The sequence below is a fragment of the Phyllostomus discolor genome, chromosome 6 (assembly GCF_004126475.2).
Source record: "Phyllostomus discolor isolate MPI-MPIP mPhyDis1 chromosome 6, mPhyDis1.pri.v3, whole genome shotgun sequence".
Taxonomy (NCBI): Eukaryota; Metazoa; Chordata; class Mammalia; order Chiroptera; family Phyllostomidae; genus Phyllostomus; species Phyllostomus discolor.
This window is the reverse complement of record NC_040908.2, coordinates 146,775,841-146,836,788: the sequence shown is the minus strand read 5'-3', so window position 1 is coordinate 146,836,788 and position 60,948 is coordinate 146,775,841. Positions and strand designations below refer to the sequence as shown.

General features: G+C 39.7%; 1 protein-coding gene across 1 annotated transcript; it reads right to left on the bottom strand.

Moving 5' to 3' along the window:
- Nucleotides 1-797: 797 nt before the first annotated feature.
- Nucleotides 798-35,896, bottom strand: CAPRIN1 (cell cycle associated protein 1). Its single transcript, XM_028515672.2, has 19 exons — nt 35,696-35,896; nt 34,917-35,126; nt 22,307-22,369; nt 22,111-22,197; nt 19,307-19,545; nt 19,132-19,214; nt 16,762-16,899; nt 16,335-16,387; nt 16,171-16,257; nt 14,684-14,839; nt 14,490-14,598; nt 12,485-12,546; nt 11,964-12,074; nt 11,588-11,737; nt 10,555-10,705; nt 6,612-6,806; nt 6,049-6,149; nt 5,577-5,640; nt 798-4,049 (listed from the first exon to the last, which is right to left on the bottom strand). The coding sequence occupies exons 2-19, from the start codon at nt 35,124-35,126 to the stop codon at nt 3,985-3,987; spliced, it is 2,124 nt and encodes a 707-aa protein (XP_028371473.1). The 5' UTR covers nt 35,696-35,896; the 3' UTR covers nt 798-3,984.
- Nucleotides 35,897-60,948: the final 25,052 nt, after the last annotated feature.

Below are 60,948 nucleotides of genomic sequence, written 5' to 3'. Positions count from 1 at the left end.
ACATTTTGCTCTCAACACTGCACTGAGTGTTCGTCAAACATCGTTTTATTAGGTGACCCACCATTCTCCCCCACCCCATACACATGACGTAATATCGTCAAATGTTCCCAACTACTCGAGACAAAACTTAACATGGCACATAACTATAAAGCCATCCATAGTAGCTGTTACGTTTCAACCTCACTCTATTCAACCTGTGCTGTTTTCACTTGAGGACCTTTGGACAGGCTTTTCTCCCGTCTAGTTTGTAACCCATTCTCCAAATCTTTGTTCAACTGAAGTCTTTCCTGATCATTTTGACTAGATCGTATCCTACTAGTCACAGCCTTAGAATCTATCATTATACATGTTGTTCCATCATGGATTTGCTCCACTTTAATGCCACCGTATCAGTATCTTTAGACTGTTCAGTGAAAGCAGAAAACAGTGATTTTGTCACCAATGAATGCTGTGCTTGGCATGATGCCTGGCCAAGGTTACCCAAATTTTCCGAAGATTTAGTTCACTGGCTTACAGTGGCTCCCTAAGATAAACACAGGACTTAAAGAAAACTAGCACTCACAAATAATACACACTAAAAATGGCCTTAATAGATTAGGTGCTTTCACTACCTAAACTCAGCCAGTCTTATGCATGGGACTGGATTAGGCTTCAGAATAGCTGTTAAAACCTGGAAATCAAGTCTACCAAAGAGGTTTCTTTAAGGTTTTTCCTCTCCTAAGTAGCACATCTTTACTTAGAGCTTTGCTGGATGGTAAATACAACTGAAGCAGACTTCACTCAAGGACAATAAGGAATCAGATTTTAATATGATTTAATCTAATGTAATTTAAAACATTCACTAGTCTTTCCAGTATTTTTGTAGAATTCGAAAATGGAAAAAGTATAGAGATGAGCCTTCATTTTACTGAAGGTTTTCCTTCCCCATTACCTCTTTAAAAGGGATAAGCTCAAGGGCAATACCAATTCTTTTCAATATAACTTAGTCAACAAAACTTAAGAGCACTTAACAAGAACTCAAGGGAGTTGGAGATTTGGGAGCTTAGAGATTAAATGAAGGGTTTGAACTCAGCACTTACCTGTACTCCCAAACCCCCCAAGATACATTACTGAAAATGAAATGAACAGTACAAATTTCCTAAGACACTTAGAAGGCTGACTACTCAACTACCTTCTACATTTTATGAATTGGTTGTCAACAGAGCACCTCAGTTAATGAGCTTTCTGATAATAAACACACATTCTCATGTCTCCTATAAGTGGGAAGTCTCCCATGTTGCCTATACAGGAGACAAAGGAACTACAGAAGCTAACTGATTAAAAATATTTAAAGGCTATTTTAGTATCAAGATACAATGATCAGGAAAAAGTATCCCATATTCTTTAGGGATATTAGGATCTGAAAAGAAAACTGCCCTAACCAAGGCAATCTATGACATTCTACCTTAAAGCTTTAAAACAGAAGTCTCATTGTTCATGTGAGATGATTGATACTGTGCATTTACAGTTCTGTATGTGTGGAGTCTCACTATACCAAGAAGCTACAGTGACATATGTGACAATCATTTCCTTGCAACTGTTAAACTATGCCATTTGACCAAACAAAAGGCCTTCTCCAGGCAGGAAGTGTATTACACAGAACACTTAGGGCCAAGACTGAGATCTTAATGGAACTTGTTAAAAAGTTCTCTGCCCCATAATGAGGCATTCCTTTAAAAAATATAGTCTGAATTGAGGCATAAAAGTTTTACATTTAAACTGCAATTGTAGAATGCCAAAAATAATATATAGTACTTCAGAAAGAAACAATCCTTTAAAAAACATACAGAGAAATAATCAAACTAACACCTTTTGCACATTCACATCTGCACTAATGCATAGAATTTTGAAATCTAGAAAGCATTTCTCCCCATCCCATCTCTGAACTAATTCATAAAAATCACTGTAAAAAGAACTTACTTAGTTCAATTTTGATTGTAAATATCCTGCAATTATTTTCGACACCGATAGCACATTTAGCGTTATGTAAAGGACTGTAAGCATACACCTAGGGACCACCCAATAAACCATGAACACTTGTCTAATCCTTCTAAAATACAACTAACATATGGTTGTGGTACATCCCAGGCAGATGTCATTTGCTAACAAGAGACTCATTTGCAAATGTAAACAGATAACCCTCCAATATGATGTACCACAACCACACATGAGAAAAGTCAAGAACTGACTTTATTTTAAAATAAACATTGAAGATCCCCTCCTTCCCCACCACCCTACAAAACTTTTCAATGTGGAATGTTCAACAGCCTATCCATTTTAGTGGGCTACAAAACCAGTGGAAACTCCAGTTGTCTAACAATGAATGAGAGCTGTGTGTGTGTGTTTTAAGTAGTTGAGCACCTACTGCAAATATTCCTTAGCTGAAGGCTGAAAACAAAATTTAATTTCTGCACAGAAAATACCATGAACTTGGCAGCCTTTGCTTGCTAGGTCGGCCTAGTTCTCCATGAAGTCAGAGTGGGATACGACAAGCAGCATTAAGTCCACAGGCACACAGAACTAGTGCTTACACTGCTAGCGCATATCCCCAGCTTAGCATGTGAATGACTCAACTGTCAATCTCCACCAAATCTGTGACTCTCCTTATGCATCTAAGGGAAGGAGTCACCACTTTGAGTATGAATAATACCTCCATGAGAAAAGGATTATTCAATTAGGGTTAGACAGAAGGTAAGTGCAAGTACTGTAGAAGTAGCTGCTGGAGATGACCACAAAATCTATACACTAACTATGCATGGGTGGATCACATAAGCTGCTAGCTGTTGAACACCAGTGTTTCAAGATACAACTTTTAAAAACATGTTTTATTTGTTTTGCTTATACCATCAGAACTGAAACTACTGTCTGTCATTTCCCTAAAATAGGGAAATCAATCTAAAACACATACTGGTGCTTTTCAAAAGATAGCAATTTAAGAGGGTGGTAGCAGCAGGCATTTGGTATCTTTTAAAAACCTTCAGGCTGCAGGAAAACATGTGACCAAGAGTGTTATGATTACCCATCATAGATTTTTATCAGTACCTGTTCCAATTTAAGTGACAATACAGCAAATTCCAAGGATTAGTGATAAGCAATGAGCATCATAAGGAATGATATATAGTACCAATCCTTACAAAAGCCATTGTCAAAGAAAATGTTATGTGTTCAAAAAGATATCTAAATACTTCACATTAAGTACAGAGTGGCCATCCAGATTACATCCCATATTTATCCAGATTACATCCCATATTAGTTGCATATTTTTCAAAGAAAGTGCCAATCAAAGCCTAATTTTGCATTTTGGCTTTGTCTTACACATATCAGCTATTAAGAAGTCAGATGTATTTTTAACCAGTCCTTTGGCCAGAGGATGAATAGTACTATGTCAAAGTCAGTAGCCAACCTTGTATGTGTGATTAAGGGCCCGTGCGTAATTTGGTATGCTTCTAAACGTTCAGTGCTCCAATTTAACTAGAAAAGCTGTGAAATGCAGTTTTTCTGCCATACCACACTCTTTCCATCTTCCTTTCAAGGGAAATATTTTTGTCAATTACCACTGAATAATCCTAGGGCTGATTTGTAGATGTTTATCCAATGTCAAAAGTCAATCTTGCTTTTTCCAAGCCACTTCGATTAACTATGGAGATATTATCACCCCATAAAGAATATTATGTTTTACTCCTAGGCAAGGGTGAGGAATCTGAGTATCATGTGCAAGGCTCAAGATGACGCTTAGGACAGAACATGCAGAGTAAAAATAGTTTCCTTCCATGTCCAGGTAATATAAAGCTGACAATTGTAGTTCTGTCTTTATGGGATGAAAACAGTCCCTTTACAATAGGTTTCCTGAAAGGGAGAACAAATAGGTAATAACTCTTCTGGTAACATATTATGGTACACTGGCCAGTGTGTTTTTGGCGATTAAACATTATCCTGTGAATCAGATTAATTCACTTGCTGAGTGTTCATTTGCGGCATCCCTCTGTTGGGTCTTGGGGGCCCTCCACGACCTAGAAGACAAAAATGGCATTTGGTTTTTCTTTCAAATACTATTTGTTTTGCCTTCAAGCAGATTTTCATCTGAAGTCAAGAAGCATGTGGGCAGCTTGTCACCACATTATTAGGTTTAAGAGGTCAATTCTTCAGTGTTCAAGTTTCACCTGTCCTGGAAGTTGTCATGCGCAAATTTGCTCATGTTCTCTAGCTAAGGGAAGAGTAGAGCTAATGGAGTATTCCACCAGTACTCATTCATTCATTCATTCAACAAGTATTTATTGAGTGCCTACTATGTGCCAGGCACTGTCATCAGGCGTTGGAAATAGATACAGCAGTAAAGACAGACAAGGTACCTGCTCTCATGGAGCTTACATTCTAGTGTACACTCTAGCTTACATTTCAGTAGTAACATCATACTATCAAAATTAATAAAAGCACCAGAATGAAAAACAGACCTTATTACCTAAACTGTTAAAAAGAAACTACATAACATTGAAAATTATATAATGACTTATAACAGATAAAATAACTTTTTACATGCTGTTAAAACAGATTTTTAGCTACCAGTCAACTCAACTTTCATAGAATATGCTACAAGGTGAAAAAGAACATAACCCACATTCACATGCAAATATCCTTAGATACTTCAAGTCAATAATTTCCCAGTGATCCATTAATGTTTTAAAAGTGCACCTTTTTGTTGGCCAGTTTCTACTAGCATTAAAATCAAAGTACTTTGTAATTTCTCCTGAATATACATTTTATACATGTGATGGCCAATATCTAGAGGAAACCTATTCAACTTACTTCCCTCAAGTAAGAACCATTTAGAACTTCAGATGATATGAAATGCTACCTCTAATTGTTACACAGGTTGACTTCCTGCCCAGATGGTATGAAGTAGTTTCCCTACAACAGACAAAACCAAAAACTCTTAAAACCTGTCATTTTTAAGTATAATTCAATTACAGTTAGGAATTTGGCGGTTTTGTTTACAAGTAAGAAATAATTGGGTATTTATATAATAGTACTCCAAAAGGCATTGAAGTTTCAATTAGTTCTATGACTTCTAAATGGTTCTCTAAATGTAACTATGGCTTATCTGGCCATTAAAGGGTCTCTGGCCCTACAATATAATATGCATGTTTCAAAAATAAAAGAGGAATAATAAATTTATATAAATGTTCAATCTCATTCCAAAAATGTCTTACAAAAATGTTTCAATAAGTACTTCCTAAAAACATTTAGCAGGTTTTAGGACCTGAAAAATAATTTGCAGTTGGAAAAACATTTTTTTCTGAGGAGGAGAAATGTTCTAGTTTTCAAGACAGTGTAGAGTAACAGGGAAAGTCATTCAAAAAATTAAATTTGGGTTCAAGATAAATTTTAGAAACAGAGCATTTCATGTAACCCCTAGAAACAAGTCTGGAAATGATCAATGTATTCCTAACGTGTAACCTGCATGCAGATTATGAACAGCTCTTCCAAGGCCAGAACAGAAGCTCCACTTGGGAGCTAGGATCACCACCACAAAATATTACCTCGTGGGGCTCCCCGTGGTCCACTCTGCCCAGAGCCTCGCTTGAAATTCTGCTGATATCCATCCTAGAAGACAAGCTAGTTAGTAATGAAGAGAAGGTAATTTGTTAATCCTTAGCCATCTATATTCTTAGTCTAACACTTGCAGAATATAGAATTCTTCCTTATACTTTTAGACAGTTCAATACATCATAACTAAATATTATTCTGTAAGTATTGTACTCCTATTACTCTCAAGGACATTCAGTGGGATATATTTCTCTGCTCTTATAAAGCATTGTTTTTAACACTCTTAAATGAGTACCTATACTGAGTGCCAAGAAAAGCAAGTCATCATTCTTCATAATGAAGTATCTTGTCCAAAAGCATAAATACAATCAGCCCCAAATTACTTAATCAAGTCCATCAAGAAATTACAATTCCTTTCACTGGTACACTTCCGTCAGGTTTATATTTGACAATAACTTTACATACCCGCTGATAGCCAGAATAGTCCCGGGGAGCACTGAACTGAGACTGTGTGTAACCACTGTTTGGAGTGTTAGAGAATGAAGGGCGATAACCATCATATCCTCCTAAAAGTTAGAACAAGAAAATAATTTTCTTATCTTCACAAGGAATTTTTACTTTCTTACTACTGACCAAGAGAAGAAACAAAAATTATAAGCCATGCTAGTTAAGTTAATCATAGTAATCTCTTAATTCCCTATCCCAACTCAATCTATTCATCTATTTCTATGAGAACTGCCTTAGAAAACTGTCACCCATCCATACACACATACAGACAAAAAACAACCAAACAAATCTCCATACGGTCTGATAATGTGCAGAAAGCAATTATCCCTTAGAGGACGGGGGAGACATGGATTTGACATATACAAAAAACTCAGTCAATTTAAACTACTCTATGGAACTATACTAAAAATGCTTAACTTGTATATAAAAGGCTAATCCAGAGAGATACATATTTTTCCCCCAAACCATGACATATTTCTATGTATTGTCAGAAAAGGACACAAACTTGGCGTTGTTTTTACCTCTGAATCCATTGGCAGGGCCCCTGTATCCATTCATCAAGCCTCTAGCACCACGAGAGCCTCCACGAGATACACCACGACTGTTGTAATAGGGCTGACTGCTCCGAGGAAATCCAGAGTTCTGCTGCGGAGGCTGCTGGTGGTTACCAGTCACTTGATGGGGCTGGTCCTGGGAACCATGGTAAGTGCCAACCACTATAATAAAAAGAGAAAAAATCGTAAAACACACACACACACTACACACAGCTCACTATAATTTGTTTTCCCACATGCTTTCTGGTTTAAGGAGTGTCTTACACAATCTCTTCAAAGTTCAATTCTATGTTTAAATAAATTTCCATATTAACAATAGGGAAAACTACACATGAATTATGTCCCTGCCTTTCTCCTACCCATATATCAAGTAGGATAAAATTCTCCAACAATCCAAACCTTTGAAAGCACACAGTGGTGTGACAGCACGCAGGTCTAGCCTTCCCAATGACTTGAAAGGCTATATTATTATACATCTTCCAAGAGGCACCTGCCTATTAGCACAAGAGACCAAAAAACAATTCAAAAGATCTTACATACTGAAACAGTTACAATTACCATTTTATACCACTTAAATATTTATTTTCATCGTAAGGCTCCTTAGTAGTTGAAGCTTTCTTATTCTTTTAAGTCTCCCTCAATATTTAAAGAAAACAAATGAAACCATGTTCCTATAACTAAGTAGCTGTATAGTAGGATAGTTAGTCCATTACAAAGATAAATAGCAGAGGCCTTCAATTTATACCCCACTTAATTCTTGATTCATTTCAGTAACTTTTGAGTACAGCCAATCTTGAAAACAGTTACATGGTCCACTAGCATGCAGCCACCTACAGTGAAAGGAAGGTCCTAGATAGAAGGCCCACTACTTTGCACCCCACCCCTCTCCTTTCCACAAATGGGGAATCTAGAAACCTTTAAAAATTAAATACCTAGGTGAAGTACATATCTGGTATTCAGCCAGTGCTCATAATTCACTGGGAAGGGGGGTAGGGCAAAAAATGGGGTGCTGTCAGTACCTTTGGGAGGTGAGGAAGGCAGAGACCACTAAAAACTAGAAGGCCTGCACCCTCGGAACAAAAACAGCGGTCTTTAGCCAACCCAAATACCCCATGCTCAGGCAGAGAAGAGAGGTGGTGTGACTCTTAAAAATCTTTACCAGACCTATTTCATATCTTCAAGAAACCCAAAATACATGTACTAGTTCTCAGAATTCTCTTTTGCAACAAGAAAGCTACAGAATGCCTTGAAAGAGAAGGGGTCATGACTCCTTTCTCAGTTATGTAATGAACCAGATACACTATTCCCAATGTGAACTTTCTACACAGATTACCCTTTACCACATTCCCAAGATTAAAAATTATAAGCAAATATCAGGAGTACAATCAACATTTTCTATCTAGAAATATTCATTTGTATGCATGCAGAAAGTAGTCAAAAAAACTGAATTTTCGGCTCTGGCTGGTGTGGCTCAGTGCATTAAGCGCCAGACTGCAAACCAAAGGGTCACCAGTTTGATTCACCGTCAGGACACATGCCTGGGTTGTGGGCCAGCTCCCCAGTGGGCAACCACTGATGTTTCTCTCCCTCTCTTTCTCCCTTCCTACTCCTCTGTCCAAAAATAAATTTAAAAATCTTAAAAAAAACTGAATTTTGACTTTTTATCATTAAGAATTTATTAATCTTGCTCAAATCTCACCTCAAGAAACACCCAAGCAAAACAAATGATGTGTGGTCTTTATTTTAAAAAACAGAACTACTTTGAAGTGTTTGTGAAGCATAAAACTCTAGCCCATAAACAAACTGCCAAAGATCCTTTTTACTTTGAGTTCAAATTAAAACAAAACTTCTAAAATGATGGCACACACTGATCCATTCAACAAACATCAACATGCTGATCAAGTCCTAGACATCAGGGGTTTATCAGTTTCCAACACGCGATGCTTGCCCAGATGAATAATGGGGGATGACATGTGAATAAAACACACATACGAATGAAAACATCTATACTGTATCAGGTAGTAGGTGATGAAGAATAAGCCACAGTAGGATAAAGGAGCGACCAAAGTGAGTGTGATGGATTCAAACAGGGTGATAAAGGGAGGTCTCTGGGAGGTGATATTTAAGCACAAATCTAAAAGCAGTCAAGAAACAAAGCTATGAAAACATTAACAGAAGGAAATTCCAGACAAAAAGAAAGTGTGGAGGCTATGAGAGGACAGAGAACTTGCTGTGTTTGTGGCTGGTATGGGGACAACAGGAAGAAAACAGGATATACGACAGAAAAGGCAAGGACCACATCATAGAAGAACTTGTAAACCAACGTAAAGCTTTGGATTTCTTTCTAAATAAACAGGAAGTCACTAGAAGGTTGTAACAAGAGTGAGACACCCGATTTACATTTTAAAATAATCACTCTGGCTACTGTGTGAAGAACAGACTGGGCTAAAACAGAGTCTAAAGAGGCCAGAGCAACAGTCCAAATAAGAGATGACGACGGCCTAGATTAGAGTGGCAGCGTGGAAGTGTCTAAACAAAAGCAAGGTGTATGGGCTGATTTTGTTTTGTTTTTGAAAATGTCTGTGAATGTTATGAAATTTTTATAGATAACATGTATTTTTAAATGGTAACAAAAGGTTATCTAGCTCTTACAATCAATTAGTGAAGTCAAGGAGAGTGTAAGAACAAGACAGTGAAATCAACTGGTACAAACGGCATCATTAACCAAGTCAAATGATACACAGTAATTACTTTTAATTTCATCACATCATCTGAACAAAAATGACAAAATAGCACGCATGTCAGCACAATACTTTTAAGGCCCCAAATGTACCTGCTCCAAAACCAACGTATGAGTACATGGCAAAGAAATTAAAGGAGCCCGAGAGCAAGAAGCCCAGTTATCATTAAGGAGCTGAGCACACACAGCATAACTGACAAATTTCTATCAAATTTGGTTGACTTAACCTCCCTACTTATTAGTAATGCTGAATACTACAGGGATATGGAAGAATTACTGCTGAAAAATCTGTAACACTGATCCAGGTCTATCAAGAAAATTTCATAGTTATTTAAATCAGTCTGGCCCTGACCTGTGTGGCTCAGTTGGTTGAGCATCATCTGCAAAGCAAAAGGTCACCAGTTCAATTCCCAGTCAGGTCACATGCCTGGGGTGCGAGTCTGGTCCCAGGTTGGGGCACATGCAAAAGGCAACTGATCGTGCTTCTCTCAACATATTGATGTATTTCTCCCTCTCTCTCTTTGTCCCTCCCTTCCCTTCTCTCTAAAAAAAGTTAGTAAATAAAATCTCTTCTTAAAATCAGTCTGATAAATCTAAGTACAAACTCCTATGATTTAAGCAGGGTTTGCTAGTTTGTTGTGGGACTCCAATTAAACTCCTGGAATTAAATAACCAACACCCTAAAAAAGATATTTCATGTGTTACAAATTTAAAAAATCTAAAATATCTCTATCTACATTATTACTGTGACAGGTATAACTGGCCAAATTACAATATACTTTCCAACAAGGACTTCTGTTTCAACACAGCCCACCAATGCAGCACAGCAACTCCTTACTGCTTCCTAACTTCGTGCAGATTATCATGCCAGCAGGCTTCAATAAATAGCAATGAAAAGCAAAAACTGATCATAATTTCAGTAACAAGTTTACTTCCACTAAAACAAAAAAGGTATTGTAAAAGCTCACTGACCAAAGGAAATGGGTACAAGGCCTCTAAAAACTGCACATAATCACACAGCAAATACAAATCAGCAACGTAAAATTTATACAGTCTAAAACTGAAACAAAACCTCTCAGATACGGCCACTCTAAAGTCTAAACTGCCCTAACACTGTCAGTGACTGCACTGCAAAGCAAGTAGCCAAGGAATTGATACTGATTATCCTACCTGTTTGAAGCTGTTCTTGCTGAAGCTCTGTTTGTTCTACTTGGTGAGGCTGACTGGAAAAGCTCTGGTTATAACTGGCCTGGTACTGATTCTGCGGTTTTAAAGTTTCTGGTTCATTAACAGGAGGAACTGGGGCATTCATATTGAACACCTGTAAGTAAATAAATGATTAGTTCATCCTGTTTTGCTAATAATTTCCCTACTTTTCACATGGCGGACTTTCAATGCTGGTTTTACCTCAAATGTAAAACAAAGCCTTACAGAAGTCTCAGACACCTCACACACACACACACACACACACACACACACAAATTCCTCAATTAATGCACTTCAATATGGGAAAAAACACATTAAAAGCAAAGTGTAAGTGGGGATTAAAAAAATCTAAAGACACACAATCAGCAGCCTTGAAAATGCTATTATAAATGAAAAAATCCTTATAGAAGATGGAAACCCCTGCTCCAATATCACTTATAGAAATTAATTCTATCAACTTGAATTCAGTTCAATATTTACTTCAATTATATTTTTACTGATTTTTTTTACTCAAAAGTTATTAAGTATTTAACTCTATGAACTTTCCTGTGAGCGATTTAACTATATCCTATTGATTACAGTATTTCCATTATCATTATTTTCTAGAAACTTGAAACTTCGAGATGCTTACAGAGGAAGCAGGGTGAAGGATCGTGTCTAAAATTTACTTTGTGATGTACTTCAGTGAAGTAAAAGACTAAGCAAATACAGCAAAATGTAAACAACTATTAGAGGTAAGTAACAGTATGTGGATATTGGTCTATTTTTCTACATGTGCAAAAAGGTGCAACTATAAAACAAGATGTGAGCACATAACACCTAAGACTCAAATCTACCTCTGGAAGCAGGAAAACCGAAATTTAGGTTCAATTAAATATACCCCCCAGTTAGGGGAGATGCAGACTTAAGCACAAACTGAAGTGAAGACTTCACTGAAACGCTAGCACGATGATAGTATACTCTATACACTTAATGTGAGTTGAATTAATTTGCCTACCGTCTGCATGGATTGGAATGGAGCCGCATTCACATTGATTCCACTGCTATGTAAAGGTTTGCTTGTCCCAGCCTGGAACACTTGGGGCTGAGAAGCAGCAGGAAGGGATGATGATGCTGTAGTCTGGTCTGTATTTAAAGAGATTGTTGCCTAAACACAAAGTGAACAGATGTACTTTAGTGATAAACTAAACTTAGCCAAAGCTACTACCCATATGTGTATTAACAAACTCAGCTACTTCATGAAATAAATATACTGTAGTGCATGCATTAGGTCCAAAAAGAAGAGTAACTAAATTAACAGTAATTTACCTCTGCCCAATTCATGAATAAGCAAGCGCCTCATCAAGTTGATATGACCTGGTAACAGAACTTGCCTGAATCTGGTCAATTGGTTCCTTTTGTGGTCGTTGCTCTGTAGCATGAGATGGCTGGTACAAGGGTTGAGATGCTGTATATCCCTCACTCGTGGACGAAACCAAAGGAACCTACACAGAAGTAAAGAAATCAAAGCGTCTTTCTGTTATAAACTCTAATACATTCAGGGCTTAAAAAAAATGTACCTGTTAAAAGAGACTGTAAAATCTAACAACTATAAAAAAACACGTATTACTGAAGCTCAAAGTTAAACCCTAGTTCCCCCCAAACAGTAATATCTGCATTAAATTTTAGAATTATGTATCTAAAAGCTTCTCCCTTTGTTATAATAAGCTATTATAAAACATCAGAATTAAAAAAAATTTAACTGTCACAAGAAAAATATAAAACATGGAAATAACCTACACATCCCAGATTTGGACACAGATCAAATTCATCCCTGACTTTCATAAGCTAACTCAAAAAGTAACCCAAGAACTGACTAAAAACAAATCTGCAAAAATATTTTTATCACTCTTACCTGTGTAGCTTCTGGTTGTACAGGAACTTGAGTAGGTTGAGCAAGTCTAGATTCAGAATGAACTGCAAAATTGACCAAAAAGATATTGTTCCACAAAATCAAATTTCTACAGCCAAACCCTAAATAAACTTTAGCAATCATGAAAACACACTGGGTAGGAAGGAAAGGTAGAATTTTAGCTTTCAAGTGAGCCTTGTGTTCACTGGCAGTCATTATTAATCAACTCTCACAATGGCTTTCATTTTGTGTTTTGCAAAGATAAAGATGTTCATGATAAAGTGCTAACAAAGAGGTAGAGAGCAGAATGTAGAAGAATGATGCCAGTGTTATCCATGAAATAGCCTTTTAAAGCAGCAACTAAAGTAGCATTACTCTTACTCAAGACCTTACATAATACTCACTAATATTTTCACATTATCAAGTTTCAATATTTCAAATGACTCCACAAAAAAAAAAACAAAAATGCAAATACACTTTTAAAAAGCCTATATTCGATTCTGTGTGCCTATTATTGCCAATTCTCACCATCCTTCACTCCACTCTCAACCATGGTTAAGCAGATTAATCAAAATACAGGACTTCTGGCTAGTCATGGAAAATGCCCGTTTTCACTGGAGAGGCTAGTAGACTAAGCGTTCGCCTGAGTGACATCAGTCAGTGCTGGTTGCATGTGTTGGCTTCATCACAACTCACCAGCGAAGAAAACTTTCTTCCTCCGACTGGACTCAGAAAATGAACACTAATTAAACTGATTCCTTTCTAGAAGGCCTGGTAGAGATGTGACAAAGATGAGTTCACTTTACTTTGGAAACATTTTAACTACTTCACCAGATAAATAGGTTTTTACTCAGTAACTCCTTTTATGACGTTTAAAGTTATATATTAAGTATGTTACTTTACAAAGTTCCACTTTTGTGCCCTTAATGTTGACCTATTGGGAAGTTCATTTAGTTTTTTCCCTATGATGGCTTCTAGTAGTCCTTAGTCATCTTTAACTTCATTCAAAACAATTCTATTAGACTGTACTGTGACAACTGTCATACCAGCATGCACTAAAAGAAATCAAACTTGCTGACATTTTGTACAGCCATTTTAACATTGAAAATGGAGGATATGTAACACTTTCAGCATATTATGCTTTATTATTTCAAGAAAGGTAAACACGCATCTGAAACACAACAAAAGATTAGTGCAGTGTATGGAGAAGGTGCAGTGACTGATTGAACATTTCAAAAGTGGTTTGCAAAGTGTCTTGGTATACTAACATTTTTGCCAAATTATTCCTTGCTGTGGGGCCGTCTTATGCATTGTAAGATGTTCAGCAGCACCTCTGGCCTCTACCCACTGGAAGCCAATAGCAGGAGATAGTTGACATATTCAACATATCCAAATCAACAGTTATTGGTGAAAATGAAAAACGTGTCTTTTATTTTACAGAAAAATCCATATAGACTTTTTGGCTAACCCAATATTCAGGGGAAAAACAAGACTCAAAGTTACTCATGATTCACTTAACCCAATACAAGACATCAACTCTTAGTGCTATTCTTTCGAATAATGGCATTGGTGTAAGACTAGTAAAAGTCTGGAACTTCAATTGTCTTCTTGTCTATGTCTTCCCCTTTCCTCTTAAGCTTCCAAGTCAGCAAGTCACTCCCATGGGGCTGGGGGAAAGGGTCATTAGTGACCAGAGGAAACAAAAATAGGCTCCGGGTTGATGACGTTCCATTTCTGGGTGCTGATGTGTTCAGTTTGTGAAAACTGTTGAAATGTACACTTACATGTACTTTTCTAAGTCTATAAGCCAAAAAAAGTTACAAAAAAATTATGAACTACAGTTTTCATTCATATTACAGGAAAAAAAGTTTCTTATCAAATTAAAAGGTAGAAGAGCTAAAAAATAAACAAGCATTAAAAGAAAAAATTTCACTTTTACAAACTTTTAAAAAACCTGAAAGCATTGGCCCTACATGTATTTCTCACATAAAAATATAGCATTACTAACCTGGAGGGCAAACCAGCTGGGGCATGTCTATGTTTTGTGCTGGATTCATAGGCTGTGCAGATACAATGGCAGGATCAAGTGTCTGGTTCTCAAAATCCAGCATGGAATCCTGAGAGTTAGAATACAATGGAATTAAGTTAAAAAATGTAAACACTTAAATCTTCTGTTACAACATCTAATTAAACTGCACCTACCTGTATGAAGTTATAAGGCCCCTGCATTTGCGCCATAAGGTCCTGTACTCGCTGTCTCCTCACAAGCGGATCTGCCTGAGCCACTGGTGTCAAAGAGTGGGGCTCTGGTACTGAAGGAGATGCAGCCTGAGGCTGCTGCTGGAGTGAATTTACCACCTAAATAAAATGGGAGAAGAGGAGTGAAGGGGAGGGGAGCGGATTGGTAGAATGAAAGAGCTCCATTCATTACTATCATGACAGGTTTCCAAACTACATATGCTATGTATACTGTAAACAGAACAGTAAAAGTAGACTTTAATGTAGCTCCTCAAACTGACCACAATTACACAAAGTTTAATATTCTGATCAATGCTATAATTCTAAAGTGTTATCAATTCCACCAGATCACCATGCAGCATTTCAGAATTACTTTATAAACTGCTTTCAAAGAAAGACCTTTGTTTACTTCCTAAAATACTGTATTTTGCCTAAACTGTTAAGCCTCGTATATAAAGTAAAGCTCTATCAAATACATATCTATCTCAGTATCCAATGCACAGTCAGCACTCAAGAAATGTTAGCTATTATTAGCATCAAGCTCTGAGTTCCTATCATTCCATCCTTTCTGCCAGGACCCTACCTAGGGTCAACATCTATCACTTTTTCTAAACTGCTACTACAAAAGCCAAAGCTCATTCTCCCTCCCTCTCTTTTTCCTAGCTCGAATCATTTCTTTAGATTATAATTTTTAAAAATTCTCTGCTCTGCTGGAAAACTCACTACTTTTTGTCACATCTTATTTATATTCTTCTCTTTGGCTTTTAAGCCTGGGCAAGTCATACCTGCTGAGCTTGGGCAAGTCATAACCATATCTCCTGTATAAGGAAAATGGAGATAATAGAGCCTGGTAACCAAACAGACGTAGGGTGAAGGAGGGATCTAAGACAACACTCCAATACATCCCCTGTAAGTGGCTGTCTTCTGAAGGCTATGCAGGTGGAAGCCCAGATTTTGAGACACTAACCTGGTAACAAATAATACACTTCAATACACAGGTGGCAAACACAAGGCCCGTGGGCTGAATCAAGCCCTCCACCTTGTTTTCTCCAGTGCAGCACTTTATTTCTACCCAGCGGTAGCACCAAGCTCTCACTTAACTGTTAAGGAGTAGTTACATTGATTCAGTCCTAAAATTACCTTCAGCCCTTTGGAGGCAACCACGAGGCTGATGTGGACCCCGGTGAAAATGAGTTTGACATCCCTGCTTTAATACATTAACCCTAACTTATACATGGTTATAACTTTTTGGAATTATATCAGCACCAGTGATTATCTATTAAACAACCAAAGTAATGAACAAATCACCTTTAAAACCAAGCAGTCTTATGTAATGAGTTTAATAAATGTACTTATACAAAAGACTAACCATCTTAATTTGTTCTTAGAAAATATAAAAGTTACTAATTAAAGACAAAAGACATCAACCTTGTAATACGGAGGACTCTTACCTCGACTGTTTCAACTGGCCACTCATCTACCTGCTCCTTTTCACCACTGCTGAACTGTGTTTCGGCCATAAATTGTCTATTTACATACTGCAAAACAGAATAAATGTTTGAGACCTCTGTTTGAAAGGCAGAAAGGGAAAGCCAGCATTAAATAAAAATCATACCTCCGTTGACTCTACCTCACTTTGTTCAGTGTATTCTTCAGCTGGCTCAGGTTCTAAGAGATTAAAATGTGATACAAAGAGTATTAAGGATCTTTCTTAAAGTTAATAATTCATTTGAACTCCAAATAAGTAAAGGGTTTACCATTATGTAGTCCAAATTTATTTACAACGTCATAGTTAACAGTAAGTTTCTATATTTATCATTCTTACGATAACACATTTAGAGTTTTTCTTTATCATTTATTCCAGAATAAATCAGTTTCAACAATATTCTGGGTCAGGTATCATGCAACCTGAGAGCTATTGTGTTAAAATTTCTCTCTATTCTTCAAAGTGGCATTATAAAACAGCATACAGATTATGTTGGTGGAAAAGTAAAACAAAACCAAGACCCTAACCTAAAGCTCACATCCACCCACGTACTCACCAGCTTCAGCTACCTGGTCTTCAACGGCAGGTGCTGAGGCTGCCTCCTCTTCCTCACACAGCCCATTCTGGTGGTTGTGAGTGCTGTCAAAGTAGTTTGACTGGAAAACGCGCTCGACAATTTCCTTTAGAGCTTTATCTAAATACAGAATAGGAACTATAATGTTGGACCATCTGAGGTACAATCAACACTCTACAAACCTCATCGACTGTTACTAAAACATACACAAACATTAAATTCCACCAAGAACAGAAGTCAATCATTACAGAATGATAGGGAACAAAAGAATCTATTTGTATAAGTTTATCTTCCTGTATCTTAAGTACACTAGTTTTAAAAAAAGCTGACAATGTCATAGGCACTGGGGCCACAAAAAGGTATGTAAAAGATACAGTTATCTACCCTCCCTAAATTTACAATCCAATAGAGAAGAGTTATCAAATACTCACAAAAACAGTAAAATTACATCTGTGAAATGTTCTACACAGAAATACAATGGATTGGACCTAGTCAAGGAGAGGCTGAAAGAGGCTTTCGTGGTATAAATGCTGAAAAACCTGAGACGTGGAAGGTGAGTGCTAGAGAGAAGTGCTCCAAGGCAGAGGCAACAGCACTTACAAGCCCTGTACAATGCACAAAAATGAAAGTATGCACTCCAGCGAACGGACCAGGAGTGAGAAAAAGCATTAAGGAAATTTGAGTCTGGAGAGACTGGTAAGGGCCAGATCATGCAAGGTCTTGAAATTAAGGACAAATGTATATAAAATGTAATTAAAATAAAGCCATTACAAGATTTTAATGATGGGGGGCAGATTCAGTTTAGACGACCACATTAGACAAGAGAAAGGCAGAAAAGTAGAGGAGGAAATGGAAGCAGATTCAATATATTTAAAAGTCAACTCAAATTGTCAGAATTTGGGTTCACTGGGATATAAAGGAAGGCAGGACAGCAGGCAAAGGTGTGTGTCAAGAACTAAAATCTTAATTTCCTGGCCTTGTATAGGAAATGTACAGTAAAATTATTCCCTAACAGGTCACTCTACAGAAATATACAACTTCAGGGACCATATTATAACAAACTATGATAAAATTAATCCTATTAAAAACATTATTAACTACTTATTGAATTCCAAACACTTCATGTTTTCCTTCCCCTACACTTCATTGATTCATGACTCAGAATTAGCTATTTTAAAAAAGCCTAAATGCACAAAAACTGACTGCATATAAAAACACTAAGGCTGAGTGCATTAGTAGCTTTCCATTAGCTATAGATACAGATGTGTCATTCCTAAGATGCAGGAACAAGATTTGGCAGGAAATAACACCAAAACGAACTGTAAGATTAAAACATTTAATCCTTGGCATGACTCGGTAACACCCATAAAAATTTGATCAGGAGTGACCTAATACTTTTTTTTAAGCTAACAAGTTCAGTCACATAGATCACTTTCCAAATTTCAAGTGGTGAATTTAGTACATACTTACAGCAGAACTAAAACCAAGAAGCCAAAAAGATTTTTTACAATGAAATACAGACAACAGAAGTTGACAAACCAAAAAAAAATATTTCTTAAATGAAAAGATATAAAAGGACTGCTTCCTTATGATTTACACACATCCTTAAAGCAAATACACACCAAATTGTATCATACTGTTTTGTCAATTAAAATTTGTAATCCAATTTATTTTCAACCTCCACTAAAAACAAGTTATAAACACAGACAGTTTTACCTTGATAAGGTCAATAATTTACTTGGCTAAATGAACTTTATAGTCAAGAGAGGAACCTATTCCCTGATTTACTAAGGGACTAAAAACCTAAAATTCCTCATTTATCAAGTTAGTGAAACTTAAATGTCCTTTAAAAAAAAAATCAACATACAGTTGCATTATTTCAAGTTAAGAACTCACACAGAGGAAACTGAACTCGATACCAGCACCTTTTTTTTAAGTTACCAAAAAGAAGTCTAAGAAAAAGACCGACTAAGGCATGACCATATGACGTACAGTAAATGTTTCTCACAAAATTTCAGCTGTAAGGAAAAACCAGTCACCAACTAATAATCAAAAACCGGCAAGTCAATTAGTATCAATATGTCCAGCTCAGAGTAAGTTATAAACAAACCATGTTCAGCTAGGACTCCCACCTTTACAGATTTCTGGTTGGCTGGTGTTGGTGTTTTGACTACTCACACAGAACAGGCACAAAAGATGCAAAAACAGATACAAAAACAAAATAAATGAGAAAGTAAACAGGGGACATTACTTATTCTGTTCTAAAATTTCTTCAATTAACATTACTCTTAAGCAGGAAACTAATTTTTAAAGACTTTTAGTTATAAAAACATAAGGTATCATGATACTCACAGGTTGTTCCACATACAGATTTTTCTTTGCCTTCCAGCAAGTCCCACAGGTGAATGGAGGCGTGTTCATACTGCTCATTCAACCTTGTAATAGTAATCAAACAGCTAATTAATTACCTTTCAACTGTCAAGTTAAGGCAACATTCAGAAGTTTCTTTTATCGAAGAGCACCACACCTCAAGCCCATGTCCCGCTCGGGGTCGGCTAACTTGTAGAACTCATCCAGCAGGGACAGCTCCTCTTCGGACAGGATCGGCACGCCGTTCGAGCCTTGTTTCAGGTCAGTGCGCACTTCCTCATCTCCCAGTTTGTCCAAAACATACTGCAGCTCAAGCACAGTTTTTAAACGTTTCTGTTCAGCTTCTTCTCTCATAAGCTGCTCCCGTCGTGCTGTTTTCTTTATAGTTTTCTGAATCTGCATAAGAATATAAATATAAGACATCAAAATAAGTTTTAAAAACTCTCTTACTTCTATCAATTTCAGGTCCAATGTAAACAAGACACTTCCCTCTATGAGTTAGAGGTGACCCCAGTACACAAAAGGATGATTCCCAATTTACAGAGTTTACTCCATGATCAGTTTTAAGCAGTTGTTAGAAAATAAGAACACTTCTTTCGCTAAAAGGTATTATACTACTGAAATGTTATCAACAAAATGATGGATATATTTGGGATTTGCTTCAAAATAATCCAGCAGACGGAGCACGAGACTATATGAAATATGACTGCCCGTAAGATGGTAAATGTAGAAGATGGACAGATATGGGTACATGGGTGTTCATTATATTCTTTAGTTTCAAAATTTCCCATAATAAAAAGTATAAAAATTAAAATGTTTAATTAAGGCCCTAAGTCAATTAAAAACTAAACCTAGCCACAACAATAAAAAATATTAACTATATCTTCTCTATGGAAAAATGACCCAAAGTTCTAAGTACCTATTACTGAGTTCACAAAGAAATGCCAAAACCCACCACTGTCACCTCAACCAATCAATCAACAACTAATATTATAATGGCATTCCATATATTGAAAATAGTGACTAAAACCGACTCCTTTTTATGAATATGGGCATACTAGCAGAGAAAAAGAAGGTGGCAGCAGTAAGATAGACAAAAGCTAAGTATGAATGTATTTTTTCCACTGCTTTTCTAGCCACTCCTCCTCCTCTTTCCTGGGAAGACTGAAGGGAGAGCATCAGTCAAACTCAAATACTTCTCTCTTGTCTTATGCATACTCTCAGTGTGGGGTCAGAGAAAAGTCCGTCTTTCAAGAACCATGACAGTGTTTTCCTTCGCACATTCTCCCCTTTCTCAAGCCTCACTAGGATAACTTTAAACAGAAAAAAAGAAAATAAAGGACACATAAAACATAATAAAAAGAAAAATAGGGAAGACATGGAAGGAATAATAAGGTTGCAATAAGGCAAATCTATAATGGTAGCAGAGAGGGTAGTAAACTAAATGGTATCATAGCATAGATGGCAAGCAAATACATATTAACAGAAAGATGAGATCTCTCAAGCTAGGGTGGACAAGAAAGCTTTTAATCTTATTGAGGGGACTGTAATTTTAGGGTAGAGAGGTCTAAAATTTATAGGCAGCCAGAGAAAAGAAGCACTACAGGAAGAGAGGCAGAAATGTGAAATGAAATCAAGAAAGCAGAAGAAAAAAAGACAATACAGAAAGCCACTTTAAATGAAATGAGAAGTTCAAGTAGGGAAGAATATGAAAACTAGAACAGGTAGGCTGAAGCTAGGTTTAAAGAAGCTCTTGAATGTTGAACAAAAAAAGGTGTTCAACAATTGTGGCAAGTATAATAAAGGATCACAGTTAAACCAAAGGACTGCCAATGAAATTAAAGACCCAGTGAAAAGTTCCTAAAAACACCAGTGTTAAAATAGAAGCAAAGGAGGATACAAGCATTGTCATTCACACAGCTTCAGAAATGAATTCTTTAGTCAACTATATAGCTTCAAAAAAGAAATTGGGCAGGGTTCCTCAAGCCTGAGGTTTGACCTAAGCTAAGGGGAACAAATTCCTACTTCAGTATAAATTTCCTTCTACTTTTAAAGATAACATCAGTATTTTCCACCTTTAGTCAAATTTAGTAAGTAGCAGTATTATATGTATAAAATATATTAATTATGCATCAAATACCACTCTTAAGGACAACCCTCTGGTGAGGTAGGTACTATTATTATTGCCATTTTACAAGTTTGAAAATAGAATGAGAACCTGCCCCCTCCCCCATGTCTCATCTTTCTCTTTCCATCCTATTCAGTAAAAATGGCAGAAGCAGGACTCAAAACCAGGAAGTCTGGTTCCAGAATCAGAACTTCTAATCTCTGTATTGCACTCTCTTCACATAATACATTGTTTATTCACTTCACCAAATCACAGACAACTTTGTACTTTAATGTTAGCCTACCTCCAAATAAGCTAACACTAATTCAAAAGGATATTTTATGGTCTCAGCTGAACAAATTACTTGACTCTGTATTTATTTTTTGTTCTGTTCCCAAAGGCTTTTGTCAAAAGATGTTTGGGAAGAACACACTACTTTGTTGCAAGGTCAAGAACAATGTATCACTTAGGAGCCTAATGGAAAGAATAGTTACCAACTATATAAACAAACCTATTTTCTGATAGTTAATGGAACTGTATGATGGTCCTTAAGCACAAAGGAATATATAAAAAGTAAATGACTACCATGATTTATCTATTTTTTAAACCAATGAGAAGAACCTTGGGGTAACTCCTATACATGTTTGTCATATCTGAAAGCCAGTCATTTTAAAATGCATCTTGCACGTGTTCGACTTTACAGAATTCAAAAGCATCTTAGATACAATTAGATCCAAACCTCTCACCTTAAAGAGTTTATCAATAGTAATGCAAGGACTAAAATGAGAAAAACAAAATTTTCTGCCTTCCTTATTTAAAATACTTCACAAACATATATACCACTTTTAACTTACATCTTGACTTAATGCCATGAAACTCCTCTGTAATTCTTTTGCAAACTCCAAGTTATTTGTGACTTCCTGGTACTTAGATACGGCATCCTAAAATAACAAACAGAGAACACAACTTTATTGGAAACACAAACACAACATTAATTTTCTTGTTAAAAATAGTGAGCATAAAATCTTAAATAAAATGTAGCATCTTTACCAGCTGATCTTGATTAAGCCTTTCACCTTTGTTCATTCGCTCCTGGTAATCGTCAAGCTTGCCCTGTATTAAAAAAAAAAATTAAATTCCACACCAGCTTAAAATAACAAAACCCACATAATCCTCAATTTGTCTCAAATCTTGCCCTATATATGCTCCAGTTTGACTTAGTACATAAAATAACTTAGTTTAATAGTGAGCTAAAAAATGATTTTAAAGACTCTAGCCACTGCTAAATGATTACCAAATATTATATTATAAGCCAGTGATACAGCATTGCTCCTTCTTTAGGTTTTTTTTTTTTTTAAAAAGTATGATCAGTGGACCCAGGCACAGGGTCCCTCTGCCCTGGTGGGTGAGAGCCGTAATGTGGTTAGGATCCTGCTTATACCCAAGTGAGCCTACCAGACATTTTATAACGTGTTAAAAATTTTTATCACTCTCTCCCCCTACAAAAGAATTCAGATGAGTGAGTGATATAAATATTGTATATTCTTCAGGCCATCACATCACCTGGGGGGAGTACACTAGGCAACAGCTATCCTTTAGTATTTTCTCAAAAATGGAATTAAATGCACAAATGGGGGGGGCCATAAAATTACCCTCTAGTCATGGTTTTTTTTTTGCTAAGATGAAAACTCTGGAGGTGTCCCAGGCTACTACCATTAAATAAGACCCCAGAAAGAAGATATCCAGGTAATGCAACACAGTCAAGGATTCAGTTATTGTTTTATGGGTCAAAGGAGAAAGACTAAGAAGAAATCTAAGTTAAGGAAATTTTATAACTAATCACAACTAAATTATAAACTTATGTAATTCCTTACCCTTAGCAATAAAATCAACCAAGAAACAAAATACGAAGAAAGGTTCTGATAAAACGCAGAGGCACAGATACAAGTTTAAAAACAATGTCAGTAAGTTTCCAGTAAGTATACTGTTTACTTTCTGTAAACAGTAAGTATGTCACTTGATAGAAAACATTTGTTTTATAATGCCCCCCCCCCCCCCGTTAATTTAGATTTCTACTTATTCCCTTGCCTCTGACCTCTGAACTGTCTTTGTTCATCTACTTTTTTAAAAGGCTAGGCTACTTTTCTTTGAAGAAATAAAACACTAAAACAGGTTAAGATTTGCTTTTAATTGCAACTTAGGATGTAACAGTACTACTGTCAGAATTCCTCTATTTCAAAATATATGGATAATAGGAAACATGACTGTAGAAGTACCTGAAATTTAGTGTTATACATAGTTAAAATTCTGAGCTAAATACTAGGCAAAAGAAAAACTGCTATTAACTTATACCTGACATTCATTATGTTCCCTGTTATGATGTTGTACATTTTTCATGAAAACTGTTGCCAAATCTAGAAATACACAGTAAGTGCACTCTAGATCTCTCACAGGATGAAGTTTTATATACCTAGCTTATTCAACTTTATCATGTAATGCCCTGTGAACTTAAAACATACATGCCAATCAAAATGAATGTCAAATCAAATTCCTAAAAAAATGCTTAAATACATATAAAAATAAACATGAAAAGATTTTTTTTAAATGTTAAGAATTATACCTGAATGGCAGATTATAGGTGGAACGTCCTTTTCCTTTATTATGTACACTTAGACATTCTGCAATGAACATATATATAATATGTATAATAAAAACTTTAATTTTATGCTATATTAAAGATGTTAAAGTTGACACATTTCGGGAGAGTGTCAGGACCTTCACCTATAAGATCCTTACATATGAATCTATACCAACCTATAGTGGACAAGCTATTCTGTGGTAGAAGAGTTCCAATTACCTACACAATAGCAAATTTAGTATTCATCCAACCAATAGGTCTACAGCAGATTACATTGCCCAAAGCTACCACACCTACAGTCCCACGATGTGACTTTGGCACTTCTGCATAAGAACTAGTCCAATTCCCCTGCCACTACACTGGAAGGGCTTCGACCAACAGAGTCCAGTAAAAGTGATCCTGTATGACTTCCAAGCCTGAGTCATAAAAGCACTGTGTCTCTGCCCTCTTTGCTGGTCACTAAGAACACTGGTGTTTGGAGCCCAAGCCATCATATGAGTTCAGGAACCCTGAGGATGCCATGCTACGAGGAAGCCAAGCCATGAAGAGTGGTCTTGTATAAGAATCTGGTCGGCAATGCTAGTGTTAGAGTCATCCCAGCTCAGGCATCAAACTTGTGAGCAACAAGCCTGAGTTTACCCAGGTAAGGCCCGAGGTATCATGGAGCAGAGACACAAACCCACTGTGTGCCCTGTCTGAATACCTGACAGGCAGAATCCATATGCATGATAAAATGATGTACTGTAAATTTTGAAGCAATCTGTCACACAGCAATAGCTGAAACAAGGTTAAAAAGGAAATGAAAGGGAAGCCATTATTATGTGAAACTCAGCTTTAATATATGAATCTTCAATGGAATACAATACCATCAACAGAAAGTAGGTAAAATGACCTTCTGGGAAGCCAAAGTAAAGATCTATATTTATAAAGCTCATACATCAATGTATTGTGATTTTTATACTACTGTAATATGTTTCTAATTTTCATAATAATTTAGAGCCATGATTTTTCAATGTAGAAGAACTGCTAAGAAACACCAAAAAGAAGTGAGTTTGAGGGAAAAAAATGTGTTAAAAAAGTCATGATATGACTGAAAAATCCCAAGGATCTTCAACAAGGGGTCTTCAAAAAGTGTATCAGTTCCTTATTCCTGGCGAGTTAGATTGATGCATCTGAAGGCATCCAATCAAAACATATAGTTAGCTAAATGAATGGAAGTTAGGTCCCGTGAAATATTTTTCTAAACATAATGAAACAAAAGTTTCATAGCTTTATATTTGTTACTCTGTAGCTATTAACACTATCCTACAGTTATAAATATCCTATCCCCTTCCCTTGGGTCAGGAAAGCAAGATATTGGGTCTGGTCGAAGTTCCTAGTAAGTAACTCTCATTTGAGAAAACAGCCACACTTACTAATAAACTGACTACAGAATGACATTTTTAAAAAACTGTTCTACACTGAAGGGCATTAGTTCCATTTGTTGTTGTTGTTTGCAATCAGTATAATACAGGATCTCCTGGCTGCTTAGGGGTGTATCACCACGGAATTGGAACTGAAAGCACCTTTGCTCACTGTTACATCTAGTTAGATCCCTCCACAGTGGAGACCCTGTGGTGGTAGAGGTCAGTGATTCTCCAAGTATGATCCCCAACCAGCAACGTAAGCCATCACCTAGGAACTTTTAACTGGTGTGGGACCCAGTAATCTGTTTTATCAAGCCCCTGGGTGATTCTGATGCGTGCTTAAGTGTGAGAAACATCCACCAAAGTGGAATACACTGAAATTCTCTTGTAGTAAAAGTAGTGAGTCCAGTAGAACATAGAAATAAAGTATTCTAAACCAAACATATGATACAAATTGTGATCTACAAACCTTTGTATAATAGCCTCCATTTGGATATACGTTGCTTAAAAGCTCAACTTTAAACACAGAAAACTTGTTTCATGTGATGGTTTTCTAGACCAGCTTATAAATCTATTTAACCTATTAATTACTTGCATAAGAACCATTTACGATCTGAACACTAAAAGTTACCACCTTCCAATCGTTAAGCAATACTTTTATTAAATCTCGCACTGTGAGCCGAAGTTCCCGAAGTTTAGAGTACATTATGATTAAACTCAGTGGTGAATGCCAAATTTTGCACTAGAAACAAACAGCCTCTAGGACAATCAAGTGGTCTAACTTTCTGCTTTTCAAAATAAGGGCAGCATGCAATCCCAGCTCGCTCCTAAGTAGCTTTAAGAGATAAGGAAAAGGATGTGGTATCTGCACTGGTCCCCATACTACAGTTTGCCAAATCTCTGAAAGAGTAGACTACTCAGAGACAAATGACACCTTCGTTAACAGGCTCATTCCTATTATCACATCCTACTCAAATGGCTTAAGTAAAGTCCAAGTAGAAAAACTGTCCATTTGGGGTTAAAATTTACAGTATAAACTAATAATATATACTGTGAATAAGGACTTACTTGTCACATTGGCTTAACCAAGTTATTAATTCCAACAAAAATAGCGGGCAAGATAAAGTACTCCAGACATACAGCTATTTTTCTTCCCTAAGCGAGCAGTTACCTAACACATACTGTTAATACTGTTAGATAAATTGGTCATTCACATAAAACATAAAGCATTATTTTTGTGAAAAATGGAGCTCTTTTCCTAGCATCAACGGGGTAACTTCGTCAGAAAGCCCACCATAATACTGATAACAAAAACCTGCCCTGTTAGATTCTATCTTGAAATTCAGTTTAGGGTTTCTTTTTCAACTACTGAGTGTCCAAAGTGTATTAAAAATTCATTTACAGCATCACATGTGAACAAAATAAAAATCAGGTCATCACCCAGATTATCCAGAGACTCCGAAGGGGAACCATCGGACAGAGGTGTAACTATACGAAGTAAATGTCAACACGCCATACAGTTGTGTGTTAACTAAGAGATAATATACCCCAGCAAGTGCTGCCCAGTCCCCCTCTATCTTCTGCTTCTTCATGACTTATAATAGTTGACACTATGTGACAGACACCCAGATTTAAAGCACTGGTGGCTAACCCTATCAGGGAGGCACTATTATCAATCATATTTCACCTACCTGGAAACTGAGAGACAGAGCAATTAAACACTTGCCTCAGGTCATAAATCCAGAAAAATCATTTGTTGCTGCAACACACCCATCCCCCTTTATAATGCCACTCAGGATGCCAGCCGCTGCTACATTTCATTTGGGCCCTGCTGCTGCTGTTTTTCCACCTCTCCCTTCTCCACAGAACAATTATTTTGCTGAATCACAGTACACCTGTATCTTCCACTCTTCCCAAAGATTCTTCTATCACCACCAAAGTTCTTCATTGAAATGTTTGTAAAAAATTCATTACAGTACCATGAGGATGCCGGAAGGCAAATATCCAAAGCAAGCCGTCCTCCTCCTAAACGTTCCTTCCTATTATAGCCAACAAAATTCCTTAAGTAACTTAATAAAACATTTTTAAAGTTATACAAATAAAAATAGCAAAGAGGTAAGAGTCTCAAAAAGAATAATAAAAATTCTCCAACTAGACAACTGTAGACAGTCATAACACAAAGATTAGGAGGAGACAACACCTCAAATGTTGGCTTTCCAGAAACTATGTAAATCCTGTTCTCAACTAAGAAGATCTCCAAAGTGGGACAGAAACAGGTACTTAGAGATGAAGCCTAAAAATACAAAAGTAGTAAGAGCTTTAAAATTTGTCTTCAGCCAAATAAATCACTTCTATAGTACTAAAAAGAACCTATAGAAGAAAATACAAGAACAAAAGATAAACACTTCTTTTCCTCTCAATGCTCCATAATGTTCAGTGGCCTTTCTAGATACTGTTTCAAGTTCCACTTCTAACATTCCGTTTTCCCCCTAGAAACATTGGCTGACTCTGCCTTCACATCGTAGGCAGCTGACTCTGCCTCCTGTTTTGCCCTCCACCAATTTAACTGAGAATTAGCTACTAGTAAAATTCACAAGTCAGAGATAGTAAGAAACATTTTCTCACTTTTTAAAAGACAGTAGACAGCACTTAATACAATCCGTGGATGATCCTTAATAGCTATCTTGAAGTGCTGGAAGCTGTTCTCAAGCAGAAGTCTGAGTTGTTCCAGGTAAACAAACTAATATATTAAAGAGTGGTGGTGTGACACAAACATTAGAACTTGTTCAAGAATGAAACTTGCACTGAGAAATGAGAATTCTACCAGGTACAGAAGACTGATTAATGCAGAAGCTCAATGAACACCTACCTTATTCAGAAGTGGAATATTTTAACAATAAAAACAATAAAAGGATACTAAATTGGATGTTATCTAAGGGTCCCACCATTAAGATAATTTTTCAAGCAGATGAGTAACCAGGAGTTTAATCTGACAATACTTTTGCCCAACTGAGAAGGAAAACAAGATAAAAGATAATCCTATAAAGACTTATTCCTTATCCATGGCTATAATTATGCGGTGAAGTCTAAATGAATGAAGCAGCTAGTAGGAAAATGAAAGTCTAACATTAAAAAGAGTTTCCAGCATCACTTACTCTGAATTATATTTTTTGGAAGTTTAAAGCTGCCCTGGCTGGTGTCGGCTCAGTGGATTGAATGCTGACCTGCAAACCAAAGGGCCTCAGGCTAGATTCCCAGTCAGGGCACATGCCTAGCTTTCGGGCCAGGTCCCCAGTGTGGGGCGAATGAGAAGCAACCACACACTGATGTCTCTCTCCCTCTTTCTCCCTCCCATCCCTCTCTTCTGAAAATAAATAATTAAAATCTTTAAAAAGAAATAAATAGAAGTTTAAAACTTGTGCATTTGAAAAACAAATGATCATTTAATAATCGTAACAGGTCTGAATTATTAGTTGCTTTAACCAAGCTACTCATTAGAGTAGTACACAAAGGATGATATTTACACGCTCTGTTGGGAGTTCAATGTAAAAAGTTGTGAATTGGAATTCATTTAAAATGGAAACCAAAAGGCTTTTTCCCAATGAGTAAAGTATATTTCAGTTATTTGTTTGGATAACAGCATTGAGTGGAATGCAATAACATTTCTAGCAATTTTTAACTGTGCAAATACCAAGAATCGTCAATGATCTCCTTCCTAAGATTATTCACAAATCTTGCTCACACTACCTAGATTTTAAAGGGTGTTCTACTTGCATACTCATTAACTCTGCTGAGGGAGGGAGGAAGGAAGGAAGAAAGGAGAAGGGAACCAAAATCCTTCAGGAAAAATTCCACTTTAATAAAAAAAAAACAGAAGTAAATATCTCTGTACAAAGAGCATTTTCCCCTCACTGATTAATCCAGTTTAACAGGATTTTGCAGCTGAAGATACAATATGTCTACGCAAGGATTTAGTCAAACTAGCAAATATTTATTTAACATATACCATGTGGAAGACAGTATGTTAATAGTCTCTGCCTTGTAGAAGCTTAATACCCATTTTGAAAACTACATAAGGTAAGAATATAAGGCACTGTAAGAACGTCAAAGTATATAGACAATAGGTAGTACAGGAAGTTAAGGGAAACAGACTAGTTGAGCATGGTCAAGAAGCTCACCTTCCCATTTCCTAAGGAAATAAAGAAATTCTGAACTCAGCCTAGTAAAGCCTCTTTCTTCTATGTTTTTATACTCACATTCTACCCAACAAAAGCACTGGTATAGCTAGTGAAGAAAAATTTTAAAATATGCAGAAGCCATGCAGTTTACAGTTCCAACTCTGGCTGAATTTCACTTCGGCTACTCCTCACATTCTTCTCTACAACATGCACACCATTCATTTCCCCCGGGAAAAGGGTCCAATTACTAAAAATTATCCAGAAGTTGGGAATACAAGAATTAAGATAGAAGGGTGGACACACCTCCTACTCCCTTCTACTGGGTACGCTTTTCCCAAATTTTCTGGTCTACCACATACCAAGTTGGAGTAGAGACTGGCAAATGTGCATTTGGAGCTTACCTGTGCATAAAGAGAAACTTCAGAGTTTAGACTTTAAAATTCCTTTCATTACAACATGGATATCCCAAAAACGGGACATTCCCTAGACTGCTAGTCTGAGGACCCCATTATCTGGGCAGCCTACAAACACAAAATTAACAATGACACATGAATAAAGGTCTAACAGTGAAGAAATGAGAAGCTTCTTTTGCTTCCGCTTTTAAAACAGAAGAACTCTAAAATTAAAGAATGTGAAGTAAAAGGTTTCACATGGTCTACAGGATCAGCATAAATATAAGAAACACTTGCATTGCAGAGCATTACAAATTCTAATTACCCCCATAAAACATGACAAGAGATCTTGGGATTCACCCATTCCAAGCCAGGTCATTTCACATGAGCACCTCAATTTCCTCTTCTGCAAAATGAATTCAATTGTAAGATGGCGTTAAGCCAGGGGTGTCAAACTCACTTTCACCAGGGGCCACACCAGCCTCACAATTGCCTTCAAAGGGCCAAATGTAATTTTAGGACTGTATAAATGTAACTACTCCTTAACTAAGGGCAAGCAGCTTGGCGCTGCCGCTGGGCAGAAACAAGGTGCTGAGCAGATAAAATGAGGTGGAGGGCTGGATTCGGCCCGAGAGCCTTGTGTTTGCCACCTGCGCTTTAAGCTCTCAAAAATTCTTAGGTTCGCTTAACAGTATGGTAATAAAATTAAGGCCATGTTGTTTTAGTTTTACCTTTTACAAGTAGTTACTAATATTTTAAAAGATAAAACAATACCAGACAAATCTTCATCTAATTCTAAACATAAACTAAGAAATTACTTAAAAGTATGACAAGTTGTATGCTTAATCTCGAAGTCACATAAAATTTATTCCCATACAAACATTTGACACATGGATATTAGCCTAGTAGGGGTGTCCAACCTTTTAGTGTCTCTGGGCCACAATGGAAGAAGAGTTGTCTTGGGCCACATATTAAATACATTGCGACACACTACCACAAAAGTATCTCATGTTTTAAGTAAATTTACAATTTTGTGTTGAGCTGCATTCACAGCCACCCTGGGCCTCGTGCAGCCCATGGGCCGCTGGTTGAACACCCCTGGAAAATAACATGGCCAGGTTAAAACAATCCATTCTCATTGCAAAACTTAGGATTCTACCCTCATCCGAGGAAACGGTACCCCTATTACACATGAGGGACTTCATATTCTTTTCCTCTTTAAGCTGAAATTTAAATAGTCCCCTGTGGGCAAGTGCATTCACATGCACACTGGCATGCACACAGCACGCAAGCAGAGGGAAACAACTTAAGCAATGTAAATGCTTTTTCATCTGTGACAAGGTGAATGCAAAACAAAGTAATCTTGCCCTCTGCATTGCAGAGGAACAGTTCATGTGATCAATGGAGAGCTAACACATCAGAGATTTTAACTGCCAAGAAAAACTTGATATTTTTATTCCAAATACTTAACAAAGAAATTCTGTACAATAGCTACACTGAAAATTCTAAGTAAAAGTATACTGCAATGCTCTGGAAAGAAATGTTATCCTCTCTAATAACAAAAACATCCTTTTTCTAATAATATTAACTGCAAAGATATAAAGATCAAGCTGACTTTAAATAGCAGTATGAAAAACAGTACACTTCGATTAACATATCTGGTCACTATTGGTTACAAAGATGGCAAGCTGTCTTGCAAAGGAACACTGGTGAACCTTTTCTCCTACCAAAGTCACTGGTGTCTAGATCTATTATACTTACAAAGTGTGTAACAATTGTAAAATGTCATCTATTAAAACACCTTTTGTTCTGTATAAGATCTGATTACATCTTACCATATAAATGAGCTCTCTTCAGTTTAGATTAAGAGTTGATTTCAAAATATCATCTTACATAGCCTAGGGCCGTTTTATACCAATAAACTGATAAAAACTAAGCAATCACTCAACTCATTATTTAAACTTTAATCAGTGAGAATATTTGTAAATGGAGTTTTACACTAGATTATTATTATAGCTGTCTTTCCTCTCTCTACTCAACACCCATGTAGTCTTTATCAGCCCAAATTTTGAAAACTACCAGGCCATTTAGTTGCATTACACAATAGGACCCTATTTCATCAATGTTAAGCATGCATTCTCGCTGAACAGATGCTTAGCCTTCCTCAAATGACTGGACTTATTAGAAAACTACCAAATAACTTTCTTTTTTAAATGAAGTGAAATAAAGTTATTGCAACTCTATGCCACAATGTGATACTACATTATCTAGTAGTAATTTTTGTCAGGATACTTCATTTTATAACACATGACAAAAGCATTTTGAAATACAGCTCAAATATAAGTTGCTAAGTGGACCGAGGTAAAAAGAAATCCAGTTATACACAGTAACTTACTTCATCCCATTAACAGTTTCTAAAAAGGTACAAAACCAGTTTGTAAAGTAAATCCTTATTTTAGGTGTATTAAAAATGCTCACTCACTACTGAAAAATGAATCAGCCCTGGCCGGTGTGGCTCAGTTGGTTGGAGCGCTGTCCCGCAACTGAAAGGTTGAGGGTTCAACTCCCGGTCAGAGCACATACCTAGGTTGTGGGTTCGATCCTGGTCCGGATGCGTAAGGGAGGCAACCAATCGATGCTTCTCTCTCGCATCGATGTTTCTCTTTCTCCCTTCCTCTCTCTCTCTCTAAAAAGCAATGAAAAAAAAATGTCCTCGGTTGATTTAAAAAAAAAAAGAAAAATGAATCAGTTAAGTCCTTTCATACAACAAATCATCAAAATATCAGGAAAGAAAGCCTTGAGTTTCTCAAACAGTAAACTTCTAGTTTTAACAGTAATTAAACTACATCAGTATTTCCAACTTAACCATTTAAATAGATAGTATTTAATAGTAATACAAACTTACACAGGAGTGACCTGCCATGGTTTGGGTACGCCTAAAGCTTATAAACTAGATTTCTATTTTCCTCCAATGCTCTAGAACACTAGACACTGACCAGACTCACCTCACAACTAGGCTGGCTGCACATCTGCACCTGACTTTACACCAACACCTCTAAACAATTATTCTTCAGTCATTAAAATATAAATATCTATACTTAAAATATTACTCCATTAATATTTATCTTCTGATTCCTGTCCTAAAAGAACACAGAGATTTCCTAGGAATTCTGAAACCATTCAAGCATCAACCAGATAGACAGGTTTATCCTTTAAGAGGTTTTAAAAAAATACCTAAGTCTCAATTTCAAATGGATTAACAAAAACTAAATCAGATGGCAGACTCAGACTTGTAATGGCCTTGGCCATGCCTATTCTATTACATATTTGAATGTAGCTACTTTATAGTTAAATTACTTTTGTTCCCTAGTTGATATTGATAGGTCTATTATTGCAATCATTTATAAAAAACTATGCTTGTTGATCAAAATAATGGATCAGAAAAAAAGGTAGAAATCCACAATTAGAGAGCATCTCTCAATTTTGAATAAAGAAATTCAAATAAAATTCCCAATACAGAAGTATCAAACCTAAAAATGTTTTAAAACTCAAAAAAGTAAAATGAATGATTAAATGAACCATTAAAATAATTAAGACCTAAATATCAACAGTTTTCTTCAAGATATTTCCCACAGCCCAAATTTTGGCCTAGGAATTACTACCTCAACATCTTAGTAACACAATTAGGTGGCTAACTACACAAACATTTTTAAATAACTTCCTCAAAATTCAACATGTTATAAACGTTTTACTGGAGGCAGACAAGCTAAAGTTATAGAATGAAAGTCAATTATTTTTCTTAAGGTAAAAGACAAAAGTTCGCGTAATAGTCACCTGATGTAATCACCCCATTTTCTGTACTACTGATTTGTTTCTCCCTTACCACCTTCAATCTTGAGAAGACTGAATTATTCACTTTCCCTAGACCTTTCCTCTACGCGTAGACACACATGTGTCCTCTAAAACAGTTGATACACTGCCCTGGACTGAAAGCATAAAACAAAAGGCCGATTTTAGGATAAACCTCATGGTGTGACCTAGGGTGGCTAAACATTGAATCCAAAATATTGTGGGTGTGGCTCTTTTTTTTTTTTTTTTTTTTGGATGGGGGCGAGGAAGGCCAGTCGGGGCGGCTGCCTGGTCTCTGCCCTCCCCCTCTGCTTTCGCTTTGTGCTCACAATGCAGCTCCTGTAAAGCGCTTCCCTCTCCCCGCAGCCGCCGCCATGTTAGTCGCTCTCTCCATGTGCCCAGAGACCCAACGCTCCCCTCGGTGTAACCCACACCCTCTCCCCAACAAATCTCAATTGGTGCGGTCTCCCTCCCATCCCTCTTTAGAGTCCCCAAAAGACAAAAAGCCGCAACACAATATCTTCTCGGGAACGAGTTGAGCGAAAGGCTCGGGGGCACCTAGACAATTGAAACAAAGGAGGAAACGTAGGAAGCCCATCCGATGGGGGCGGGGTAGCAAATCGAACACCCACTCAAAAGGGGATTGATAGGGAAACAATTCTAATTTAAGACCCTAAATACACTTCTTTCCCAAAGGAAAAGAAGGGACACTGAACAGATCTCAAGTACACAGTAACGGAGCGGGCAAACCCCACGGCTAGAGGACGCAGGCCGCCCCAACTCCACGAGGCAGTCGGTTGAACCCTTAGTCCCCACACTGGGATCTTGTTTCTCCCCGCTGGCCCTACTCAAAGAATTCGGGCCTCGGTAACGGGGAAAAGGGCATCACACAGTTAAATCTGGCGATAGGACAGGACTCCACCCTTACACACCTCACTCCCAAAGGCCCAAAGGCCTGGCTCACAGCAGGGGGCCAGTAATCAACAATCTTGGGGGCAGCGCCGCGTCCGGGTCAGGTGACAAGCGCTTCCCCTAGAAGCCCGTTTTCTGGGTACGAAGCTCCCCGTTTACTGTGGACAACGGGAGTGGGGGGGGGGGGGGGGCGATGGAAGGGAAATGCCTAAGACGAAAAGAGTGAAGGATACCGCAGGCAGTGTTGGAGCACCAAACCCTCCCTTCCCCGCCAACTCCTGGCACCTTTTTCTTCTCCAGGTTCCGAAGTTTCTTGTCGATCACCCCGAGAATCTGTTTCATGGCCTCGGTCTGGACAGCACCAGTGCCGGTTGCGGGGTGCTGAGAAGCCGGTGCAGCGGCTCCAGCCCCCGCTTCACTCCCAGAGGAACCCGACGGGGGCGGCGGTCCAGACGACTTGCTGCCGCTTCCGCTGTGGCTGGTGGCCGAGGGCATCTTTGGACCGTAAGAGGAAAGAAGAAAAAGCGGGAGGAAGGACAAGAGCAGCGAGTCAGGCGGCGGACGGGGCGAGACGCGGGACAAAACGCGCAGCGAGCAAGAGCCTGCGCGAGCGGGTGGGGGTGGGGACGAGACCGCGCGCGCACCGCGAGGGCAGGAAGGGACGACCAGCGCGCGCGCGCGACCCGCCAGCGGAGCGCCCGGCCCGGTCTCGCACCGCCTCCGGTCCCGCCCCTCCCCGCGCGGGCCGCCGGCTCGGCCTACCCGCCCCGGGGCACCGAGGCTCGCGCCGGGGGCGGGGCCTCGCAGAGCCGGCCAACTGCCAGTGCAACGGTCTCCGCAGGGGAGGGCCTGCCGGCACAGACGCCTTCCGAGGAAGGGAGGGAAGAGAGAGGTCGAGGCCGAGAAGGGTGGAGAAGGGCACTGGAAACGACTGGGGGAGAGAAGGGGGGGCGGGGACTTGAGGATCAAGCTCCTTGCGACGGTCCAGGCGATCCGGAGGTATTAGGACACTAGGAGTAGCAGCCCTCTTCCCAATCAGCGCCTCAGTCCGGGATGGCGCTCACCGTGCGCGCGCGGAGGCCGCTGGAGATCCCGAGTGGGCGGCTGAAGGGGCAACGGTGGCAGTGCGTTCCGGGCAGTGTTGTACGCTCCGTGTGCGCAGGCCGCTTCGCCCCGTCCCCGCTGCACCGAGAGCCGCAGCTAGTGAGACGGAGAGCCAGGAGGAGAAGGGACTTAGCCAGCCAGCCCTCTGGGACGGAGGGGGCGGGGAAAGCAGCGGGCGGGGACCTTCGCTGCTGCTCGGGCTGCCCAGAGCAAACGCCTGATGGGAAGCCCCACCCCCTCGGCCTCTTACCAGCCTTACCCAAGTCCTGGTTGTGGGGGGTGGCCGCTCCGCACAAGTCGGGACAGCCCAGAGGATTGCAGGAGCGATGCCTTGAGTTTTGAACGAAATCGAAGCTAGGGTCCTTAAGGCGAAATCGCTTGACGTCCAAACGGGGACAATAGGTGTCAAGCAGCTGGATCTGAAGCTGGCTGCTGCCGTGTGTAGAGCTCTTACTTGGTGGGGGTGGGGTGGGGTGGAAAAGGTTTCTGCAAGTAAGGGGTGCCTGGGGTGGGTGGTGCAATCCCAGCTCCTAGAATTCTGTATGCAAAGCAAGCAAACTCCCACATGCTAAAAGGTCTTAAAAAGACAACTTCCCCCACAAATGATCACCCTGTAACCTAGGAATTCTCTGTAGAACGCGTTGGAAATGAGCAACATACTCCAGACTCATTAAAAATAATCGTCAGCTACCTTAAGATGACATTTATCCAGTTGGCCCGTGTATTGCGATTTAGACCCTTTTCCTTGATTTAGATGTACCTGAAACTTTTAAGAAAATGTTTAATGAAATAAAACAAATTTTTTTTTGCCCCAAGAGAATTACTCCAGTCTTGTAATTAACCTAGGAGCAGGGTGGATATGGTTGTGGACAGTGAACAGAAAATGAGCCAGGTACTGGGAGGAAATGTATTAAAAGGAATATAAACAGCAGAAAATTCAGCGACATAATGTATGACAACAGTAAATAACAAATTCCATGAAAAAAGGATTTAGAGAGGATTCTACCAAACTCACTCCTCTTTGGAGACTAAAATGAGTAATGCTGGCAACAGTGTATCCTGAGGGAGCCTAGGATGCATTGCAGAGAAACCACTGCAGCCTCCATCAAGATATTTCAGTTAGCTACAAAGTTTGTTAGATATTCATTCAAATATTAGTTGAACACCTTACTGTGTGTTAAGAACTCTTTAGTGATAGGAATTGTAAGCAAAACAAAAATATATTCATAGAACTTACATTATACGTGATAAGAAGATAAATATATGTCAGATAGTGAAGTGGTAGAAAAAATAAGCAGGGTGGTCAGGAAAAGCCTTACTGATACTTGAGCTAAGACTAAAAGAAATGAGAAAGGCCAAACAGTTATCTTGGAAGAATTTTCTGAGTAGAAGAAACACCAAGTGCCAGGATCTGAGACCAGAGTGTGTTTGGTGAGTTCTAGGAACAGCAAGGAGGCAGCAGTCTCTACAACAGACCAGGAGATGAGGTCAGAGACATGACAGAGGGCCAGTCTTGTAAATCCTGACAGGCCATTGTAAGGACTTTGGCTTTTGATGAATGAAATATGGAGTCACTGCATGCATACTTTTAAGAGGAGTTGTCACATGATGCACCTGTGGGGGGTTTTTTTTAATCCTCTCGTGCTGTATAAAGAATTTACAATAAGTGGCTATCAGAGGTGAGATAGAGGGTGGAACAAGAGCAGACACTGGGAGCCCAATTTGGAGGCTGTTGAAATAATACAGCCCCGAGATAGTGGTGGTCAACGTCAGTGTGTTATAGTAAATGTGGTGACAGGTGATTGAATGCTTTATACATTGTGATTGTAGAACCAACAGGGTTTGCCAGTTGCATGTTGTGTGAGAGAAGTCAAAGCTAACCTAAGATTATTAAGATTTAAGTCCCTGAACTGTGCTTAGCATTTTGCTAAACACTCTGCAAGCCTAGAGGCTAGAAAGATCAGAATTCTTTAGCTTCTTTCAGCTTTTAGTGTACTCAGCCTGACCAGTATCACTATCAAAATCTCAGACTCCAACCCAGACCTACTGAATCTGCATTTTAACAAGAACCCCAGCTGATTTATATGCATACTGGAATTTTTTTTGGTGGGCAGGGGTGGCCAGGGAGGGAGTCATTCCTTTATTCCTTAGAACTTGACCAGTAGCTTTCAGATCAGACATGAAATACTCTGTCAGGCAGATTTCCCCCAGACCTACAGAATCGAATTCTTGGGAGTGGAGCCAGCAGTCTTTGTTATCAAGCCCATCAGGTGACTCTGATGCAAGCTAATGTACAAGAACTGTTGACTTGGAGACCGCTAACGATTCAGGTTTGAATTGAGGACTTGTGATAAGGTGAGAAAGAAAGGCCTCTTCTGCCTTTCCTTGACACATTACAACTCAGTAGCAGACTCAGAAGCAATTACGAAACGTAAAAGATTCCCTGTCTGCTAAATTGAGCCTTTCAAGAGAAAGGAAAGTAGATTGTTAAGAGGTAGAAAGACAGGTGACAGCACAGATAGCCAAGAGTCTCCTTTGGGGGTCCATCTCACAACCCAGTATATCAAGATAAAAGCTAGGCGGTACCGCAGTAACAATCTTGAAAACTCTGTGACTTAAAAAAAGGGATTTGCAAACTATAGATAGTCCCTGGGCCAAGTGCCCCTCCATCTGTTTTTGTAAACAAAGTTTTTGGGGGACACAGCCATATCCATCTATGTATATATTGTGGCAATTTTTGTGCCACAGGAGAGCAGAGTGAGGATTGGAGCAGAGTTGAGCAAAGTAGAGACAGTATCATGTACAAAACCTAAAATACTGTCTCGTTCATTACAGAAGTTTACCAACCCCTGGCCTAAAGCAAGTGATATCTATCCATCGTGGTTCACAGAGGACTCTGCTCATTAGTGGTCACACAGTACATTCAGGCTGATGGGGAAAACACATTTTGACTGTTGCTGACTACTGTGCCATAAGGAAAAAGAACTCAGGAGTATGTGGAGTGTCATATACTTTAGACAGGTAGGCTGGCATCCTATGTGGTCACACCTCATTGGCCAGGAAGAGTCACATGACCTCAGCAAACAGAGATCCTATCCCAATCAGATGCCCAGAAGAAAGTCTTCTGAAACAGAAATATTTGGTCGACCTACATACCTCTCCTGTTTTCACTTCCTACAATAGGACATTCCAATCCCATTTCGTTGGTTTTTCTGACATTCTTGTAGCTGTTTGTTCAGGACAGCAAGTCCAGGAAGACCAATAAACTTATGGCAAAGCAGTATCTTGCCCAGCCCAATATCATGGTCCCAGAAAACCAAATTTGTCTATTTCCTACCTGACAAAAATGGGACTAAAGCTATATTTATATAAATTTTTTGTACTTACTATTTTCTAACCTTTTTTTTCTGACTTAAAGCCATGTAGTACTTGGATTATCTCACTGAAGAAATAGAAAAATGTTTAGAAATAGAAATAGAGTTTTCCCAGAAAAACAGTAGGAACACAGACTATGTCTGTGAACAAAAAAACACTTTCTCTAAAAACCTTGGTACTAAAGTTCTACCCAATATTAATATACTTTAATTTTTAATTGAGTTTTAGAGAGAAAAAAGAAGGGGGAGGGAGGGGGGGAAGACAGAGAGAGAAAGAAACTGATCTGTTGCTCTCCTTATTTATGCATTCATTAGTTGCTTCTTGTACATGCCCTAACCTGACCGGTGATCAAACCCAAAACCCTAGCCTATCAAGATGATGCACTAACCAACTGAACTATTGGCTGTGCAATTGGCTGGGGCCAGTATGAATATATTTTAATAACACAGATCTCCCAAGCTGACAATCACTTGTTTGATTCACTAGACAACAGCAATCTGAAGTCTCCACAGTCACATGAAGTGAGTAATTGGACAGCTTATCCTGATCACTTTGGCAAAATAGTTCAGCTGCTTCAATATGAATCATCCAATAAGCCAATGCCAAGGTTATCTGTAGCAAAAGAGGGGAAATTCTCTCTGAATTACATTAACTGCCTTCCTGCAGCAGCCTGACAGAAACCTAGCCTAGGTGTGAACTGTGCTATGCAGGGAGCTGAGGCTCTTGTTTTTTAAGTCATTTTACAACTCAGCAGTAGACATTTGTATCATAATTTTTCCAGTACTGCCTTTTTTATGATGTCATAATTATTTATACGCTCATGAGGCACCATTAGACTGTGATCTTTTCAGGGGGAAAAAGCAGTTGTTTTCACCTCTGTACCATCAAAAGCAATAATATGCCTGGCACAAATGTTTTGTCAGTAAACGTCGCCTACGTTCACATATCGGTTGTTATTACTATTGTGGGTCCATGCTGCCTCTTTCCCTTATTACACTGTGGTGGTCAGCTGAGGTAACATTCTTTTCCACTTGCGTTTTCTTATGTCTACCTTTTCTTCATTGTAATACTATGCTCAGAAATATAGTTCATATTTTGTAGAGGTACAATATGTCCCAAATAATTTTATCAGATTTCACAAAATACTGTTGTTTCTTATTGAACACTCTCAGAAGCGATGCACTATTTTCAACATAAAAGCAAAAATATTTTGACCAGGCATTAAAGTGTTCCATATAGTTAGTTTAATGAATGATACATTCTCTTAATTTGATGTTTGTATTTCAGTGGTTCTCAACCTGTAGCGATTTTGCCTGCCCTCTTCCCCAGAGATATTTGGCAATGTGTGGAGATATGTTTAAGTTGTCACAACTTGGGGTGGGGGGGTGCTGTTGACAGCGGGAGGTAGGGGTGAAGAACACTTCTAAACATCCCACAATACACAGGACAACACAGAATAATAGTCCAGGTCAAAATGCCAGTAATGCTGAGACTGAGCACCTCTCTTTTATGAGACCAAAAATGTACTTATTTGTTCCAGTACTTTACAAGTAAAAATACCAAGATGACAGTGGCAAAAAAAGAAAAAAAGTTTTTAGAAAGAAAGGACACAACACAACTATAAACAGATAGTCACCTTCCATCTTCGCAACTAATATATAATCATGGTCTTTTCCAGTCAATATATAGTATATAAATTTATTTCTCCCACTAACGCATACAACCCACTGTGAATAATAATCTTCCGTGAAGAAGAGTTTCTTTCAAAGTGACAACTGCTCAACAAGTTTTAGAAGAAATAAAAGTTTGTATCTCAAAGTTACATACTAGGAGAATATAAATATAAAGGTAATTAGCTTATTCAGGATAGTTTCTACAACAGTCAGGATATGTATTATTTCTAGAATAACTTTCACACCTCACAGCACCTCCCCCTGCATTAATGATTTACCGTTCAAATGTTAATAACATTTTTTTAAACTTGAGAGTCTAAGAACTTGATTTAAAGATCTCCCTAACACTAAATTGCTAAGTTAAAGACATAAAACGTGTTACAGAAAGATGTAGGTCCTGGGTTACTTGTTATTTTCTCTTGAGTGCAGATGTGCAGTGGGTGCAGACTTTGCAAAGAGGAGAGGGGAAGCCCCACCTCAGCTCATCCATTCTGCGGTGCTTCTGAAAGGAGGCGAGGCCCTGCGCCTTCAGAATCACCAGAACCAGCCTTCCCGGACTCCACCCCAGACATTGTATCTATACCCCGGAATCTGAGACCTAGAAATATGCATTTTAAAAATCAAACTCCCCTTTGCACATTCAAGCTGGTGATTCTCAGAGGCACCGTGGAAGGAGCGTACTCACTTCCACAAAAATAAGTATCACAAATGGCCAAACAAAAACTCCTCTTTTCAAGGTATCCTCTTTTCTTTCTTCCCACAAAGTGCTGTAAGGACCTCTGAAGCAGGGCATGTGGGCAATCACCAGATAGGTGGAAAAGGACCACAAACTCGAGTTGCTGATTCAGAAAGGTGCAATCGGATTCCAAACTGTTGAAAGAAATATGCTGAGGGAAGAACCTAAGCAGAGTACTGAATGGAAGGTCAGGAGATGGGAATGGGAGGTGACTCAGCAAATCTGTTGGGCGGACTATTTTGCATCCTACTTAAAAAGCTGATGGCTAAGAAAAAGGGGCAGGTATTAGAGCCCGTGGGGCTGAAACTTGAGAGTGCTTCAGAATAGCCTGGGGGCCTTGATAAGGCTCCCTGGGCCTTAGACCCAGGAGAGTGGGATTGTGTGGATCTGGGCGGGCCAGTTATTTACATTTCTAAAAAGTCATCTGGTATTGTCAATGCTGCTAGTCCGGGAAACACATTCTGCAAAACCCAGGATTAGAGGAGTTAAAAAATTTTTTTTTAATATTGGAGCAAGAAAAACCAGTAAGAGGACATTTTAAAAAGTGATCAGAGATGACCCTAGTATAATATCATGTTTCATGCAGCTAGTTTTTGTTTGGTATTTTCTCCTTCAAAAGACCAGAAGAAAAAAAATAGAAGAGGATGTTGAACAGCCTGGTCATGTTCCAGTAAGACCATTGCTTCCAGAGGATTATGAGAGAAGGAACTAGCAATCTTTTCTCTAGACTTTTCTTGCCTAAACTAAATGCCTCTAACAGCCCTGGCACCCTGCAGGGTCACACTCCTTGGCATTTTTTGGAGTTAGAGCAGGTGTCACACATTTATGTTATGAATGCTGTGCTAACATCCACCTGAAGAAGAAAGAGGCCTGTTCTCTAGGACGGCATAGGCAGGTATGATGAGAAAAAGAAAGAGGTGATAATGTTGCAAGAAATATGTTTTTTGCCACCTCTTCACAGGAAAAAACACAAACCATAATTAAGTCTATTTTTAAAACCTTTGGTTTTTGAATTTGCAAGAGTAATATAAGCTTATTGCATAATAATTCAGATTAAAAGTAAATTATTTTTAAAAGTCCAATTTGATGTATAACAGCTTTGTTGAGATATAATTTATATACCATAAAACTTACCATTTTAAAGTGTACAATTCAGTGGTTTTTAGTATATTCACAAAGTAATACAACCATCACTATGGTCTAATTTTAGTACATTTTATCACTCCCAAAATTAACATGTACCCATCAGCAGTTACACCCTTTTCTCAGGCCCTGGCTACCATTAACCTGATTTCTGTCTCTATGGATTTGCTCATTCTGGACATTTTATATAAATGGCACTCCATAATATACAGCCTTTGAACCTGGCTTATTTCACTTAACATAATAGTTTCAGGATTCATCCATGTGGTAGCATGTATTTCATTCTATTTTATGACTGAATAATATTCCATTGTGTGTCTACAGAACAATTTGTTTATCCATTCAGCAGTGATGGACATTTGGGTTGTTTCCACTTTTCGTTTGTTATGAATAATGCTGCTGTGAACATTCATGTACAAGTTTTTGTGTGAACATGTTTTCAGTTCTCTAGGTATAGCATCTATACCATTTTACACTCCTATTAGCTGTGTATGAGGCTTCCAATTTCTTCACATACTCACCAACACTTGTTATTATCTGCCTTTTTAATTACAGCCATCCTTGTGACTGTATCCCACTGAGAAATGGCACCTCATTGTAGGTTTGATGTGCATCTCTGGGTATCTTTAAACAAGGCTTAGCTTCTTTCAGTGGCTTAGAGGTGATTTTTCCAAAAAGTAGGGGAAATACAATTATATTTCAAAGTCTCAACTTTAAATCTATGGTTGGAATTATCACAGCTCTGATGTGTACATTCCTAGTCAATGCTATGCAGTCCCTAGCTAGTAAGACCTTGAGAAAGTACAAAAGAACAACATAGCAGCAGGGGGACACCCAAACATGCCTGATGATGAGGACTGGACTTAAACTTAGGCAAGGTATATGATCACTTATCAAAAACACCTTGATGTTAGCATTAGGGAGGCTTCTCAGCCCCTATTACTTCTCCAATTTGAGTGTGTTCGCTCAACAAACACCCCTTTAGCGCCATGTGTGTGCCAGGCCCTGTACTTGTTGATGTGCAATGCTAAATACGACACAGTTCTAGGGCCTCAAGGAAATGAGTGTTCCGAAGGGTGGACCAACAGGAACTCTCAGACACTGCTAATGGGGGTATACACTGGCCCAGCCAATTCAGAACAGTATTGTGCAGTGTCCCCTGAGCTGAATATTCACATACTCTAGAATCCCAAAATTCTGCTTTTAGATGTTCATATACCTAATAGAAATGTGTATATATGGTCACTGAAAGACATGGACAAGATTGTTCATAGCAGCATTGTTCTTATTCTTAGTAGCCAAAGAAGGAAACGATTCAAATGTCTATCAATAGTACAAAAGGACAACTAAATGGCATATTCACACAATGGAATACTATATAACAGTGAAAATTAACAAATTCCAGTGACGAGTGGCAACATGGATGAGTCCAACACAGGATGTTGAACCAAAGAAGCTGGACGCAAGACTATAAGACTTTTTAAAAATTGGCACATTAATTTATGGTAAAAAATAAATCAGAACAGTGGGTACCTTTGAGGTTTGCTAATGACTGGGATGAAGCACAAGAGAGGCTTTGGGGGTCCTGGCGATACTCCATTTCTTCATTAGATCAGTTGCTACACAGGTGTATTTACTTTGTAAAAATCATGGAGCTGCTGCATGCTTACAGTTTGCACACTTTTGTTGGTATACTGACTTCAATTTAAAAAAGGTCTCTTTCAGCCCTGGCTGGCGTAGCTCAGTGGATTGAGCGTGGACTGTGAACTGAAGTGTCGCAGGTTCGATTCCCAGCCAGGGTACATTCCTGGGTTGCAGGCCTTAACCCCCAGCAACCACACATTGATGTTTCTCTCTCTCTCTATCTCCCTCCCTTCTCTCTCTAAAAATAAACAAATGAAATCTTTAAAAAAAATAAAAAAGGTCTCTTTCAAATATTGTTATGGGTAAAAATATGGCAAAACAAGAAGCGTGAACAAGAAAAAGAGATGGCTCATAAGTGGGCGTAGTTATTCTTTACAGGAGGGAATCAGGGAAGGCTCTCTGGAAATGTTGCCGGAGCTGAATTTGTAAAGACAAAAGTGGGTAAAGGGAAGAAGAAAGGCCTGGCAAACATGCTCAAAAGCACATGGAGGCATAAACCGTATGGTACGTTGTAAGAATCCTAAGCAATTCCATGCTGTTGGTGTACTAATGGGGGAGAAGTGGCAGAGAGGAAGATGCAGATGATGAGTGGCCCGGTAAGCAGTGCCCAGGTCATTAAAATCCCTCTCATTCCAGCTAAACAGCTTGAGCTTGAACTATAGACTTTAGCCTTGCTATGGAAATGTATTCCCCTGAAGTTCTGGTTAAAAGTATTGGCCATCTTACTGGAAATGTGCATATAAAATTCTGCATATAATTCGCAATTCCTTGGATGTCCCTCCATTGCATGCCCTCAGATTCAGAAACCTATCTTTGAAAGAGACCGTGGGGATTAATTAAAGAGCTTTAAACTGAACAGAAGCAGGTCCAGATTTATATTTTAGATCATTGAATGCAATATGGCGGTTGGATTGGACGTTGAGCCCTAATGACCTGTAGGAAAATGATTAAAATGGTTAAGAGAACAGACAGGGCTTCAACCAAGACAGTGCCAGAGCCGAATTCTAAGGATATTCCTAAGTAGACTCATCAGGGTTGGTGGCTGATTAGATACTCGGGTTGAGGGAGAAGGTAGCTTCTGGGAATCTCCTGTATTTCTAGCTTGAGTTAGTGGTCAGACCACCTATGCAAGACAGGAAGTTAAAGAGTGTCAGGGACATTTGGTTAAAAATAAACTTCTTTCTCGGAAAGAAGTTGACTACACACTAACTCCAGGTTTTAAGCGCATCCTGACTAGTGTTGGGGCCCAGGCTCCTGGCCTCTGGTGACATCCTTCGCATCCGGGCCTCATGCACCGCAGGAGTAGACTTCAGCAGGAACCAGTCAATTTGCTGCACTAATTCACAAGGGCATTAAGGTCTTATTTGGGGAAACGCAAGCAGATTCTGACACCTACCAGTGCTCCTTATCCATGCGTGTGAAGTAAAAGAGCTGTGTGAGGGAGGAGCTTTAACATCTGTTCCTAGACCTACCGTGGCGCTGAGCCAACAGAGTTGGATAGAACACTTGGAAAGTACGATTTTCTTTTCTTATTTCCAGAACTGAAACACTGTTGGGTCTGGATCATCAAAACACTTTCTTTCACTGAACAAGGGTTACCGTGGGCTATTTGGTGGACAGCTGTGCCCAGTCACTGCAGACCATTCAGCAATAAGGACTACCCTGGTGAACATACAGTGCAATACACAGGCGATGGGCTGTGGAAATGTACACTCGAAACCTATATAATGTTATTAACTGATGCCACTCCAGTAAATTTAATAAAAAATTCTTTAAAAAGATAAGGACTACCTGAAAACAGAGGACCAGTAGAGTCTGGTATTTTACTGACAATCAAAACAGTCAAAAAGAATGTGAGCAGGTTTTCCAGCTCCATCCGGTGAGAGAATCTGAACCTCTGGAATCCAAAGTTATCACCGAGGGGAGAGAAGCGGAGGGCTCCAAGTCTTCTGATTTGGCCATTAAGAGGAATGTGACCTCATGGTGAACCCCATGGGAGTGAAACAGGATATATTGGCTTAATCAGATTTGCGTTTTTAAAAAGATCATTTTGGCTGCCTTGTGGAAAGTAGGCTGGAGGGAGGCAAATACGGATGCAGGAGTCCAGGAGGCCGCTGTTATCAGTGACGGCGGCTTGAACCAGAGGCTTGCAGGAGATATGGAGAGAATCGAGTGGGTTTAATATGTGCTCCATATTTGAAGGGACAACAAATAGAATGTGGTGATTGATGAAAGATGAAAAGGTGGTGAGGGAGGAAGAAGAGTCACAGGTAGCTCTTAGGTTTCTGATTTGTGCATCTCAGGGATGGTGGGACCATTTCTGTAGAAGGGCTAGATGGGGAGCTAAGAGATGGAAAGTTGGATTTTACACATGTTATGCTTGTAGACCTGATGAGACATCCAGATGATTTGCTAAGAAGATATTTGAGTCAGGTCTAGAGTTCAGAGGATAGGTCTTGGTTAAACATTTAATGTGGGGCCCTGGTTGGTGTGGCTCAGTGGATTGAGGGCCGGACTGTGAAGCAAAGGGCTGTCAGTTTGATTCCCAGTCAGGGCACATGCCTGGGTTGCAGGCCAGATTCCCAGTAGGGGGCGTGTGAGGGGCAACCACACACTGATGTTTCTCTCCCTCTCTTTCTCCCCCTCCCTTCCCCTCTCTCTAGAAATGAATAAATAAAATATTAAAAAATAAAAACTTTTAATGTGGGGTTCATTCCCATGTTTAGTAACTGAAGTCATGAGGTGAGAATAAGTAAGATCTAGTGAGATATTAAAGAGAAGGACAACTCCAGCATCTAAAGGGTTATGCCAGTGGGCAAAGTCAGCATAGAAACCCGAGAAGTGAAAGAAGAAAACCAGGAGGGTGTGCCGTCACAAAAATCAAAAGAAGAGACTGTTTCCATTAGTCGACTGTGTTCAATGACTGTGAACAGTCGAGATGGAGTCCAGAAAATCTGTTGATTTCAGCTGAGACAGGTTATACTAAAAATATTTAACAACCAGTATGGGTTGGGCACAAACTAATCAGAAAGGATGGGAGCCTGATTGGGAGTTGGGTGAGAGAGAGGGGATGTAGGCAGCTCTTCCAAGATGTTCGGCTTTGAGGCAGGCAGAGTGAGGGGTGGAGGTCGAGGTGGGGGAAGTTACTTATTTTTTAACATGCTGGCACAGACTCGAGCACACATTAATGGCAAGCACAGATAGAGGGAGAAGCCACGGTTAGCATAAACAGACTGGAAGGAAATAATTTTATAGATACGGCAGCCAGAAATTGAAGGAATTCTTGCATGATAGACTTTCTTCCTGTGAAGTAAGAAGTGAGAGTTATTTGCTGAGAATGAAAGGAGATGTAAAGGGTCAGAGTTTAGTCAATATAGGTAGGTGAGTGGGGTGGGGCCTGGGAGTTTACATCACCTGGAAAAGTGTCCAGGCAATGTGGACAATGCTGGCTCAGGGACCGCACTTCCAGAGAGAGGACAGAGAAAGGGTGTGGTTGACTCCCCAGCAGAACGCCCTTGTCTCCCAGCTGGACCGCAGCAGCAGGCCCCTCGCTGCACCCAGCTCCATCCATGCCTTTCCCTCAGCAGAACTTCTACACGGTACCCACAGTGGTTTTGTTTGTTTGTTTTTAAGGAAATCAGACCATTTCAATCAGCTGCTTAAAACTCTGTAATGGCTTCTTTGGACCAAAGTCCCAAGTCCTCATTTAGGTCTCTATGGCCTTCATGATGCAGCCTCTGGATATCTTCCCAACCTCATCTTCTACCTCTCTGTGCGTTCTAGTCTGCTGTCACTTTGCTCTTCCTCAAAGCACATACTCACCCCAGGATCTTTGCACCTGCTGTTCTCTAGAGTATCCTCTCATGCCTTGGTTCTCTGCTCACTGGGGCCTCGGCTCAAAAGTCACCTCCTCGGTGATGCCTTCCTAGACTATTGCATCTAAAATAGCACCATGCTCCCCTGCCCCCCACCGCCCTCCTACCTCCCATTGCTTTCAGTGCCCTTCCTTGTTACTTATTTTTCCTCAAAAACACTTATGACCTGACATATATTAAATAACTGTGTGCTTATTTTCTGCCAACCCCACCAATCCCACAGCAGGATATAAGCTCCACAAAGTTAGGGTCTTGATCTGACTTGTCCATTTTGCATCTTCAGTGCCTATAAAAGCACCTGTCCCAAAGTTGGTGCTTCTGCAGTACCTGATTTTTTGATGGTTGATGTCAACCATGATTGGGCTTTGCCAGAGTAGTAACCAAGAGGTCAGAAGAACAAAGTAAATGAAGATATTTGCAAAACTAATTGAAATGATAGACCTTCCAGTCAAAGCTGGGTAAGGAACCAAGGAGATGATTATATGAAGAAAGTTAGAGGGTAATTTTGGGAACTAAGTATCTCAAAGAGGTTGGAGTGGAGGAAATTCTAATGCGAGAATCTGTGTTCGGGGATGGGATGCTTGTATTTATGATTGTGGAGGTAAAGCAGTTTCAAGGGGTGCAGGTTTTGTATGTGACCATGGGCGTCGATGGGAGAGGACAAAAGGAGAAGGTCATTAGAAATAAGGTGGTCAGCGAATTGAGAGGTCAGGTGTTAGCCATCACCATGGACTTACCGCTGCAGACTTTGAAGTGACTCTGGATGGGCCTGCTGTGAGAGATCTGAATAATGAGAAGGGGGCAGGGTGGTATAACCCCAGGGCATGAGCCTAGAAGGAGCAGGAGTTTTTACAAGAGGGTGGGAAAGAAGTAATGATCTAGAAACACCAATGGAGAGGTATGAGGACAAGTAGTAAACAGTAAGTAGAGGTTAGTAAGTTGTCAATAAATGCAAATACAGATCTGCCGCCACAGAGGGCTGCTTTAGGAGAGGTTTCACTTAGCACAAGAGGTATGGGGAACATCCCTGGAAGATGTGGAAGGTAAAGGGGAATGTTTGCTTATCACAGAGCAGCTGCTCTCTAGGGTGCCTTGGAGAGCAGGGGTCAGGGTGGGGGTGGTGCATTAGAACAGTGGGGAACTGATCCAAGAACAAAGAAATCCTAAGTGTTTTGTGGAGGTGATGCTGTAGCACAGTCGGTCTCAAACCTAAATGTGCATCAAAATCATGGGAGAGCTTGTTAAAGCACAGATTGCTTTCAAGCAGAATCAGAAACTACTGCCAGAGTTTCTGATTGAGTAGATCTGGAGTGGGGCCTGAGAATTTTTATCACCAATTCCCAAGTGATATGGATACTCTGATCCAAGGACCACACTTCGAGACCGTGGATGTAATGGAATACCCATGACAGGTGTGACAATGAAAACAGGGGTAAAGTGCATAGTGAATTTGTCCCAACCGTCTCTTGGGGGATGTCAGGTTCTGGGCAAATGGACAGAGAGCTTGCTCGAGTCACTGTAGGAGCTATCGGCTTGACACCAGGGGCCTTAGTGCATTCAAGTTAGGGGTGGGGTAAAATCTGGTGTTAGCTTACTCCCAGAGAATATACCATAGAATCCAGAAGTCTTTACTATGGGACAAGGTAGCACAGAGCAGTGCTACCTGAAGCATATTTATACTTAGCCCAGTGGAATTAGAGACTGGCCTAAAACTACATCCCAGTGGACCTGTTGGGGGTTGGATTGTGAAATCTCAGCAGTGATATAATCAGGCGTCTGTCTCCACCACAAAGTAGCGATAATGCCTGAACAACCGAGGAGTGCCAGGCGTAGGCAACTTGATCAGAAGGAAAGGACGTAGAGCTGCCAATAAGTCCTGGGTCTCAGACTTCACAAGCTGGATGATATACATGAAGCCACAATAGCCCCATAGGAATGCCCCTTGTATACCAACACCCCTCATCTTGATGCTCCAGGACCTTACCTAATTGACCAGCAGGGATTCAAAATATTTCCAGCACTTTCTCTGAAGATACTTGGGAAGGGCTGGAGAACTGAAATGTTTTTGAACCTTAACTCCAAAATCTCAAAGCTCCAAATCCTAACTTAGTTGATTTGAAGGCAATACAGGATCTTTCAGATTTCCCTCTCTCCTAACACGTGTGAAGTTTCCAGGGAAAACTGTGCATGTCCATGAATCACCGTCGGCCATCATTTGCCGCTAGCCTCCAAACAGAGGGAAAGGTCACATGTTTCCTTTCAGGCAGAAATGCTAGCATGTGGATCACAGTAAAGCTGGTAGTTCAGTCAGAACAGAACACAGAGACTCCTAGAAAAAGGAGTGGCATTTTAAGTCAAAGCCCAGCCAACTCTCTGGAGATTGCAGGTGGAACTCTCCCTTTGGCACCAATGATAAAGAAGTACAAAGATCTCTATAGGGGCTTTAGAGGCAGCTAATGACTCACCCTTACACTAACTTAGCCTGTTAGCCCCCATGAGGAGAACAAACCTAACCTTACTTCTGTTACTACTAGAGGAGAGAATGGATTGGTTTGGGGTCTTTCCCTTTAATCTGCCATGGGAACAGAGTGTGACCAGCTGTAAACATCCGTGTGCACCCCGGCTCAGGGCAAGGGCAGGACACGCCCTTGCAGAGCCAGGGACCTTCCAGGACATAAAATGTCTGCCTGGTAAGTCCTTAAAAGCTCTAAAAGTGTTGTGCCACCTACCCTCTGGGCATGCTAAAGTTAACTGGAAATTAGGGCAAGTAAGCACAGCTTGGCAACAAAATTTGAACATTCTCCCAGAGGTTCTCCACTGTGGAGTTCAGGGGATTAAAAATCCATTCATTCAAGTAAATGTTTATGACACCACAGCAGAACCACCAAGTGGCACGTTTCCCCCCCAAACGTTCATGTCTTTAAAGGACCTGCTTTGCACGGGTCCTTTGGGGGCTATTTTTTTTTTCTGTACACGATGCCTGAAATACAGGTAACAAAAAAAGATGATTGACGGCCACTGAGCAGGAAGGACTACATGTCAGACTAGATCGTTTCTTCCAAGTCCCAGGGAACCTGCTCTAATCACACACCCTCAGTAACTTTTCTGGAGAAATCACTCATGAAGCCATTTCTAATCTAGAACAAATTAGAGAAATACACCCTAGGTTGAGCACTTCCTTAGACTTAAAAAAATCTAATATAAAGCACTGCTAGTCTAATTCTGATGGAAAGGCCTGAGTAGAAATAATTATGGCTGCCGTTTATTGACCACTTACTATGTGCCAAGCACTCTGTATGTGTTCTCATTTAATCTGCACAGGAATCCAGTGAGACGGGTACCATCTTACCAACAGGAGAGAATGCAGACTCAGAGAATTTAGATGACTTAACATTTAGACCTACGATTCTGGTCAGAATAACTGAGGCCTTGGCTGATGTTGGGCCTAAAATTTAGAGGTCTAGGAAACAGTTTTAAAAGACCTTTTAAAGTCCCTTCTTTCTTTAGGAAACATTCTTCACCTTTGCCTCCCTAGCTCTGGGCTTGGTGGCAAGCTCTCCTGTATGCTGGGGCATCACACTTCGGCAACCTAGCAGGGTTTGTCTATGTGAGAGCTCTCATTGTCCTTCCATAATACATCTGTTTTAAGGATGAACGTCACGCTCATTGTCATGGTGCTAGATTTCAACCCAGCTTAATGTTGGTTGGTCTTTAAAGACCAGAGAAATTGCCTTTCTCCTTCTTTTCCCCTTTCTCCTCTTTCCCCATCCCCTCTTCCATTCTAAAATTAAGCTCCCACTACCTCTCTAGAAAACGGTTTTCATCTGACCCTAAGCCTTTACTCCAGCTTGGGTTTCAAAGCTTTGGATGGAGAGTCATACCGAACTGCTTGAGCCTAAAGTTCGCTCCATCTGCTCCTGGGTGCTGCTGAAGCCTGTGCTGTGTGAAGAGAAGTTTTGTTCGCCACTGTCACCTAGGGGGTGACAGCCACAATGCCCACTACGACTTTGGTAGGCCAGACTGGGGACTGGAGCTGATGGTCTGGACCCTATAGTGCTCAAAGCAAGGTTTCCCTGAATGCTGAGTGCACAGCAGCCCCACAGCCCTCCAGACCGCCGTTTGCCCCACGCCTGCCCTCATCAGGGAGGCGGAGGCAGCGCCTTTTCATGGATCCCGATTTGCGTTTTCCTTCCCACGGTGCAGAAACGAGCCCATTGGTCCGTCCACGGTCTTTCTGTCCCTGTGGGGAGTTTTTTGGTTTGTTTTTATCACGGTGATTATTTTTTAAATTTCTTATCACAAGCACCTAAGAGTCAACCCAGCCAAGCCTGGCAGGTTTCAGTAAACTTCCAATTTCAGAGTTAAAAGGTTTGCCCGGAAGTTACAACCTCAGGAAGGTGTACCGACATGAAGTAAGCCCAAGGGTGCTGGGGAGTGTTCAACAACCAGCCCTCTGGGGGATAGGAGTGCGAACGCATGCTCGTGTGTCTGTATGTTATATACGTACATAGAAATGTTTACATGTGTGTGTTTAGTGTACATGCTATTGCTATAAAAGATGAATAGCACATAATAAACATAACAATATAGAATACTTCTAATTTTAAGTTTTACATAGCAATTGATTGTCAAAATACTTTTGCTTTTAAATCTTACGTCCGCAGTCAACCAATGGTTGCAAATGACGAATACGTGTAGTTCTGATATGAATGTTGGTGAATACTTTTCACTAACTGGTAAGATGAAAGTGAAACCATGAAGGTTCATCTTGGGATTTCACTTATTTATTGATGACATGATTGACTGCTTAACTGAATGACGTAATTTTCAAATCCCGGAAAAATATGTCTTCAATCTTTTGTGTTACCCTCAGTGTAATGGTTATAGAGACCACCCACAGTTAAGTTGGAGCATCATTATTAACATCTCCATCACTTTCTTAAATCTAGACCAGCAACCAAGCTGTCAGTCAAACCCTGATTTGTAGTGTTTGCTGATTCTCATCATGTGACTATTCCCACCGTGGCCAACAGTAAGCTAACAATGACGTGTCACTAAAGGCAGATTTGGGAAGAAATGCCAGAGAACAACAATGAAAATTATTTCTACCATTAACAGACACAATAGATGTAAATGACCTTAACAACATAGGTAATAGTAAAATGTAGTAAAATAATGAGTTTTAAATATTTATTACCTTTATTGTAGATGTTAATTTATCTAAATTTGATTATTAAGTTGTTTATGAAATTTAATTAGTTTGTATAATTTAAATTCTAATTATTATTGTAAAATTTCTGAAAATTGAACAATCCACTCTAGCAAGTCAGCACAAGCTGGCTTCTTTAACACGCCAATGGGTAAGTTTTACCAATAACAATAAACTTAGTATTGTGTTCATAATAATCAGGATTACATTTTCTATTTAGAGTGCATGTGGTGGCCATTTGTGCTATTCTTTTTTTTTAGATTTTATTTATTTATTTTTAGAGAGGGAAGGGAAGGAGAAAGAGAGAGAGAGAGAGAAACATCAATATGCAGTTGCTGGGGGCCGTGGCCTGCAACCCGGGCATGTGCCCTGACTGGGAATCGAACCTGCGATGCCTGGTTCACAGCCCACGCTCAATCCACTGAGCTACCCCAGCCAGCATTTGTGCTATTCTTAGAAAGTAGTTCCAGCTCTTTGCTTCAGAAGCAGAGGAATATGTTAAGGACTGTACACTTTCCTGCCCCCGTGGAGTTAGATGTGGCCACAGAACTTGTCTGGCCGAGGCTGTGTAAACAGAAATAACAGGGGGTCTGTCTGGGGCTCGAGCTCTAACCACTAGTGCACAGGTTGCCAGTTTCTCTCCTTCCTTCTACCGCCAGCAACGCTCCATTCAGTGGCTTCTCTCTCAACCTGGGTCCCTACTCACCAGGCCTGCAGGAGACTCCTCAGCTACCACAAAGGGAACATGGAACATGAGTGAAAAGTCAAACTGTTGTTCTAAGTCACTGAGATGTTTGGAATTGTTTGTTGCTGCAGCATGACCTACAGGGTGTCCTAACGGATACAGTGCTTACTGTGTAAGAGAACCTGGCATGTTAGAGAATCAAATGAGCTTATTTTGTGTGAAATACATAATTTATTTTAGACTTGAAAATTTAAGCTGAAGGATGTAAGATAATTTTTAACAGAATTAGACTCTTTATAAGAAATGCTGATTCATTCCAAATAAGGAGTTTGATTTATTACATTTATAAGAATTACCAAAGTACTTGAAGAAAATCTCATGAGTAAGTGTTGTAAGTCTTTCCCATAAATTATCTGAAGTACTTGAGAGGTGGGAAGAGATATTATGCAAATTTAGTTTAGAATATTTAAACAGATCTAATTACTACATTTGTAAATTTGAGACCAGTAATTTGGGAGAATTTAATATTAAATTTTAAGAAATTGAACACCAAATAACATTATTAGGTTTCTAACTAAAATAACAAGAATTATAAGGTAAACTTTAAAACCTAAGAAAAATGTTTTTAACATACAATTGTAATAAATGGAAGATTAAGTTAAAGCCCAAGTAACTGTCAATGGTCCTTTTCAAGCAAAACTGCCCTCCTTGGTCATTTTAAAAAACTCAGTCAATGGCCATCCTTCATCCTTTAGGAATCAATAGAAAGAATATTCAACTAAACTTGAGACCAAAATTGTATTTCTGGCCCAGTTGAAAGTAATTACTGCCTTTGAAGAAGCCAACTGAGAATGTTTGGCTGAATGATCTCTATGATTAGATCATTTTTATGATGCCTTCTCTTTTGGTTATCTATGGTTGCATAACAAGCAATCACAGTATTTAATGGCTTAGAACAATAAATTTTTAAAAAATTTTTATCCTCACCCAAGGACATATTTTCATTGCTTTTAGAGATCAAGGAACGGAGGGAGAGAATAAGGAGAGAGAGGAACATCAATTGCCCCCCAGATGCTCCCGACCAGAGATTGCACCCACAACCTAGGCACATGCCCTGACCAAGGATTAAACCTGATGATGCTCCAACCAACTGAGCCACACCGACCAGGGCACACTAAATTGTTAAAAACTCTCATAACGTCTGTGCTGGCCAGGCTTAGCTGGGTGATTCTTCTGCTCGTGTGACTATGGTCATCAGGGGGCTCAACTCAGCCGGAAAGTCCAAGATGACTCATTCACACGGCAGCCGAGTAGAGATGACTGGAAGGGTGAGCTCAGCTGGAATGCTGGGAGGGCTGGTCCTCTTTCTCTCTCTGTATAGCCTCAGGGCTTCTTTGGCCCCAAGCAGTCTCTCCAGCAGAATAGCCAGACTTCCTTTCATGGTGACGCAGGGCTCCTCAATGGGCGATGCAGAAGCTATCTGACTTTCTCAAGGCTTGGGCTCAGAACTGGCTTCCTATCACTCACTTCTACTGCATTCTATTGGTTAAAGCAAGGAGCAGGGGCAGCCCAGACTCCCCGTGGGAGAGGACTACACAAAGGTGTGGCTACCAAGAGGAGTGGTCCCTCGGGGCCATTTCTGAGACCAGCTACCATACCTTCTAATGCTCACCTTCTATGACTTATTTCCACCCAGCCTCTTCTCTTGTCCGATTTTCACATATGTTACCTAGTGTACAATTTTCATATCTAACTTAGTGGTTGCACTGGAGTGAAATATATGTGTATATTCATATGTTTTTACATGCATCAAAAGACAGTGGAATGATTCATTTTTTTAGTTTAATTTTATTTGTGACTGTGTGTTTATAGGTGATCTGTGTTATTATTTTGTGGGGTACCAGTAAAAAGAACTCAAAAGATAATATAAAAAGTAAGAAAAATCTAAGAACAAAATATGTAAATGTGTGAGCTCCCATGTGTGTGCATGCTGTGTGTGTGCATGCTGCGTGTGCATGCATGTCATGTGCAAAGGTTTTCTTCCTCCAAGGAAGCTGTCATTTGTTTTAGTTTCTGGAGTTGCCTGTGGAGCTAGCTCCTTGGTGTTGGGAGACTCACCACAATGAGCTCTTCATTTATTTATATGTAAGGCAAATCTTCACCCATTAGTCTCCAAGAAAGCTATGCAGCTCACCTTAAATCAACACGATGATGCCACAGACTGAGATTTTATGTTCTGCTTAGTAGTGCAAATTGAGCTTGCTTTTAGCCAGCCTGTGACTTTGAAGAGGAGAAATCGCTTTCCAAAATTTCAGTCATTTTGATAGGACTGTCCAGAGAGTAGGGAGAGGACTGTGGGCTATTGCAATTGCCTCATCTGCGTGGTGGGGTCTGCCCTTAGCTTGGGAGAACTTACGGGTGGCAACTTGCTCCTTGCTTCGAGCAAATATTCAGGTTGAGCAAGTGGTGGATTCTAGAGCCTTTTGCGACCAAGCTCTCCAAGTAATTACCGAAGGAAGTGGTGACGGCAGCAGTGAACCAGCATTTCCAAGAACTGTCCAGGCAGCCTGAGTTTCCAGGGAGACAGCATGGAGCAGAACCCATGGCATCACTGAGAATGGGCGTCTGGGAGGGTGAACCTCAGGAGGAGGGTCTTCTTGTAAGTCCAAGTCCTTTATAGTTGACTATTAAAAGATATGACCCACATCATACTCTAAAATGGTAAAGTGGAATATATCAGATCTATATTAGACTTAATCTTTTTTATTAAAAATTTTACATTTTAAACATCAGCAGAATTCCATTTGCAATGGCATATTGAATATCTTTGTAATTAACAGCACCAACCTACATAGATAGGCTTCCTTTACATAAAACAACAACAACAACAACAACAACAAAAACAGCCTTTTTTGGAGAAGCCAAAGAATTTACATGCATGACCATGGACATGAACTAAGGGGGGAAATGATGGTGAGAAGGGAGTACAGGGCGGGGGCGGGGGATAAAGGGGAAAAAAAATGGAACAACTACAATAGCATAATCAAGAAAATATATTTAAAAACCTGTTTATTTTGAAATAATTAAAGATTCACAGGAAGTTGCAAAAATAATAGTACAGAGAGGTTTCATGTACCATCCACTCGGTTTACCTCACAGTATCATCTTGTATGACTGTATACATGTATTTCACAAGTTTTCTATAATATGTTGTACTTATAATTTTAAAAAAGTCTTTTTCTTGAAAGTGTTTTGTGTATCTTTTTGTTCTCAATTAGGTCAGTGCCCAGCACATAATGTGACATCAATAAATATTTGTTGAATTGATCAATTTGTCTACATATGATTCAAGAGACAGACTCTCAAAGCCATTATTATTTCTGATAATTGCCTGTGATATGGCTCAGCAATTCCTTTCTGAACAAATCATGAAAGTTATTGCTACTCAGAGAGTCAATTCTGCTTTTGCAACTGTCGGGACCTCCAGGAGTCTGACTTACTCTGATGGGCTGAAAACCAGAATACAGTCTCAAGCTTCTGGCCCTAGACCAATGGCCCAGGTGCTCTTCCCAGTCCCAAGGTCTCATCTCAGTTCCTTACGTAGGCCGTCTACCTCAAAGACCAGGTGTCTATGGCTGGACCGATGTAGGGATCTTGGTGAGTCAACTGACTCTCTAAACTTCTCTCTCTCCGCCTATACCTACCTCTTTTTTAAAAAAAAATTTTATTTATTTATTTATTTATTTATTTTTAATATATTTTTTAAAGATTTTATTTGTTTTAGAGAGATGCAGAAGGGAGGGGAAAAGAGAGGGAGTGAAACATCAATGTATGGTTGCCTCTAGCACACCCCATACTGGGGGCCTGGCCCGCACGCAACCCAGGCATGTGCCCTGACTGGGAATCAAACCGGTGATGCTTTGGTTCACAGACCTGCGCTCAATCCACTGAGCTACTCCAGCCAGGGATATCTACCTCTTGGAGGAAGATTAAGTGAGATAATGTGAGCAAAGTTTGCATGATGTTAGACACCAAATGATCACACAGACCTGAGGTGTGATCGACATCTCTTGTGCCCAGGTTCAGCCACAAGCCCAACAGCAGGTCCTCCTCATCCTTTTACCCGAACTGGACATTTGGACGTCAGTTCCAGCTTGGACATTTCAATAATGCATTACCGGACTTGGAGATTTGGGCACCAGTTTCTGTCCATGCTCTGCTACAGATTCTGCCCATTTTTGAATTTGAGGCGTTCCCAGTCCATTCCCTCAGAGCCCAACTCATGCTACACCTCAGATTAACCTTTGTCCTTTGGACAATTGTCCAAATCACCATCTTGCTCAGACCCCACAACCTCAGCAAGTCACTGAGGGCCCTTCGTGTTTCTCTTCAGTCTGTTTTCTGCTCTTGTCCTTCCCACCCCATCTTCTTTGCCAACCACAATCGAGCACATACACCGACAGTCCAGAAGTAACGAAAGCAGAAGAAATTTCAGTTCTTTTCCTCCTCAAAGTACAGCTTGTTGGGAAACATCTAATTAGAAATAGATGATCCTGAGGTTTCATAATGGATGCGGAAGTGAATGCGCTGCTAACCAATGTTTGCTTTTCTGCTCTTGTTGCCTGGAGAGGAGGAAATGTTGGCGAGAGCTTCTCCGTGCCTCAGAGACTTTGGACCAGCCTTTTTGGCTTTTTCCACTGATAGCTAACACTGTTAGGAGGAGCCTTTACCCTTCAACATCACCCTAAAAGAGCTCAAGTCCTAGCCTTGTCACTTGCTACCTGTGTGAACATGGACAAGTTTCCTGACTCCTCTAACGCTCAGTCTTTCCATCTATAAAATTGGCACAATAATAACAATAGTAGGTACTAAAAGAAAATTACATGATACACACAAATTACCCAGCTCCCCCCTTTTTTCAACCAAAGCCCAGATGGTCCATGAATAGTAAAATTATAAAAGCTGCAGCCATCAAGGTGGGCTGCCTGCACACACCTGCAGAAAAAAAGCCTCTGTAGAGGACGATGGGGCAGATAGATTTTGCACAATTAGGTGACCTCTCCAGGGACATTTAGGGACACTCAGAAGCTCCAGACTCATAAGTTTGAGCATATTTTTTTTTATTTCCAGGTGTTGTTACACTTTAAAACACTATGGCAAAATATACGTAATATATAATTTACTATTTTAACCATTTTTATTTTGGGCATTCTTTAGGACTGTTCACAACCCCTATAAAGTGGTCAGTGATTAGTTAGAATCCCTTATGTTTCAAGTCATATGAAGTTCACTTAAGCAGTAAAGGGAGTTTATTCACTTATGTGACTGAAAGTACAGTGGTATCTGACTTCAGGTATGTTTTGACCCAGTAGCACAAGAGACTGACACTAAGGACTTGTTTCCCTGTTTTTCCTCTGCCCTCTGCAGGGCTGGCTTTATCCTTGACAAGGCAGATTCCTGGCAACTCTGGGCCCTCCACTCGCAGTAATGAAATGACTACCCAGCAGATCAGGCCCCTCGTCCTTGTAACTCCCCTTCAGCAGAAGAGTCTCTTGTAATAATCTCAAGAGACTCACCGAAGGGAAGGAAAGATCACTCCCCCAACACCCCAATATCTCCTCGCATCTAGTTGTCTTTGCCTGCATTGCATGCCTATTTGGGAAAGTCTGTGGTGACCAAGGGACCTGAGGTAGCTCAAGCCAATTTCATTCCATCTTAGAATTGGAGCTGAGATCAAACCCATCCAAACCACATGGCTGAGAATGGGGGTGAGGCGCTCCCCTCTGAGGAAAAGGTGGGGGCTATTAGCAGGAGAGAAAATGTCTGTCATGCTCACTTTGTCCTGCCCCCACATCCCTAGGAGTTTCCACCCACCACACCAAGTAGATTAAATTCATGTGTTATCTCAACCCCATCCATATTCCAAAAGACTCTTCTGCCTTCTTGGTATTCTGACCTCATTCTTCATTGCTATGCACAGAGTGACAGGATAATGGGACGTGATAGGTAGTCACTCATCTTACAAGTTGGAGTTCTCGACTACTCCAGAATGAAGGAGTCCTTCGATGAATTTGAAATACAGCTGGAATTGTCGACCCATCTACAAAACTTGGTTACCATGTGCCCTGAAACTCAGCTTTAAAAATCTCACTGCCTAATACAGAAGAAAAGTCAGCTTTAGAATCTAACTGTCAGCTTTAGAATTGTGACAGGCAAAGTCTAAAGGATAGAGTGGCCTTACTTATGTTGCACACCAGTTTAGCCCTCTGAAGCCAGAGAGCATTTTGAATTCTTACTCGGCATGTGTGTGCCGTTACATGAATTGAGCTGGTCTTCTGCTAACCTTTTCAAGTCCACAGATTTCCCTGGAACAAGGGACTCTTGTTTTGGCAACTCTGACACACTTTTCTCATGTTTTCTCTCTGATTTGCAGTGCTTGCTTCTTAAAAGCCTTCCTTTCCAAGGAAGAGGCCCAAAAGGTGTGACGATTTGGAGTTTGCAAGAAGAGAATCAAATGATACTTCTGTATTGATTTCTAAAACTCTCTTTGAAATGAAAACAAATGAACAAGACCAATATTGATAAATATCGTATTTAAGAGTTTTTGCTTAGTCTTCCTTATTTCTGCTGCTGTCTCTCAGCCAATCACGGCTGAGGTGGAAGACCCGCTGTTTCTACTCGGGGGCTATAACGGAGATAGAACTACTGTCTGGCGATAGCGTACCTTAGGTGCAGGCAAACCATCCAAAAGGAAGCAAACAGCATCTCAAGTGCTGATGGGCCAAAACTAAACCAATGACATCATTCGTACTGAAATCCTTGAAGTTTGAGTATTGTAAACTCTATCCTTTAGAAATGCATGGCATCTTGTGA

What these genes read in the sequence shown, in the direction of transcription:
- CAPRIN1 (XM_028515672.2), bottom strand. Translation starts at nt 35,126, where the DNA reads ATGCCCTCGGCCACCAGCCACAGCGGAAGCGGCAGCAAGTCGTCTGGA. An exon ending in TACAACCAGAAGCTACACAG is followed by an intron (nt 12,075 to 12,484) that starts GTAAGAGTGATA and finishes ACTTCTGTGTAG; the next exon opens with GTTCCTTTGGTTTCGTCCAC. An exon ending in ACCACGGGGAGCCCCACGAG is followed by an intron (nt 4,050 to 5,576) that starts GTAATATTTTGT and finishes TTTGTCTTCTAG; the next exon opens with GTCGTGGAGGGCCCCCAAGA.